This window comes from Homo sapiens, chromosome 3 (assembly GCF_000001405.40).
Source record: "Homo sapiens chromosome 3, GRCh38.p14 Primary Assembly".
Classification (NCBI taxonomy): domain Eukaryota; kingdom Metazoa; phylum Chordata; class Mammalia; order Primates; family Hominidae; genus Homo; species Homo sapiens.
Window position 1 is genome coordinate 75,238,547 of NC_000003.12, and position 60,948 is coordinate 75,299,494.

The following is a 60,948-nucleotide window of genomic DNA, read 5'->3' on the forward strand; positions in this document are numbered from 1 at the left end:
AATAAATAAATAAATAAATAAAGCAAATGGAATATGTTGTCAGCTAACGACAAGGGTAATATTCTTGATCAATTCTCAGCAGAATCTTATTCTACTATTTGTTATTGTTTTTCTTGTGGTAAATTAGGGTTTAAGTGTGGCCATGAAGCAGAGAAAGGTCATCTAGTTACAAATAACAAAATATATCTAATTCACAGCTAATGTTGGCAAGGTTATGTGGGTCAAGGCACTGTCAGGAACTACTGATGATGTTATAAAATGTTGTAATTTTCTGGAGAGAAATTTCATAATATATTCCAAAAAGCTTTAAAATATTTATACTGTTTGAATAATTCAACATCTAGAAATGTATCCTAAAGCAATGACTTATATTTAGTGGTAAAATTAGGAAGCATTCTCTTTGAATTCAGGAAGAAAATATGCCCATTAAAACAGCTTGGAGTAGGGGAGGTATAGAGAGATTGGTTAATTGATACAAAATACAGTTAGATCTAAGGAATAAGCAAGGTGACTATAATTAACAATAATATGTTGTATATTTCAAAATCGCTAGAAGAGAAGATTTGAAATGTACCCAACACAAAGAAATGGTGAATGTTTGAGCTTATAGATATCCTAAATACCCTGATTTGATCATTATGCATTGTATGTTTATCAAAATAGCACATGTGCCCCATAAAGATGTACAATTTAACTTAAAACAGTATCATCAACATGTTACTAAATTTCCCAGACAATGCAATAAGATATGAAACATAAATGGAAAGTAGATATATTAGAAAGAAAGATGCAAAATTTTAATTACAGCTGATAGGATTGTCTCCATAAAAATTCAAGAAACTCTACAGCTAAACTATTACAGCTAATTAGATTTTAGCAATGTAGGTGAATGTAAGAGATCCATACTAAAAAAAAAGTCAGAGTCTCTGCATAGCAGCAATTAGAAAATATAATTAAGAAATAAGTAGAGACAACCATCAGAATTATATATTAGTATCTAATTACAGCAATGTTTAGATTTAAAATAATCAAGAGAATCCTAAATGTAAAACACTAGGAAAATAGTGACATAAATTATGATATATTTCTACAATGGAATATTGCTCCAGTCAGAGACCCTAAAGAAAACACATAATTGTCACAAATTTAAGCTATTTGAAGAGGATCTAAGTTTGTGAAAAGAAATCATAAGGAATGCAATGTCCGGGCTGGACTGGATAAGGAGTAATTAACAAAATCTGGATGAAAAGTGACTCTCTTTGAGAGGAGCAGCCAATCAGAGTTAATCCAGTAAGAAGGAACAAGGTGAATACAAATGCCTGACTTCAGGCTTCTTCCTTTCTCTGCTATTTTACCCTAGTTCCCCATTGTCCAAACCACCTGAAACCAGAGATCTAAGGAGCTGTTTTATTTCATACACACAGATTAGCTCCAGAAAGAAAGCAATGTGAAAAAGATGAAACACAGATTTGAAGGGTAAAATGGGAAATACTGTGCAGTCATTTAAAATTATATATTCATAAGTGATTTAGTGAATGGAAATATGTTTACTCTGAATATAGTAAAAAAAAAAAAAAAGTAAGATGTATTAAATAAATAATTACATACTCAATGAAATTCCCATTCTTCCCTCTCAAGCAATCTTGAAGACCAGACAGAAAACCAGGCTATGAATCAAAGAAAAAAATCAAAATCACACTTCATAACTGCTTCAGTAACCCTTGGCAACAGACAACACACTGGATTTTGGCTAATAACACTAAAATTTTTGCTGGTGAGGTCTTCAGAAACCGGATAGATGTGAAACCACCAGAACAGAAGTGGAGTGGGCACGATATCTGTTTCTTCAATTTGTAGTTTCATAGTCAAAAACTGGCATGTATATACTTAATCGGTGACATGTAAGTCACATGCCTTTATCCCAAATCTAAGAGAAGTTGAGAACTTAATTTCTGGCTTCTACCTTGGGAAGGGTCAGACTCATAAGCTGGAAAATTAGCCAACATACACAGGATATTCAAAGCTTCCAGGCAGACAAAATACTGTCAAGTGGTAAAACAGATATGAAAAAACCTTTTTTTCTCTCCTAAATTTAAAAAAATGTAATTTTCCTAAAACATTGTATGTGGCTTTCCATAAAATTAAAAGAGTCTTGGGAGAGAGAACATCTCATATGCTTCCTAGTGAATTACTTCCACAATAAAGCAATTAATGAAAATGAAAATACCGTGTATAACATTTTTAAAGCAGCCTTTTCACTGATAAATATGTTTTAGGTATATATACAGCTATAAAAAGTTTTCCTCATAACAATTCCATTTTATCTCAGGTATAATCTGTCAGGAGAAATTATTTCTCATTCCTAAAAATGGAACAAAAAGTTTGAGCTAAAGAAACACATTTCTCATTCAACACGCACATCCACAGTAGTTTCTTCTCATGCCGAAGTGAGAAAATCTACACTTCGGATTGTACAATTTTTATGAAAGTAATTAATAAATAAAAAATTTAAAAGAAAATTATATCTATATTGATAAATAATATCTATCACCTTGGCACCTACTAACAAAATTTTCTACTTAATGGTGATGTTTCAAAATATGGTCCTGCTCTATTTATGATAATATTTGATCTGCCCTATATAGGCTTTATATTACATTTAAATTATATGTGTACATTGCTTTCTTCATATTAAGACATGTCTATACAAATATTAGTAGCAAATATATTATTAATTTTTATTCCAATTTATGGTGGAGTCTTTGGCTTCTTCAAGTGGATCACTCCCCTAGCTGTCCAGAGCTCCACACCTGTTCTCCTGTGTTTTCCAGTGTCCGGTCATACAGAGTTTATCAGAGCCTAAGAATAGACTTGTGGTATAGAACGGCATTTCTCTTGCCAGTGAGAGGGTTCCTGAATGCTGATGAAGCAAAATTTTCACCAGATCTTTTGAGTAAAATTGATAGTGTTAAATCAAGTTTAGCCAAAAGCTGCCTCCTTGCCTATTTTAAGTTCATCCTAAAGGTTTTTCCATACATCATGTACTATAACCTAAATGGAGTTATAAACAGACTATAGTTTACTCTTGTGCCAATCCCTGAGAAAACTTTGATTGGCCAATCAAAGGTGGCCAACTGTTCAAACCATGTTCAAATAAGGCAAACACTGAGCGTCACCAGTCCGGCTGCTTCTGTACCTCACTTCCGTTTTCCATATGTCACTTTCTTTTTTTTCCTGTCCATAAATCTTCTACCAGGTGGCTGCACTGGAGTCTCTGAGCCCATTCTGGCTCAGGGAGACTGCCTGATTCACTCTTTGCTCAATTAAACTCTTTTAAATTTAATTTGGCTAAAGTTTTTCTTTTAACAACCTATACCCTGGAAACAAGGGACAGGAGGTGCTTGTGCAGTGAAAACTGGGTGTTCTTCAGTATGATTTAGCACTCCCATGACAGTTGCACACTTAAAACATTTCCTTTTTTCACTCTGTCACATTTCCTACTCAGCTCTTTTAGGGTGCTAGACTTACTCCCTTCTTTAGGAACTGGCTTACCAAGCAGTATCCACTTTTTTTTTTCTTTTGGTAACAAAATGCTTCCAGTTTTACTTGGGTACATTGCTGCCCACTGAAGACTACATTTTCCAGCCTCCCTTGCAGTTAGACGTGTCCATGTGACCAAATTTGGGCCAATGGAATGTGCATAGGAGACAGGTGTGCAGCTGAAGCGCTTTCCTTCTTTTGTTCTTTCAAAATAAACCTTGATATCTCTCTAAATGGCACACCAAAATCATCAGTAATTCCAAAATTAATTTTTATTTATTTGCAGGAAAGGAGAGCCCAATCTTCAAATCGTGTTAGAAATTAAGAGGAAATATTTGTAGCTATTCTTCTAGCATATCAAAGAAAGGAAAGTAAAATGCCAGACAGTAGATTTCCACATTCAATTTTGCAATCCAGTGATTTTCTAATACCTATGAGTCCTGCATACATGATTTGGAAAGCATATATTACTTAAGAAATTTACAAAGTGCAATAACCACTTTGGGAAGCTGGCGTGGGAGGATTGCTTGAGGGTAGGAGTTTGAGACCAGCTTGGGCAACAAACTCCACCTCTACAAAATAATAATTATTAATAATAATAATTAGCCAGGCATAATGGCAGGTGTCTGTAGTTCCAGCAATTTGGGAGATTGAGGCAGCAGGGTCCCTTGAGCCCTGGAGTTTGAGGCTGCAGTGAGCTATGATCATGCCACTGCACTCCAGTCTGGATGACAGACCAAGACTTTGTTTCAAAACACAAAAAGTAAGGTACAATAACATGCATCTACTATCATTCACTAAAATAATGTATTTTCTTTCACAAAACACCTTTTTCTTCTTATTTCCATAGCATATCAGAAAGATTGAATAAATTTCCAAAATATTAGACAGAAAAGGATTTAATGGTGCATTTGTTTTGATTTTCTTATTTCCAGGACAGGAGGCTGAGAAACCGATTCATTGGGCAGCTTACCCAAACTGAAAGGGCCAACCAGAGGCAGTGCTAGAATTAAACCCAGCTTTGTTGCTTTTAATAACTATGTCTTCGGCTTATCCACATGTTTATTTTCTTGAACAGCAGGCTTGTAATATTTGACCTTCTGTATAAATACAACTGGGTTATTATAGCAATTGATACTTTTCTGGATTTTATCATAGCCAGTAAATAAATTAACAGACTTAGAAGGCTCCAGTTTAAAAATCACCCAGCCATTCAGCACTCTGGATCATTGGCCTTTCTTTTTAAAACTATCCTCTCTTTGATAAAACCACAACACTCATTCCCAAAGTCTATTTTAATTAATATGATCCTCAACATTCATAACCGTACTTCTTTCTCTTTTGCTTTTTTTCATTCTGTCAGCAGAATATGTATTTGTTGGAAAATCTTCTTTTCCTTTATCTACACTACACACTACATGTTTCTCCTCCTTGTCACTTTCATTTGTCTATAGGAAAACTGAATACAGTGTCTTTTAATCTCCTTTTAAGAAACCTGTCAGTAATGATAGCACAAAGCCATCCTGTGGGTCATGTGTTTATGGATGCTTTTTGTTTTGTAGTTTAAGACTACTGACTGATGTTTGAATATTCAGTGCACTGACTCTTACATTCAGAGAAATCTTATCTGTAGTAAGCAGACCTAGGATGCAGCTTGTTTGCCTTTCACTCTGTAGCTTCAGCAACAGCAAACATCATTTTGCCAATTTTGTTCCTTTCTTTTCACTGCAATCATCTTCTTTCTTTGTCCTAGACCATTAGTTTTGCGGTACTCATGAGCCTCTCTCAACTCCCTTGAGAGTGTCATGGCATCCTCTAAAGGTAACTTGTGGGACATGCAAATCTCTCTGCCTTGACATCTTTCACTCCTACAGGTAGGGTTTGATGCTTTACCTTTCCACTATCTTGTGGCGTATCTCTTTCCTCAACACCACCACCCCCCAACCCCCGCACCCCACTACTGGCTTCAACTCCAAAACTTAGAGCATGGTTGGGTGTCCATCACCTTCTCTTTTTGCAGGAACTATCAAATACATAGATAAGTGTATAATGTGTACAACTAATGCCCACATTTCATCACTAACATAAAAATGAAATGAAAATGCTGTAAATAAAATTAAGATCTCTTTGACTACTCCCTAAGTCTCATCACTTACACTCCTGCCCAGAGGCAATGTCTGTCAAGGGCTAACTTAATATAATTTCATCCTAATTTTCATGTTTTTCAAACATACATGCATTTGTATAAACAATAAATATTGTTATTATTGGTGAGGTTTCTATTTACAGAAATGATTGCATAGGGTAATTATAAACTTGCAATTTGCTGTTTTACAGTTATCATTATGTTTTTAAGATCTATCTGCTTACAAATGTTAACTGTTTTATGAATCATTCCATCATGTGATTATACCTAATTTTGTTTAGTCATTTCCCTATTGGTGTTCATTCATGCCATTTCTAATTTCTACTGTTACCCAAATGAGCACACTTATGTGTGTCTCCTTGTGAACTTGTGTTTTACTAGAGTATATACCTAAAAGTAAGATTAATGGGTTACAGGATCTGTGAATTTTAGTTTGACAAGATATGCCAAATATCTTCCCAAACAGGACCTATCAACCTTAATTTTTACCAGTAGTATATAAAAATATTTATTTTCCAAAATGCCCCCAATATTGAATGTACATAGACTTCTAAAAATAATATCTGAATTCAACAATCTTAACTTGAATCATCCTTGTTATTTCCTGTTAAGAATAGAGAGGCCAGGCAGGGTGGCTTATGCCTGTAATCCCAGCACTTTGGGAGGATAAGACAGGTGGATCACCTGAGGTCAGGAGTTAGAGACCAGCCTGGCCAACATGGTGAAACCTCATCTCTACTAAAAACACATAAATTAGCTGGGCATGGTGGCAGGTGCCTGTAGTCCCAGCTACTTGGGAGGCTGAGGCAGGAGAAGTGCTGGAACCCAGGAGACAAAGTTGCAGTGAGCCAAGATCGCAACACTGCACTCCAGCCTGGGTGACAGAGTGAGACTCTGTCCCCCCCCCAAAAAAAATAAATAAAAAATAAAGAATAGAAATACTTCCAATTACTTTGAAAGTACTGTAAATAAACGAATACATGAAATGGTACACATAACTTTAATCTGTTAAATCCTGAAATACATCAATTTTTCTTTAAATGTAACAAAGCCTAATTAATGAATTCAGTCCTCCATTCTTGTTTATTACATTTCTTACAAGTTCTAGATACTGTGCCAGGTTCTGGGGATAAAATATTGCACAGTGGAATTGTTCCCTGGAGAAACTTACAATGTAGTGGGAGAAACAGATACCTAAACACCTAGTTACAATAAAGTCAAATAAGTGCTATCATAAAAGGAAGTTGCAGGTGATATATGAGAACACAGGAGAATGCCTAGGATTCCTAAAGGGAAGAGAAGGTAGGAATTAGTCAGGTTAGGTATGGGGTCAAGGGAAGTGAATTTATGAAAGATTTGAGAAAGGATTATCCATGCAGAAGAATGACATGTGCAGAGAACTGGAGGCTAAAGAGATGAGCAGATTCTCAATTCTATCAAAGAATTCAGCAGCATACCTGGGAAAAGAGTAGATATAGTCTGATGTTGGTACATGAAGAGATTTTAATACCGTATACTTAAATAGTTTGGATTTTGTTTGTTTCCTTCTAAGGAAGATGAGGAACCATCAAAACACTTTAAAATAAGATGGCGATGACTACATCATCAAAACTGAGCATTAGGAATAAGACTCAGAAAAGCACATAGGAGAAATACCAGCAGGAGCAGAGAAGAGACAGATGGATCAATGAAGGAAAGAGACAACAGTGACAAAAACTAGTAGAGATGGAAAACGGGCTGTAGAAAGAGATTTAAAGGAAGTAAAATCAACTGAACTTTGTTCACTCAATACATATTGAACATTTACTATGTGTCAGGCAAAGTTCTGGGTATTTGAGATTCATCAGTGAAAAAAATGCACAAAACAAACCCAAAAAACAACAAAAAATCTGCCTTTTGGAGCTTATGTTCTTAAAGTTGTGTTTGTCTAACCCACTGATTTCATGAAGGAGGGCTGTGATGCAGAGATGAATTATGGGCACACAGTAGGTAGTAAGAATGTGGAAGATCTGGATCTTCAAGAGTTGGAGCTTCCTCCACAGGACACTTGATGAAAGCTAGCATTGTTCAAAGGGAACCAACAAATGTACTTTGAGCAGCAGACATATTTGCTAATCAAATAAACTTGATATAATGAATTTGAGGGGGAAAAAAAGCATTTGAAGTTATATTTAATGTTTTGCTGGGTATATCTCAGTTTCTAGTGTGTTAGTTACCTAAGATGTGACTCCTAGGCCTGAGAATCTATATTGTGAATTGAAAGAAGATGCACAGTTTCTAGATACAACTAGATGATAGCAGGCTGACTTTTCTAGCAGATACACGAGGCATAGTACTTAAGGCCCACGATACTGTTAAGGGCCTAAAAAAGTGTTTTATTTTTAATCAGAGAAAATAAATGAACTTTTAGGTCAAAGAAAATAATACGTAATATTAATATATTCACCTTTAAGACAATGTATTCATAAAATATAACTTTAAATCTTTTTTGGAGGAAGGTGACCAGGAGGATAAAAGTACCTGTGCCCATCAAAGTCATAACATGGCTCTCTATAAAAGGGAAAGAGGGAATTCTGTTTTATGTTAATATGTTAAAAACAACCCAGCAACCTCATTTTATTATTGCCTTGATGGTACTCCTTACTTTTCAGCCTTCTTAGGAACTACCTGTTGGAGATTTTAAATATATCCAGATTATATTGTATCTGTTATTGTTTGGTCCTCACAAGCTCAACTTCTTGAGCTATCTTGGATGTTATAAGATAACACAGTAAAAGATACTTCAAGTTCCATGATTGAACCAATGGATTTAGAATCACAAAAATGTAACTTATTCCAAACTTCACACATCTCCTCATGTGACTTGATCGAATAAGACACTCAACCCTAGGTCTTTTATTTTAAAAAGGTGCCTTATTTACTACATCCATTGGGAAATAAGGAAGTGACATAATGATTCACCTCTGTGAAGTTGTTATCCACTTGTATTCCTAGGCCGGGCAATCTTTCTCTCTTGGGACGGGTGAAAGGTCAAGTCCATCTTGAAACACGTAACACTGTGACTTCACTTTGTTTGAGTCTTCACAAGCTCTCAAGAGCCAAAGTGGCTTTTCCAAATAGCATGCATGTTTTCCTCCATTTATAGCTGTGCCTTATAGTGTTTCTCTTACTCCTATCAAGAGAAACAAGAGCCTGCTCCTCAATGGACCATCTATCTCCTCAATGGTGGGGATCAGAAGCAAGATTGCCATTGGCTTATTTCCTCCTGAGATCCATTCAAGAGAAGCAGAATAAGTCATTATTAGTTCCACTACCTTATATATTACATAAGAAACTAAGATATTATTATCAGGTTCTAATAACCAAGATAAGATTGCTACTTTTTTTTTGTCATAGATTTTGCTAATCACAAATAGTCTAACACATTTTTCCTTACCCCCACGCCCATTATTCAATAATTGCAAACTGAGTTCTCAATAATTGCAAATCAAATGTCAGAAACTTTTCGAAATGCTAGGGAGCATCCCAACGTTTGTCCCTAAAGGATTTCAGTTTATAAAATACATTGCCAGCTATTGGGTCAACATGTTGGTGATTTTTAACTCTCAAAACGTAAGCTTGAGAATTTAATGACAAAAATCTTTCACAAAAGCACTGTGGTCTGGGTATAGAAAATAGCTAGAATGAGATGAGAAAACAAAATTAGAGCGTAAAAGTAGTGGATCTGGGGCACCACTTAGAGGCATGGTGCTTGGTAATGCATTTTTCTGTGCTTTTCCTAGTGTGCCTCTTCCTAATGAGACATTGTGGTAACCAGGGTCCCAAGTCTAGGAAAGGTTAAACTGTTTATCTTCATTATCTCAAGTCCTGGGGAACTTAATGGCCCTCAAGGCACATGCTGAATGGTTTCTGTCCTATATAATCGAGTATGCTATATTTCCAACCAAGATAAAAACCTCAGGATATATTTTTAAAATATTTCTATGAATGTACATGATATTTTCAGAGGGTTGATTAAGCTCGGGGCTGTCATTCTTTGAAAATATAACATCATTTCTGATAAACACTCAGTTTGTCTGATCCAAAATGGAAAAATTTATTTTAAATTGAGCAGAGAATTATACAATCATGTTATAGAAGCTGAGAACAATTTCATTATTTTTATCTTACTAATGATCATGAGCTATCTCTCTTTTGAATGAGGAAAATGATGAGATTGAGGTATGATCAATCCCGAATACAATTGGAAGGTTTTTTTTTTTCTTATAGTAATGGTGAGTTTGTGAAAATCTACTCCTCAGTATTTGACTGTTTCTTTCTGTGCACAGTTGTTACATATGTCAGATTGCTAGCTCTGATGAAGACACTATCTTAGACACGGAGAAAGTTAAATGAAATTCAGCCTGAAACCCCTTCATAGCAGGTCTCAGGGAGAGATGTTTGCCACATTCTAAAATCCAGAAAGGAATTCCATTATTCCTGAGCATCTTTACAGCTGGGCAAAGAAGATAAGTTGACTGGTACTGCCAGTAAGTGTATGGATTTTGAGATGATTGTTATGTTCAGGGATTTCAGGCTGAATAAAATTAATCCAAGTTGTTGCTAATAAATGTTGTATGAAAATCCTCAAACAATGGAGATATCTGCTTTTATATCTATTCATCCATCCATCTATCTATCCACTCATCCATTCATCATTAATGGAGCATATATTTATTGAGTCTTCATTATGGTGCCTACTATAATAACAATTAGGCACTGTTCTAAGTATTAAGAATATAACAGGACATAAGCATAGTGCTCTTGACTTCCTGAAATTTAAAGATTGGGGGGATGGGAGGTGACAGGGACCAAGTAGTAAATAAGCAGCTATGATACATTTTGAAATGCAGAGAGATAAGAGTACACAAAGGTCCTATGAGAGCCCCTGAAGGGGCAGGAAACTCAGATCTAAGAGGGTGATTAGGCAACTTCCTGAAGGAAGTGGCATCTAAGCTGAGATCTGAAGCAGAAGGAAGGATAAAGAATATCAGATGAATAGCAAAAACAAAGACCAGGACACTCACATATATACTTTTGAAGGACCTGAAAGAAGTTAGGAAAAACTGGATTATGGTGTGCAAGTTCAGGGGTCTTGGAAAAGTAGGCATGATAAGGTGCACCAGGGTGCAGTCTGTGGAAGTGTCTTACTGATTAGGGAGTGGTGGTGATTACAATGGGTACTCTGATTTAGTTTTTGGAATCACATTATTTTAAATTCATTTTTAAAAGTACATTTTCATTGTCTATTTATCAATGTGTTAAATTTATGTAATCTTTTTTATGAAAAAGGATTTCAGGTGGTTTCTAAAAGTACATAAAGTATGATGCAACTGCATGAATTCAAGGGGGTACAAGGATATGCACAAAGGAATACCACAATCAGGATACAATAAATCCTCCTACAAAGGCAGATTATACTGTCCTACAAGCTTCATCTGAATAACACTAACCCTTGGAGGAAGGGTATTTTGGATTCTTACAATGTGTGAGGCAGGGTTATAGCTGCTTTACATCTATATCTCATTTAATCCTCAAAGACCCTGCCACTCGAAGTGCAGTCCCCAGACCAACAGCATCAGCATTACCTGGGATTTGTGAGAAATGCAGAAACTCTGGCCTTATCTCAAATCTGTTGAATCAGAATCTACATTTTAACAAGGCCCTGGGTGATTCCTGAGCACATAAAATTTGCCAAGAAGTGGACAAAGAGCATTTACCATTAATATGTTTTTCAATTTACAGGTGAGGAAACCAGGGTTCTAAGAGAATAAGTAACCTGCCAAAAACTAAACACTTAGTGAGTGCAGGGGAAGATTTTGAGTTTACACTTTCTGACTCAAGGCACTTTTTTTTCAGGGGTGGGGACGGTGGGGCAGTCTTATCCTGTTGTCGATGCTAGAGTGCAGTGGCATGATCCCGGCTAACTGCAGCCTCAACCTCTTGGACTTAGGTGATCCTCCCACCTCAGCATCCGAAGTAGCTGGAACCACAGCCACGTGCCACCACACGCTGCTAATCTTGTTTATTTTTTTAGAGAGGAGATTTCACCATATTGCCCAGGCTAGTCTCAAACTCCTGGGCTCAAGCGATCCTTCCACCTCAGCCTCCCAAAGTGCTGGGATTACAATTGTGATGCATTATGCCAGCCTGCAGGCCCTTCTTGGTTTCTAAGTGGCATAGCTTCCCCCTGTGTTTGTAAGCTTTATGGTAAGCTTGCCCAACCTGTGGCCCACGACTTTGAATGTGGCCCAACATAAGTTTGTAAACATTCCTAAAACATTATGAGATTTTTAGGTGATTTTTTTAAGCTCATCAGCTATCGCTAGTGATAGTGTATTTTATGTGTGGCCCAAGACAATTCTTTATCCAGTGTGGCCCAGGGAAGCCAAAATAGTAGATATTTCTGCTTTACGGTGACCAGCCAAATAGGGAATATGGGCTTTTATGCAAAACGCATTGTCCTAATGATTTTTTATTTTTTAAGAGACTAGTTGCTCAAAAGAACAGCAGGGCAACTACCATCAACATTATCAGGAAGGAACTCTTCCCAGGGATTTATATAAGCAAGACTTTACATGATGCAATGAATGGTAAGTCAAGCAAAATCTTTCCACAAATGCTAGCTGATCAATCAAAACAATGTGATTTGATGGAAAATGACTTGGTTGGCAGTGATTAGCTAGAACATTTAGCTATCTCAGAAAGGCTGAAGCAAAAGTTGATTGGACAGCAGCAATGATGTAGGAGCTGTTTCAGTTAGGAAGACAAGCTAATGACATCCAAGTCCCCTTCTGCCTCTCCTATGTTGAGTCCTGCTCGATGGCTCCTCCCAACATAAAAAATTACAAATTTTTGTAAGCATTCACAAACCTAAATGTTTACAGGGATGTAATGGACTGAATTGTGACCCACCAATGTTTATTATGTTGAAAGTTTAACCGCAATATGACTATATTTGGGGATAGGACCATTAAAGAGGTAATTAAGATTAAATGAGGTCATAAGAGTGGGACCCTAATCCAATAGGACTGGTGTCCTTATAAGAAGAAGAGACACCAGGAAGGCACATGCACAGAGAAAAGACCATACAAGGACACAGCTTGAAGGCAGCAAACCAAGGAGAGGCCTCAGGAGAAAGCAGCCTGCTGACACCTAGATATGGGACTTCCAGCCTCCAGGACTATGAGAGAATACCAGTCTGTGGCATTTTGTTATGGCAGCCTTGGTTAACTAATAATAATGGGCTAAGCAAGTAATCTAAATAAAGGAAACCATGAGGTTAAATGTAAATGCATGCATTTGAGAAGTAATAGAGACTGCATTTAGGCCATTGTTGACACAGAATTGCAGGAACAGTATTGTCAAGCTCTCTAATCTTTAAAGAAAATAAAGTGTGTGTATGTGTATGTGTGTGTGTGTGCGCACGCACGTGGAGGTGGGGGGTAGTTCATGTAAAATCTTTTTTTTTCCAAAATAATATTTTGTTGGTTTATTTTAAAAGTCATAAACTATTGAATGATCTAAGCAAACATATCTGGGGTTTGGATCTACCCCTATGTGGTCATCAATTTGTAAACTCTTTGCCAGTGCTGTTGACAATTCATCATAGTAGAAGCAGTGAAAGACCATTTAGCCATGTAATCATCTTGCCTTCATATCACATCATCCATGTGATGCAAGTATTAGAATTTTTGCTCAAGTAAATTCTTAGATACTATACTTAAGAGAAATGGTGCCTTAAAATATGCAAGATATAACTGTCAAGGCTTGACACCACATGTATATTGACGGAAGCCAGAATAGCTATTGCTAAAAATGCATTTCATTGACTATGCCCTCTGCAAATGTGCCATGATGACAATCAATCAGGATAAATCACACAGCTATTCAACTAATTCATCCATAAAGAAAACTGGTAATTAGAGTGTTGAAGTCAGTGAGGCCAAAATCAGATGCCCATAGCATCTGCATTTGTAGGATATGAAGCTTTAATGGTGGTCTCTCAGAAATTTTAAAAACAGCCTTATTGGCATTATCCACTGCTATCTACATGGACAGCCTTCTCCATGATTTTCAAGGTCATATGAGTGGTTAAGTATTCACTTCCTTATGCATTTATAAATTGTAGGGGCTTTCCAGAGAAAGTTCTAAATGACTTATTTATTGTTGCTTGCAGTTCTGAAAACTCTAAATTAGAAATGTCAACTCCTTTGTTGGACAATAGTTTCATATTGGTGCTGGTCAGTGGGATTTCCCAACTTGAATCTCTTACTTGATTACTTTTTATTAATCTGTTTTTTAAACTACTTTTTTTTACTTGGTTATAGGATTTACTTCATGTCCTATCTCTGGTAATAGTCTTTAGCTTTTGCCCAGCCATGGTTCTCACTATCCCTTTCCTAGAATTTTGCAGTAAGGACTAATGGACTTACAGCTTTCCAATCTCATCTGACTCTAAAACCCATTATTACTATGTCTTTCTAAGGCAAAATTATATCACAGATTTTGGATTGATATAGTGGTATTCATGAGCCTTCACAATCACCTCTGCTTACCATTCTCTTACTAGGCTCCTTTTCTTTTACCTTCTGCTACAATGAACTCATCACTCACAGAAATACAGGCTTTTCTACACCAATACAGGTGCCCATGCTGTCACCTGTTAATTTGGGAAATATCTTGGTAAATGCTTTACTTGGTGACATATGCAGAATTCTAAACTTTATGGCTTTTTGTTTCTTGCTTAAAATATTTCTACTGTTCTGTTCTCTCTTCTAAGTATTTCTGCATATGTTATACTTTGAAATTGCTCCATAATTTTAGATGTTCTTGGTTTATTTATTTATTTTTACTTTACATATATTTTTTGAGACAGAGTCTCATTCTGTCACCCAGGCTGGAGTACAGTGATGCAATCTCGACTCACTGCAACCTTCGCCTCATGGGTGCAAGCCATTCTTCTGCCTCAGCCTCCCAAGTAGCTGGGATTACAGGTGAATGCGACTACACCCGTCTAATTTTTTTTTCTTTTTCTTTTTTTTTTTTTTTGAGACAGAGTCGCTCGATGTCACCCAGGCTGGAGTCCAATGGCGTGATCTCGGTTCACTGCAACCCCCGGGGTTGAAGTGATTCTCCCTGCCTCAGCTTCCCGAGTAGCTGGGATTACAGGTGCCCACCACCACGCCCAGCTAAGTTTTATATTTTTAGTAGAGACAGGGTTTCACCACGTTGGCCAGGCTGGTATCAAACTCTTGACCTCAGATGATCCACCTGCCTCAGCCTCCCAAAGTGCTGAGATTACAGGCGTGAGCCACTGCACCTGGCCAGTTTTTGTATTTTTAGTAGGAACAGGGTTTCACCGTGTTGGCCAGGCTGGTCTTGAACTCCTGACCTCAAGTGATCTGCCCACCTTGGCCTCCCAAAGTTTTGGGATTACAGGCGTCAGCCACTGCACCGGGCCCCTATTTTTCCTTTGTATTTCAATATTTCTCTTTGGGAAGTTTCTATTGAACTTTCCTTGGCTGTGTCAAATCTACTCATAAGCCCATCAAAGGCATTTTTCATATCCATATATAGGATTTTTTATTTCCAGAATTTTCTTTTGTTTCTTAGAGTTTCTATCTCTCTGCTGACATTACCCATTACTGTTTCCTTTAAGGTCCTTAAAATGTTAATCATACTTATTTTAAAAAGATAATTCCAACATCTGAATCATATCTAAGTGTTGTTCTGATGGTAGCTTTGTCTCTTCAGATTGTGTTTCTCCTCATCCTTTATCATGCCTTGTAATACTTTGTAGAAATCTACACATGCATCAGGTAACAGGAACTGAGATAAATAAGTCTTCAGTGTGAACATTTATTTTAACCTTTCTAGGGGTAGGATTGTGTTTAATATTTGCTGTAGCTGTAGGTGCCAGAGACTTCAAATTCAGCTGATGATCTTATTTTTTTCTTTGGTCTCCCCTCTTGACTTTGTGCTTCCCTAAGTATGTACTTCTTTTCAAATAGAGAGCTTTTTCAGTTGTAATCCACTGTCATTGTGTTGAAACCTGATGGTATGGTGTTAAGATGTAGGAGAGATATTGCATGATTAAAATCCTCCAATTAAATCTTAGTGGTTTTTTTTTTTTTTTTTTGAGATGAAGCTGTGTTGTTGTCTGGGGAAATACTGGAGGTTCATTGTCTCATGCCAAGGAAATCAAGGATGCAGAAACATAAAGAGTGCGCCTGAGAGTGGAAGTTTAGGCTGGACACGGTGGTTCACGCCTGTAATCCCAGCACTTTGGGAGGCCGAGGCGGGTGGATAATGAGATCAGGAGTTCAAGACCAGCCTGGCCAAGATGGTGAAACCCTGTTTGTACTGAGCGAGACTCCGTCTCAAAAAAAAAAAAAAAAAAAAAAGAACGGAAGTTTAATAGACAAAAGAAAGAAGAAAGCTTCCTTGTGCAGAGGAAGGGGACTGGAATGGGTTTCTAGCCTTGCAACAAGATGCAGCTGCTTTTACAGATGAGCTTGAGGAGGCAGTGTCTGATTTACAAAGGGCACAGAGGATTGGTTGGACCAGATGTGCCATTTACATAGCACACAAAGAGGCTGGTCATCCAACCCTGATCTTTTATTATGTAAATGGAGTTTTCTACCTGGCCTGCGCCATGCTGCCCATTTCTTTACTGCACATGTGGCGACAAAGAAAAGGGACCCCTATGTTGAATATACCTGACTTCCAGGTGTCCTTTTTCTATTGGCACAGCTGCCGGCATTCATCTGTGCAAGCTTCCACTTGCTTATCTATGCTTGCAGCTTGATTTTGCAGGCTGCTTTTTGTTAGAAAAGAAATTATTTGGGGGGTGCTTTTTATTAAAAGGGAAACCTTGCCGAGGACTCTGTTACCTTCACTATCTGCCTAAATAATTTCTTTTTAGCTCCTGTGTCAGAGATAGGGTCTTGCTCTGTCACCCAGGCTGGAGTGCAGTGATGTGATAGAACTTCTGGGTCTCCCAAGAGGCTAGGGTTACAGGCACTTCCACCACCATGCCCCACTTAAATCTCAGTGTCTATATCCTGGGGCTATGACCTTCATGATCTAGCTTTTATCCCCCTATCTCTCCCTATTCCCTTCCCTGGCTGCAGCATCCGCATTGTATTTCCTTGAAACCTTGATTGCTGTTGATTTGTTTTCCCTTCTTAGGTGAGACCAGGAGGCTAAAGGGAGCTTCAGTGGGAGGAATGCCTCTACTGTGATAAACTCTTAGCAGAGTCTTTCTTTTGGAGTGTCAGCCTTTGTTAAGGAGAAGACTGAGCTATTTCACAATGATTACTCTTCCCTTCCACCTGCCAGAGCCATGAAAAAACATCTTTTCAGATGTTTACTGTGAGAACCTGGTGGGGTTCCTAAATATAAAGCCCTTTAAAGTGTGGGAGACCCCTACCCCTAAATATCCAGCTCCTAATAGTTTCTCACTCTCACAGTAATTCATACACAACCCGCAGCAATTCATTACATTTACCATATGATGTTCCTATCAGTGTATGGCACCAGCTTCTTCTCTTCCAGGTAAGCAGATCTCAGGTGTGTCTCTCTGGATGCACCCGATGAGTCCAAGAAAAGTCATTGATTTTCAGTTGGTTCAACTGTTTCTTGTCATAGGCCAAGTATGACGTCCACGTTCTTTACATGTCAGAGCTGAACCAGACTCCTAAGCCTTTTTTTTTTTTTTTTAACTTTTTTCTTTTCTTTTTTGATGTTTAGAAGATATGGCAGTATTCCAGCACATGTTAAGAGTATCCTGGATGGGAGTATGGCAACCACTAAAGCCAGTCTCTAGTCTTTTCAATTCCACCAAGTTCTTTGAAGAATGAAATGACTTTCTCCGGCAATCACAGCCTTGCAGAAAATCTGTGCTCCTCGAGCATAAATGCTAGTTGAAGCTAACAGGGACAGAGTTGATTAATGAAGTAAAGGTACAATGCTGCTCCTGTTAATACATGCAAAGTTTACATGTTCCCAACATCAACGGGCTTTTGCCTAACTGTGATATCTTCTCTGAGCTAGTAATCTAGGTTGAGGTACTTGAGGGGTTCAGAGTATACCACCCCAAAATATACTACTCTGGCATAAGAATTGTTTTGAGCTAAAGGCAATTGAGGAAAAAACAGACACAGGACACACTCTCTGTCCTTCCTTTCTCTACTAGGAAGACTAGAACAATTCTTAATCACCTGAGACAATGCTGGACTCTTATCAGCCCAGAGATGGCACCAGAGGAACCTATATAACTTTACTAAAAGAAATTTTATCTTCTATTAGTTTCAGCCCCTATATATAGCCCACCACAAGTTATAGCCCTTGGAAGGCTAAAAGTCTTTTCTCTTATGTCTTGCCATTTTTCTACAAATTTATTATTATTTGCTAACGTACTATATATGCACAAGTTCTTTTTCTTTTTTTTTTATTTTTTTATTTTTCCTGAGACAAGGTCTTGCTCTGTCACCCAGGCTGCAATGCAGTGATGTGATCATAGTTTACTGCAGCCTCCAACTCCTGGCCCAAGGGATCCTCTAGCCTCAGCCTCCCAAGTAGCTAAGACTACAGGTGCACACCACCACACCTAGCTAATTTTGTACTTTTTGTAGAGATGTGGTCTTGCTATGCTGCCCAGTCTGGTATGCTCAAGTTTAATCACCCCTTTGAGTCACTTGTCACTGAGGTTTCTCCCAAGTGATGTGCACTGCACATATTAATAAACTCTTTGTTTTTCTCATATTAATCTGTCTTTTGTGAGTTTAGTTTACAATGAACATAAGATAGTGTCTTATTCTATTCGGGCTTTTATAACAAATTACCGTAGACCCAATATTTATTTCTCACAATCCTGGAGGCTGGAAGTCTTAGATCAGAGTGCCAGCATAGTTAGGGTCTGGTAAGAGTCCTCTTCCAGTTTGCACAGTTGGCATCTCCTTGTATCCTCACATAATGTAAAAAGAACAAGCTAGCTGTCCAGCCTGCTCTTGTAAGGGCACTAGTCCCATTCATGACAGTTCCACTCTCATGACCTAATTACTTCCCAAAGGCCACAACCTCTAAACGCCATTATATTGGGATTCAAGTTTCAATATGAATTTTGGGGGAACACAAACATTCAGTCCATTGCAGATGGGTAAAGGGAAAAGATTTTTCCTTCCCTACATACTCCATTTGTTATCTATTCTGAGGCTTGAGAATTTCCTACAAAACTGGTATGTTTAGATAGAGAAAGAGAAATTTTGCTAAATGATGCCTGTAAAGCTTAGCAGTTAGAAGTTTATATATCTAAAATCCTAATAAGCCTATGTTGGATGATACCTTATAAATCCTCCCTTCTTTCATTTTGAGGGAAGGAGCTGAGTCTTAGAGAGGTTGAGCCACATGTTCAAGAGTTTAACAAGTAATGGGGTCAGTAGAAGCCGTGTCTTTCTAACTCTAAAGATAATGGCAGCCTGTGTAAGACAGAGACTCTTAGGTTTTGTGTTGTCTCCTCTCTATGCTTCTTCCCTCTACCTCAAGACCTCTCCTACCAGAGCCTGTCTAAAGCCATGAATAGATGGAGCTTTTTCTATTGCTGCTGCAACAAATTACCACAAATTTAGTGTCAAGTAATACATATTTTATGTTATAGTTCTGGAGGTCAGAGTCCAAAATAGATTACTAGGCTAAAATGAAAGTATCTGTAGGGCTGCAGTCCTTCTGGGAGCTGTAAGGAAGAAACCATTCTGTGGCTTTTTCTAGCTTTTAGAGGTCATCCACATTCCTTGGCTCATGGCTCCCTTCCTCCATCTTCAAAACCAGCAAGGTTTGGCTGAATACTTTTGAGGCTGCCGTCTTTCCAATTCTCTTGCTTCTGTCTCCTCCTGCACTTTTGAAGAGATGACATTAGGTCCACCTTGAAAGTCTGGGATAATCTTCCTATTTTAATGTCAGCTGGGTAGCACCTTTAACTGTCGTTTGCTATACAACCTAACATATTCACTGTTTCTGGGGATTAGCTATGGACATCTTTGGGAGACCATTATTCTGCCTGCACTAGAGAGAGATAGAGAGAGAGAGAGAGAAATTCCTCTCTCAGCATATGGTTGGGGAGTTGATATATTAATGTATAAGTGAGAAATTAAAAAAAAACTGCTGGTAAATAAGACAGTATAGGACAATTAATTGATTAGATTCAGGTTATAGTCATTGGAATAGAGAGAAGGCACAGATCTAAGTGCACTGGATATATCCAAGAAAGTTACATCTATCTGGGTAATAAAGACTGCATAGCTATTGGATGAGGCAGGAAGGGACCGCAGTGAAGTGAGGAGCAGTTAGGAAAGAAGGCATCATGCGTACAGCATAGGGATGGAACCAACTCTAATGAGTTAGGTCATGTTGATAAATAGCAAGAAAACTGTGGATAGGAAGGGTAAGATGAAATTCTGTTTACTCTTAAAGCTAGACAGGGAATTCTTATGGAAGGATAAGTTTTAAAAATCCAAGTAAATGGTACATGAATTCTCCTTGGCTTCAGAGCACATGGACAATGATTAATTGCAGCAATATCATATGAAATCACCATTCTGTAGGTCAAAAATTGTCAAATATCTGCAATTTCTTATGAATCACCTTAAAAGAAGTGTAGAGGCTCAATATTACTCTAGAAATAGGGAGGGAGATTCAATGATCAGAAAGTTGTTCTTTAAAATCACCACAAGAGGGTGGTAAAGAATTATGCTTTATATCTGCACACCTGCAGAATATTGGTCTTTCCACACACAAAAATAATTATTTAAATGTATGTAAGATGGAGCTTTGGAGATGTTTTTGTTTCTAATTTGCTGTTGTTAATCATATTTAAAATAGCATAATTTGGCATCCACAAAGTATATTGGCTGCTAGCTGGACGTCTTCAATGCAGAGAACACCAGTTATATGCACATATCTCAATCTTCCATATGTGTATGAATGCGCTTAAAATGCAACAGATTCATACATATATTATAAGCACCTCGTCACTGTCAAACTTCTAATCTATGATGATGAATTAAATAGAATTTTAAATGGAGAAATCTGTATTTTAAATTCATTTCCCTATCTTGTTTATGAAATGAAATATTGAAATGAATTTAGGGGAGTGGTCCTGTGGTTCATGTTCAAATGTTAGTCAGGCTACGGCTGTTTACCATTCTCAGTGACCTTGATTGAATTGCTCAACTCAGCTGGGAACTGAATTGTGTATTTAGAGGATTAAGCAGTGCTGCCTGACATTTTAGAGTTAGACACACCTACTATAACTTGCTTTGGCATTAACGCTGGGCTTCTCTTGAATTAAAATGGCAACCTCCATTCTGCAAGTGAAGGTCTCAGGGACTTGAAGATATGTTTACTCTATCCAATAACATGGGTATTGATTTCTGATTTCTTTTTTCATTTCCCTTCTTTATAACTTAAAATTCCCAACATTTTAGTAGAGATGTATTTAATCGGTAGTCTTTGATTATTATATGTGCACCTGTGTCTGCAAGTATATCTGTACGTGTGCCTGTGTGCATGTGTGCATGGATGTATATGAGTGTCTGCATGCCTGCCTTGTGATATGTGAGTGAATACTTATCCAATGTGTGTGCATCTCTGTGTTTGTTTTGTTGTGTGTTTTCCTATGTGCATTACATAAGTGTGTGAGGGTTGGGTGTCTGAGAGTCTGTGCATGTGTGTCTACAGGAAGTACATATGCACATATGGCACACGCATTGGCATACATTGTGTGATGTGCACTTGTGTACATACACGTTTGTGTGTGGGTGTGAGATACACATTGTGGTGCGTTCATGTGTGATGTGTGTGCACAGGCATGTGCAAGAGTGTGCTGGTGTGTGTGCATGCATGTGTGTGTTCCTAATGTGCATGTGTGTGTGTCTGCATGTGTATTCGAGATTTTGGTAGGCAAGTAGGGAGATCTCAAATTGAGTGTCTGTGTGTGCATATGTGTATATATGTGCCTGTTTGTATATATGTGTGTGTGTGTGTTGTGTGTGTGCATAAAGATAAAGAGCTAGATACATTGTCTTTAGAACCGTATTCACAGTTGAGCGCCTTTCTCTGAGCCAGGAGAAGGCAGTGTGCTCCTTGTACCCTCTCTGAGTTTAACAAGGGAAAGCTTTGAACTTTCAACTCTAGTGCTGGAGCTGCTACTCCTTTTGCCTTTCCCTCTTCCCCCATAACACGTCTATTTATGTATTGTGTGGGAGATATACCTAATGCTAGATGACGAGTTAGTGGGTGCAGTGCACCAGCATGGCACATGTATACATATGTAACTAACCTGCACAATGTGCACATGTACCCTAAAACTTAAAAGTATAATAATAAAAAAAAGAACCCATTTTAAACCCACCAACCTCCCCTTACTTTTCACTTACTCTGTGTAAAAGCTCTGTAGTCAAGATTAAGAGCACTTTAAGAGCATAGGTGATTCGTCAGGGTATGAGAACTATGATTCAGGTATTTATTTTCATCACTTCATACCTTTACTTTCTCTAGTATTTGACAGTTTGGGCTCTCGGGTAATATCATAAATGACTTTGAGTTTCTTTGGAGAAGAAAAGTGTAAAATAGACTTTGAAATGATCTTTTTATTAATGTGACCATTTCATTAGCCACGGCAGATTTCTTTTAAGAATATATTTTCAGTGAATCTTTTAAAGTTCATTTTATGCCTGCCTTTATTTAAACTCGATATTCTTTGGCAAAAATGCCGGAGTAGACTTTGCAAGTCCTGTTTTCTTGGAAACAGATGATTTCTCACCTTTGAGGTTTGTCTTGAGAATGTGTTCTCTGATCTTCTTAGAGTTTAGTGCATAATCAGTTTTTCTTCTTTTTTTCCTGGCTCAGCAAATTTTCCAAGCTAGCTTTTTCTAGTTTTGGAGTATTTGGAAAAGAGCAGTGACTTTCTAGTCAGGGAGGCTCAAGGTCACATCTGGAGCCAACCACATGTCAAGTTTAATCTCCTGGCCTTTACAACTATTAATATTTACTCATGATGTCTTCTGGACATCTACAAAATTTTAGTCCACACTGTACAATTAGGAAACAAATTATATACTTCTTTTTTAATCTATTTTTTTTAACAGGAGTGGCTTTGGTTTCTTTTTTTAATGTATTCCTTCTTACTGTTATATAGTAGGCTTGCCATAAATTTCTACTGTTAGTCCTTGATATTTTATGAATAAAAAATTTTAAAAGCTGATAGTTTCTCAGATAATTTATAGTTGAAACATGTTAATGCCATCGATTTGCTGCATAAGAACCAGAACACCTCACCACCACATCACCCAAAATGTAAAGTTTATGCTTCAAAAGAAAGGGAGTAAAGCTGTTGGCTTTAAATATATAGAGACTACATAAACATTTCTTGCAACATTTGATTTACCTACATAATGTCAAGTATTTGTTGGCATCATGAAAGACAAGATTTTGGGGGATGAGATATGACTCAACCTACAGAAGTTTCTAGAAATGCCAAGATTTTCAAATTATTATTATAACTACAAAGAAGCATAGACATTCAGGTGATTTTTAACTCATATTTAATAGACATATGAGCTATTCCTCTGAAAGAAATGCTGGAAGACTATGTTTATCAGTTGACAGTGTCAAAATTAGGGTCTAAAATGTGAATCAACAGGACTCCTCAATTATCAGCTTGTTTTGTTCTTCTTGATCCATGGCTATTATCTCTGTTCTTCCAATTCCACTTCAGGATTTGTTAGTGCATATTCTCTCCCCTTTGAGATTAATCCATCCTTGATTTCATTGTCTTCTCATTCCCCTCTTATATGCTATAGCTGATCTGGCAGCGTGATTTCTGTCTGCCAACTGAATTCACATGCATTTTCCAAAGTCAGTTCAATTAGCTGATTTTGATCAGTTTATTGTATGCAAAATAGTCTTAGGAACTGTAGATACACAAGGACAATTCTCTTCCCCATACTTAATATGGTCATAAGCCTTTGGTTGTATACAGAAAAACTGGAAGAAGATCTTTAGGCTTCAATTTATTTCACCATAAGACTCAGCAGCTCGGTGTAGTACTCAATGAGAAAATAAAAACATTTTTAATACAAAAAAAGTACCTGTTTCTTTCACTGCTCTTTGGATTGCCTACTCTTAATGTTTCATCTCCATGTTTACACAGATTAGCTGATCAAAACAGGAGTGATGACCAACTAGTAAATGTATGATTTTGTGTTTATCCAGTCATAGCTAATTCTACTGTAGGTATTACTGAGTCCACATGGGACTGTGGGCTTGTGACACATTGACTGCAGTTCTTCAAGAGCCAGGAAATCTTCTCTAACTCAAATTCACTCTTCTGCTTTATGAACAGAAAAGCCAATGATAAATTATATAAGAAGATGTAACAATAAATTTGGATAGCATGCTTGACTACAAAACATTCTGGGTGAGGTTCAGTGTCGCTGATAAGGTGCAGAGAAAGTTGTGGAGAGACTCATGGCTGCTTCATTACTTCATGGGCAACTTGCCTAAGCTTGTCTTCCCTTTGTTTGAGATTTAATTCAGCCTTACTCACTTTATGTCACTTCTCTTTAGCCAATTCCATTCAATAAACAGATATTGAGCAACCATCAGATGCCAGACATAACCATATGTTCTAGACAGCAGCTAATATACTATCTGGTAAATAGTAGTAGTACACTGTAAATAGTTGAGATTAACAACTGTGTGAAAAGTGAGTAAACAAATGTATAGTTTTTCAAACATGGAGATATTCCCCTATTTGCCTCTCACTGATTTGGGGATATAGCTAACATTTCTGGCCCCATAGTTGGACTTTCACTGAGGGGTCATTCTTGCTGACTCTCTGGACCCTCTGTGCCTATGTAGCACTTTGGTGCCTGTCTGTTGTCTTCTTAACAATATTCCACTTCCCTGCTCTCTTGGATCCTTGTAGCTCCTTTCCATGTAGATGGAATACCATGCCGGGATCTTCTTTGCCAAATAATTCTGTAGTCTCTAAAATTATTGACTTCAGATTTAGTGCACAACAAATAAAAGCCTGAGTCACTCATTTGTTGACTCATTCATTAATTTGTTTTTCAAGAAAAATAATAAGCTTCTACCAAATGCTAGGCCATACTGCAAAAAGGGAACCCACACTTAACAAAAAGCAGTTCCTACACTGAAAATGGACACAAGGACAAGGAAACTGGTAATTATCAAAAGACAGCCTGACTTGAGCACTAAAAAACTATATTGTATGAAAACCCATCCCTAAAGTCTCCAAAATGGCCACATATTAGAAAAGTATCCAATGCATAATAATTTCATTGAATATTTGCCAAATAACATCTTCAGATGGACAAAAATGTCTATTCTATTAAGTCAATACAAAATAAATAGTGTCAAACAAAGAAGTGATAGTGATTGGAATGACAAGAATTAGATCAAAATTTTAAAAGTGGTATTTTAAGATGTAAATGAACTCAAACTAAGCTAGTAGCATTAATAAGACAGAAATTCTAGGAGACTTGCTTAAATAAGGAGGTAATAATTATTTTAATTAATTCATAAGCTTTTGAAATGGTGTCTCTAAAGTGATAACAAATGCTTTAAAAGAGTTTGCTTTCCTCAATAGGTTTTATAAAACTCTGTTGAGTAGGTAATGCCCGTTAAAGGTCACTCCAGCCATTCCCCACGATCATAAACTTCAAATGAGTACCTTCTAAATGAATGAAATTTTACTGTGAAATAATTCTGCTTATTTCTGCCAGGCTTCATGAATGCTTTGAAAAATTTCAGGAACCCAATCCTGATAAGCTACTAGGAAGTCAACTTCATTATGCGGTTATGGTCACCAATTTTTTTCCTGGGAATGACATATAAAACCTCTCATCTGAGCAAAATGAGGCAGATTAATGTTGCATAAAACATATACAGTCTGGATTACAAAATCGCAAAAGCTATCTCTTGGCTAGAGAAGCCTTCCCTCTTTAGATGCCTGTACGTTTCAAGAGAAATTTCCCCAGAGCTTAATTCCTGTTACAAACAAAAAATTCTACATAATAGAAATAAACCTTGATATAAGGAAATTTTAGTCAGCTTTGCTTGCTGGCTATGAAATATAAGTATAAATTATTACTTTAATTAACCTTTTGCCTATGCCAACTTTATCTTCAAAACTAAATAAATATTCTCCTCACAAGGTGATATGGTTTGGCTGTGTCCTCACCAAAATCTCATCTTGAATTGTAGTTCCCATAATCCCCATGTGTCATGGGAGGGACCTGGTCGGAGGTAACGGAATCATGGGGACAGTTACCGCCATGCTGCTTTTCTCATGATGGGGAGTGAGTTCTCACAAGATCTGATGATTTTTATAAGGGGCTTTTCTCCCTTTGCTCAGCACTACTTCTCCTTCCTGATGCCATTTGAAGAAGGATGCATTTGTTTCCCCTTCTACTATGATTGTAAGTTTCCTGAGGCCTCCCCAGCCCTGCGGAACTGAGTCAGTTAAACCTCTTTCCTTTATAAATTACCCAGTCTTGGGCAGTTCTTTATAGTAGCATGAGAATGGACTGATACACAAGGTTCTCAAAATAAATTGTTATGAGAATCACTAGACTTGGGAAATTATGCCAAAATCAGTTTCAGGAAATAATTATTTTAAAGTAAAGTGTTAGAAATGGTTGGCAGGTTTGCAGGGTCAGTGTCCACATTGGAAGCTGCTGCAATGTGAAACCAATTTGCTCTTCACTCATCTCCTCATCTCCCATCTCTTCCTCTTCTGCAATGCATCTCCTAATCCTCCTTAAATATAGTTTTTATTCTGTCACTCTCCCACTAAAAATCTTTCAACTGCTGAAAGGACATATTTTGAGCTTCCATTTATGTACTTAACACATCTTTCCAAGGAGAGGATTGGTTTGGATGATCAACCCTTAAGGGGTGAAAAGGGTAAGTATAGATAATAAAGGGTTACTTCCTATTTGGAATCCACATGTACAGACAAGCTACTGCAAGATTAGCTTTTAGAGACCCCAGTAGGATTAAGAATAACTGGGGTGTGTAGAAGACAAAGGAAGTAATATGGTCTCCTCTCCTGGCAACATCTCTGGGGAGGTACTAACAAGCATGTAAGTGTTTCCTACAGGCAAGAAGCTGTAGCGGGGGTGAAGAGGCTGCAAGTCTTCAAAAATTCACAAATTGGATTATCAATTCTTAAGGAGTCGGCCATTGTAGCAAACCATGCCTTGAGGCATAGAGTTGAAATGCCACTTAAAGCAGGAGTGAAGAAAAGCATTCCTTTTGAGAGGCAGTATTGCATAGGGTCAAGAGCATGAACTGTATTAGCACACTGTCTGGGTTTGAATTTCAGCTCCATTGTGAACTGACTCTCTGGACTTGGGCAAGTTATTTAAGCTCTCTACTTCTTAGTTTCCTCATGTATATAATATTGATAAGAAAGTTAGCTTTGTTCTACTGAAGAGATGTAAAATACTTAGAAGAGAGCCCGGTATATGGTAAGCACTATGCAATTATTTGCTATTATTGGAAAATATTTATTTGGTGCATATTGTATGATAAGAACTGTGCTGAAAATTGGGGATAAAATGGGGAGGGATTCAAATTTCCTGTCCTAAAGACTCCTATTCTAATTAGGGCACTTAAACTACAAGGTGGTAAATGCTAAGATAGAGGAGGATATAATATGCCACAGAAGCTCAGGGGAGGAATACTGAAAGCAAACAGAGAAGATTTCTTTCAAGAAGGGATAGCCTGAAACTCACCATAATGCTCAAGAAGCCCTTGACCAACCTCTCTTCATTCTTCCCCGACAGTCTCTGGTTAACCACTGTTCCACTCTGCTTCTATGATACCAACTCTTTTTTTTTTTTTTTTTTTTTTTAGATTTCACATGAGTGTGATTATTATTTGTCCTGCGTCTGGCTTATTTTACTTAACATGATGTGATCCAAGTCTATTCGTGTTATCACAGATGATAAGATTTCATTGTACCCCATATATACAATGTGTCAATTAAAACAAAATTTTTAAAGAAATTTCAGTTTTTTGGTTTCTCCCTTGGGCAGGTCCCTGAGAGGAATGGGTGTTAAAAGTTGGGGAGGAAAATCCAGGATGCAAACAGGTATCATTTCCTCTCAAGCATTTTCATTAAATTGCCTAAAGAGATCTTGGAAGAAAATGGGCTGAATCTTAAGTGTGCAGTTATTTTTGTGATTTATTTTCTTATTCGTAATCAACATTCATGTCCAACATACCTTTTCTATTTGTAACTTTATATTCTTTTTCTTAAAATAAGTCCCTCAAACCTGCATATGCTTTAGGTCCCCAAAATCTGTACTCACTTTACTCAAACAGTGAATGTGATTTAGCTAAATTAAGGGTCTCAGGGGTGAGTTGAAATGGATAAAAGAGCACTCGAGGAAGAGGTCTCATCTTAGGCAAAAGATCCATGAAGTAACACAGAAACTTGGGTAGTTCCAAAGAATTTTACAGATCCATCTTAAGTAGGGTATTTAAAGTTTGCTTCCATTTCTACTCTGTTGTTTAAGAACTTAATTACACAGACATTTGGGTCCTTATTTTAACTAATGTTCAATACTGGACTACTTCTTTTCACTCTTAGAAGAGTAACACTGAGAGAGCATGCTCAAGGTATGTGGTTCAATGTCTTATACAAGGTGGTAGCTTATATAAGCATTACCAAGACCCAAAGAGACAATATGGAGGTCTCTTCTTAGTATCTATCAAGCAGAAAATCCTCCCCAGGTTTTTTTTTTTTTTTTTTTTTGAGACGGAGTGTCACTCTGTCGCCCAGGCTGGAGTGCAGTGGCACCATCTCAGCTCACTGCAAGCTCTGCCTCCGGGGTTCACGCCATTCTCCTGCCCCAGCCTCCCAAGTAGCTGGGACTACAGGTGCCCGCCACCACGCCCGGCTAATTTTTTGTATTTTTAGTAGAGATGGGTTTTCACCGTGTTAGCCAGGATGGTCTCGATCTCCTGACCTTGTGATCTGCTCGCCTCAGCCTCCCAAAGTGCTGGGATTACAGGCGTGAGCCACCACACCCGGCCCCTTCCCAGCTTTTTGTATTGAACTCTATTGTAAAAAATAAAGTAAAGGTTCCTTTTCAAAGATTTTCCTCCCCATTTAATTAGGAATAAATAGTAGCTTCTCTTAGAAGCAAAATTTATTCAAAGACCTGTGCTAACATTCTTAAATATCTGCTAGCTGTGGTAAAGAAATCAATGTACTTTATGTTCTTAGCTCCCACAATTTGGCCTAAATATTTGCCCTGGCAGGCTTATACTGGTCGAAGCAAGCATTAGGTCATAGCCTGTTCCTTTTCCTTATTTAAAGGTGTTTTTTACCTTTCTCAGCATTCCACAAGTTACTTCCTCTTTCCTTTGTTCTCTTCTACCCTTGCCTCTTTAAAAAGTTCTAAGTTGCTAGTCAATCGGGACAAAACAAAATGTGAGGTCCCGTTCCAGCCAATGGAACTGGACACAACAGTATGGCGGACAGTTCAGGTTATAAATAACCCTGTCTCCTTTGTTCGGTGTACTCTCATGGCAAAACTGCTGGCAAGTGTACCCTTTCCGCAGAAAGTATAAAAATGGCCTTGCTGAGTAAATTAAATTTATGTTCAAGTGCTATTCTTTACGGCACCGGGAAACAAGCATTTCAAACATCTATGATAGGTAATACATGAATATGCTTATGTGTATATGATAATGTGCATATAATAATGTACAATATATAAAATAATATGCATACATTCTTCTGAGCTTATAGTTCTTAAAATATGCCAAAGTAAAATAAAAGCTCATTGTTCATCTGGATCCATTATTTTTATTTATTTTTGACATGCTTCTTAAATATGGGCAATTTGGATGTATGCATTTTAATTAGTAAGACTAGCTAATGTATAAAATTACTTTTAAAAGTAAAATAAAACAATAAAAAATAATTTGCAAGTATTAAAATTCTCATAATTGGGTAAAGTTCAAATGAAGAAATTCAGCATTTTAAATTTGAACTCTTTTAGAACAACTAACTCTCAGATGTTACACATTTCATTTTTTAAGAGGGAAAAAGAAAAAATGAGAAAAACAAGCTAACAAATGCCACGGAATTATAAATTAATAATGGTTATTATGTTCTGTGGTTTTGAACCTCTAACTATTCCACCCAAATAGAACATGGCACTTCTCACTCTAGTGTGGTCTGAGATAAGCCATGGATTCAGGTACTCTCAGAGGCCAGACACATCCTCAATCAATTATGGAGAGATCAACAACCATTTTGCCTTTCAAATGAGCTTGAGAAAAATTGGGCTGTTTTCCCAAAATGGAGGAAGTAGATGAGAACTGCTCATTCTCTGAAAAGGAATCATGTTAATGAAATGACAAAGAGAGCTTTGTTCATTTAAATACCATAAAGTCCATCCGAATTGGTAATAGAGTACGTAATTGTCTCTTTTATATCTCAGTCAAATCTTTGCTAGGGGGCTGAAGAATGAGAAAGAAAACTGGAAAGAACTCAGTTTCATGATATTTAAAATCCTTCCCCAGGGCACATGGGCTCTATAACAACCACAAAAATCCATTACTGCATAAATATAATCTTTTGAATTTTAAAGCAAACAAATAGAAATAACATGTATCAGAAAAAGTATTGTGCTACTAAAAAGAAAGTGATGCTTATAGTTTATTTATTTATGTTTTCCAATTAGTTTGCAATGACTATGAATATTACTTGGTTAATGACTGTGTTATTAATTCATAAAACTCTAAATAATGTTTGACTACATCTATGTCAATATATATGTGAAAATGGAGTGAAAATAAAGCATATCCATATTTCTGTGTATTGAAATTTTTCTTTATATTTTTCTATATTTCATACATTTTGCATAATAAACATAAATAGCTCTGATTTAATGTAATTTTTAAATTCTATAATATCAATAATATTATTCATTGTAATATATACCAGAATAAAAATAAATCTTTTTTATTGGAATATTCCTAAGTGCTTGCTGTTTTATTACATCAACTATGGTTATTAGACTGGCAAAAGAAGATTTATCCAGGTTATTTTTTTTTAATTATCTGGCCACAGGATAAATGTGGCTCATGGAAATTAATTGGGAGCACCTGTTCCAAGGTAGCTTTCTGACAGAGGAACATCAGTCTTCCCATTGCATGTAATTCTTCTTCTGAAGAGACAGAAAAATCTGTTTTTGGTAAAGTCAAGGTATTTGGCCACAGAACCAGACCTTTCTTTCCAACAGCCTCCATTAGTGTTTCCAGCTTCATGTGACAAAGAGATGGGTCGATCAAAGTATTTTTAAATGTGAGTCAATTGGGCGGCATTGTTGAAGAAATCCATTCAGAAACTGCCGGTGTATCCCTCCACATTTGAAGTGGGCCTGCGGGATTCAGATGTGATAATGGAAAAGTGGATAAATGACAGCTCTGGGCATCAGTTTCAAGGAAGTGCTCAGCTGAATATAGAAATCAAATGGAAGAAAACAAACAACACTTTGTGGATCCTCTCCCCTCGAAATTTGAATTGTTCCTTGCTCCTCTGTGCTTCCCGAAAGAAGACAAAAGGTCAACTGGTAACCTTTCATTGCTCTTAGAGCTAGATGACTTTCTTCTCAATTTATAAAAACAAGCTATACACACACAGCTCTGAATGACTTGGTTAACAGTCCAAAAATACTTGATTATTTCACCGATGCTGAATGATTCTCTGCCACCTTCACCAATGAACAGTTTAAAAAAAAAGCAAGCTTAGTTCTTGTATTCACTTGAAATCATAGTAACTGATGAGTTTGGTAACTTACAGTTTTAGAATTGTTTCCTGTGAGTGACACAGTGGAACTAGAATATCTCGAAAGTATTCCTACTGCTCCATTCTATAAAGTACAATAGTTTCACCTTATCTGCAGTTTGGCTTACCCACCATCCAAAAAAATTAAATGGAAAATTCTAGAAATAAACAATTTGTAAGTTTTTAGTCATGTAGCGTTCTGAGTGGCCTGGGGAAATCTGCGCTCCTGCTCCACCTCGCCTTGGATACAAATCCTTCTTTTGTCCAGCATATCCACACTTTCTACCCACCCATCTGTTAGTCACTTCATAGCCGGCTCAATTACCAGATGGACTGCTGTAACATTGCAGTGCTTACGTTCAAGTAACCCTTCTCTTACTTCATCATGGCCTCAAAGCACAAGAGTAGTGATGCTGGCAGTTTGGATATACCAAAGAGAAGCTGTAAAATGCTTCCTTTTTCAGTGAAAAAGTGAAAGTTCTCCATTTACTAAGGTGAGAAAAAATGGTATGCTGAGGTTGCTAAAATCTGTGGTAATAATAAATCTTCTACCTGTGAAATTGTGAAGAAGGAAAAAAAAATCATGCAAGTATACATAGGGTTCTGTACTATTGGAGATTTAAGGCATCCACTGGGGGTCTTGGAACATATCACTTCTGGATAAGGAGGGACTACTGTATGCTCTTTACTATGGTGGAATTTGCAAGTTCTCCTAGATTACGGCATGTGTTGCAGGATTAGGTCATAGAGACAGGTGGCTCAAATACTGACTATTCCACTTAGTAGCTAAGGGACTGGGCTATTTATTTAAGTTTCCGTTATTAAGTATCTGTTAATGAAGACAACAATTCTCACTTCATAGCGTCATTGTGAAAATCAAATACTATATTGTTGATAAATCTCAGCATAAAATCAGTTTTTATCAATAACTATTTTATGATTGTTATAAGTTTTATCATATGAATTCTTAACTTTGTTGAATATCAATTTTCTTGCCTGTAAAGTGGGAAAAATAACGATTTCCTCTTAGGTATGACAATTAAATTGAAGGAGCTAACTCTGTAGATACTGGATACTTAAATGATAGCTGCTTTGTATAACTCTTCTTTATTATCGCTATTATTATTACTTGAGAACTTTCCAACTTCAGTGTTTCCCAAGGTGTGTTCTATGTCCTACATTTGTGTGGAAGGAATACAACACTGAATTTAAATAAATGGTGCTATACTTACATATGAATTTTATTAATAATAACCAGCAAAAGATACTTGCTTTACACAACTTTCTTTTATACAATATTTATAAATTAAAATTGATTATTGGGGCAAAAAATAGACAAAACAATGATACCAGTGGTATGGGGGAATGGCAAAATGCACGTGCTTATTCATTCATTCACCTAGTCCCCTAAGTGCTAGGCACTGTACCAGTGCCATGTAACAGAACTTGCCTGCCTGGCAGACATACTTACTACCCCCAAACTGCAAACCAGCATTGAACATAATGGCATGCAATTGCCTTAATCTTCAAGTTGAGCTGTCTATTTTATGGCCTCAACAGCACACATCTTGGTAACAAGGCTGAATATGCCAATAAGCAGATTCCCAACATCACATTCTAATAAAGATCAAAATGACAGAACATAGCAATTATTCCTCACTTTTCGACATCCTAGTGTGATGGGGAAAAGCAGACTATTTCAATGCAAAGAAATCAAACCAATCAATGTGCCTGAATTGCAGTTCTGATCTCTATACAAGGGAAGGTTTAGGAGATTATGGCATTTGACCAAGGGGCCCTTATAACTTTTCTTACCACTGAGCTTTGATTATTATCTAAAAGAAAAGTAAGAGTTAAGAGAAAAAGAAATGTTATTCTGATTTAGATGAAATGAATGAATTTTATTAATGGAAAACAATAGCTGTGGTGGTAATAATGGCTTTTTTCTACATGTGAGGTAAACCATAGCATATTTTTCATTAAGGAAGTGAATTACAATTTCCTTCTATTACAAGGGTAAACAGGGAGGACATGGTTTTGCACACTGTGAATAAACAAATACATAAGAAATAAAGGAAAGTCTTAATGCCTGTCTCTCGCAAGCCCCTTTGTCTGAAACAGCACAGCACAGCTTGTCTCATGCATGGTGACAAAGAAGCAGAGGGAAAGTCTTACCAAAAATGCAGACTTCAGTTACAATGTCATTTGATCTTGTCCTTTGAGATGTGCTTTTTTGAAAATGCCTCTGCCGTTCAGCACTGCATCAGCAAAACAAAGTCCATGAACACAAAAACCGAATCTGTAACCATGCAGCTGTGTGTGTAGCTGTGAAAAATTTCTAAATGTGTTCAAAAAACATTTTGATGTAAATTAACCTAAACTTCCTGTATGGATATTATCAATTATTCATGACATAAATTATGCAACAGAGCTGTCAGTACGTACTTGATAGAATATACAGAATGAAATACATGTATTTATAAAAATACAGATATGATGCATATCTGTTAACATATTCATGCATATAAATATCCAATCACATAAACACATATTTGTATATATACATATATAACACATTCATGTAATAAATATATATATATCCATGAATACACATATTTACACATACATAAATGAGGCAAGTTGGTAGAATCAAAGAGCACTGAACCGACCATGCTTGGAAACCTGGATTCTAGCCATTTTGTGTGAGTCACTTACTCCTGCTTGCAGGATCTCTATTGCCTCAGTGTTTGGACCAGTGTCCCATTTCAGTATAAAATTCTTTCATTCTGTATCCCCTCAGCCCCTGTCTTACCAGATGTGGTACAGATGTCTTATTTAGGATGAGCCAAGGTCATCAAGCTTGGGAACTTGTAAGTGTCGATTTGGAGGGGTGAGAAAGGCATTCTTCCTAGCTCATTTAGCTTCTATTCATATATCAGACTTTCTCTGGGCCGTGTCTGCAGACTTTTGTTTATATCTCTTTGGATTTTTTTTTCCTAAATGCTAGAAAACTGATCCTGGTTCTTTCTGTGAATGAGTTTTCATCTGAGGGCTCACCCAGCAGTGAGCTACCAGTTCTCTTCATTTGAGAAGAGTGAATAGCTAATTATTTTATGACATACAATAGAGTCAAAATTAAGTTACTATGTTTTTGTACTATTTTTTAATTTTCACTATACTTTAAATGTTAACAGATGAAAGCCTAATTGGAATTTTCCAAAGGAAGCCTCATTTTTCATAGCTCAGTCTAGGAGCAAACGCCTCTATTTGTGTGTTAATTTTTTTTTTTTGAATTTTTTTTATTACACTTTAAGTTTTAGGGTACATGTGCACATTGTGCAGGTTAGTTACATATGTATACATGTGCCATGCTGCTGTGCTGCACCCACTAACTCGTCATCTAGCATTAGGTATATCTCCCAATTCTATCCCTCCCCCCTCCCCCCACCCCACAACAGTCCCCAGAGTGTGATATTCCCCTTCCTGTGTCCATGTGATCTCATTGTTCAATTTCCACCTATGAGTGAGAATATGCGGTGTTTGATTTTTTGTTCTTGCGATAGTTTACTGAGAATGATGATTTCCAGTTTCATCCACGTCCCTACAAAGGACATGAACTCATCATTTTTTATGGCTGCATAGTATTCCATGGTGTATATGTGCCACATTTTCTTAATCCAGTCTATCCTTGTTGGACATTTGGGTTAGTTCCAAGTCTTTGCTATAGTGAATAATGCCGCAATAAACATAGTGTGCATGTGTCTTTATAGCAGCATGATTTCTAGTCCTTTGGGTATATACCCAGTAATGGGATGGCTGGGTCAAATGGTATTTCCAGTTCTAGATCCCTGAGGAATCGCCACACTGACTTCCACAATGGTTGAACTAGTTTACAGTCCCACCAACAGTGTAAAAGTGTTCCTGTTTCTCCACATCCTCTCCAGCACCTGTTGTTTCCTGACTTTTTAATGATTGCCATTCTAACTGGTGTGAAATGGTATCTCATTGTGGTTTTGATTTGCATTTCTCTGATGGCCAGTGATGATGAGCATTTTTTCCTGTGTTTTTTTGCTGCATAAGTGTCTTCTTTTGAGAAGTGTCTGTTCATGTCCTTTGCCCACTTTTTGATGGGGTTGTTTGTTTTTTTCTTGTAAATTTGTCTGAGTTCATTGTAGATTCCGGATATTAGCCCTTTGTCAGATGAGTAGGTTGCGAAAATTTTCTCCCATTTTGTAGGTTGCCTGTTCACTCTGATGGTAGTTTCTTTTGCTGTGCAGAAGCTCTTTAGTTTAATTAGATCCCATTTGTCAATTTTGTCTTTTGTTGCCATTGCTTTTGGTGTTTTAGACATGAAGTCCTTGCCCATGCCTATGTCCTGAATGGTAATGCCTAGGTTTTCTTCTAGGGTTTTTATGGTTTTAGATCTAACGATTAAGTCTTTAATCCATCTTGAATTGATTTTTGTATAAGATGTAAGGAAGGGATCCAGTTTCAGCTTTCTACATATGGCTAGCCAGTTTTCCCAGCACCATTTATTAAATAGGGAATCCTTTCGCCATTGCTTGTTTTTCTCAGGTTTGTCAAAGATCAGATAGTTGTAGATATGCGGCATTATTTCTGAGGGCTCTGTTCTGTTCCATTGATCTATATCTCTGTTTTGGTACCAGTATCATGCTGTTTTGGTTACTGTAGCCTTGTAGTATAGTTTGAAGTCAGGTAGTGTGATGCCTCCAGCTTTGTTCTTTTGGCTTAGGAGTGACTTGGCGATGAGGGCTCTTTTTTGGTTCCATATGAACTTTAAAGTAGTTTTTTCCAATTCTGTGAAGAAAGGCATTTGTAGCTTGATGGGGATGGCATTGAATCTGTAAATTACTTTGGGCAGTATGGCCATTTTCACGATATTGATTCTTCCTACCCATGAGCATGGAATCTTCTTCCATTTGTTTGTATCCTCTTTTATTTCCTTGAGCAGTGGTTTGTAGTTCTCCTTGAAGAGCTCCTTCACATCCCTTGTAAGTTGGATTCCTAGGTATTTTATTCTCTTTGAAGCAATTGTGAATGGGAGTTCACTCATGATTTGGCTCTCTGTCTGTTGTTGGTGTACAAGAATGCTTGTGATTTTCGCACATTGATTTTGTATCCTGAGACTTTGCTGAAGTTGCCTATCAGCTTAAGGAGATTTTGGGCTGAGACGATGGGGTTTTCTAGATATACAATCATGTCATCTGCAAACAGGGACAATTTGACTTCCTCTTTTTCTACTTGAATACCCTTTATTTCTTTCTCCTGCCTGATTGCCCTGGCCAGAACTTCCAACACTATGTTGAATAGGAGTGATGAGACAGGGCATCCCTGTCTTGTGCCAGTTTTCAAAGGGAATGCTTCCAGTTTTTGCCCATTCAGTATGATATTGGCTGTGGGTTTGTCATAGATAGCTCTTATTATTTTGAAATACGTCCCATCAATACCTAATTTATTGAGAGTTTTTAGCATGAAGGGTTGTTGAATTTTGTCAAAGGCTTTTTCTGCATCTATTGAGATAATCATGTGGTTTTTGTCTTTGGCTCTGTTTATATGCTGGATTACATTTATTGATTTGTGTATACTGAACCAGCCTTGCATCCCAGGGATGAAGCCCACTTGATCATGGTGGATAAGCTTTTTGATGTGCTGCTGGATTTGGTCTGCCAGTATTTTATTGAGGATTTTTGCATCAATGTTCATCAAGGATATTGGTCTAAAATTCTCTTTTTTGGTTGTGTCTCTGCCCGGCTTTGGTATCAGAATGATGCTGGCCTCATAAAATGAGTTAGGGAGGATTCCCTCTTTTTCTATTGATTGGAATAGTTTCAGAAGGAATGGTACCAGTTCCTCCTTGTACGTCTGGTAGAATTCGGCTGTGAATCCATCTGGTCCTGGACTCTTTTTGGTTGGTAAGCTATTGATTATTGCCACAATTTCAGCTCCTGTTATTGGTCTATTCAGAGATTCAACTTCTTCCTGGTTTAGTCTTGGGAGAGTGTATGTGTCAAGGAATTTATCCATTTCTTCTAGATTTTCTAGTTTATTTGCGTAGAGGTGTTTGTAGTATTCTCTGATGGTAGTTTGTATTTCTGTGGGATCGGTGGTCATATCCCCTTTATCATTTTTTATTGCGTCTATTTGATTCTTCTCTCTTTTTTTCTTTATTAGTCTTGCTAGCGGTCTATCAATTTTGTTGATCCTTTCAAAAAACCAGCTCCTGGATTCATTAATTTTTTGAAGGGTTTTTCGTGTCTCTATTTCCTTCAGTTCTGCTCTGATTTTAGTTATTTCTTGCCTTCTGCTAGCTTTTGAATGTGTTTGCTCTCGCTTTTCTAGTTCTTTTAATTGTGATGTTAGGGTGTCAATTTTGGATCTCTCCTGCTTTCTCTTGTGGGCGTTTAGTGCTATAAATTTCCCTCTACACACTACTTTGAATGTGTCCCAGAGATTCTGGTATGTTGTGTCTTTTTTCTCGCTGGTTTCAAAGAACATCTTTATTTCTGCCTTCATTTCGTTATGTACCCAGTAGTCATTCAGGAGCAGGTTGTTCAGTTTCCATGTAGTTGAGCAGTTTTGAGTGAGATTTTTAATCCTGAGTTCTAGTTTGATTGCACTGTAGTCTGAGAGATAGTTTGTTATAATTTCTGTTGTTTTACATTTGCTGAGGAGAGCTTCACTTCCAAGTATGTGGTCAATTTTGGAATAGGTGTGGTGTGGTGCTGAAAAAAATGTATATTCTTTTGATTTGGGGTGGAGAGTTCTGTAGATGTCTATTAGGTCCGCTTGGTGCAGAGCTGAGTTCAATTCCTGGGTATCCTTGTTGACTTTCTGTCTCGTTGATCTGTCTAATGTTGACAGTGGGGTGTTAAAGTCTCTCATTATTAATGTGTGGGAGTCTAAGTCTCTTTGTAGGTCACTCAGGACTTGCTTTATGAATCTGGGTGCTCCTGTATTGGGTGTATATATATTTAGGATAGTTAGCTCTTCTTGTTGAATTGATCCCTTTACCATTATGTAATGGCCTTCTTTGTCTCTTTTGATCTTTGTTGGTTTAAAGTCTGTTTTATCAGAGACTAGGATTGCAACCCTTGCCTTTTTTTGTTTTCCATTTGCTTGGTAGATCTTCCTCCATCCTTTTATTTTGAGCCTATGTGTGTCTCTGCACGTGAGATGGGTTTCCTAAATACAGCACACTGATGGGTGACTCTTTATCCAATTTGCCAGTCTGTGTCTTTTAATTGGAGCATTTAGTCCATTTACATTTAAAGTTAATATTGTTATGTGTGAATTTGATCCTGTCATTATGATGTTAGCTGGTTATTTTGCTCGTTAGTTGATGCAGTTTCTTCCTAGTCTTGATGGTCTTTACATTTTGGCATGATTTTGCAGTGGCTGGTACCGGTTGTTCCTTTCCATGTTTAGTGCTTCCTTCAGGAGCTCTTTTAGGGCATGCCTGGTGGTGACAAAATCTCTCAACCTTTGCTTGTCTGTAAAGTATTTTATTTCTCCTTTGCTTATGAAGCTTAGTTTGGCTGGATATGAAATTCCGGGTTGAAAATTCTTTTCTTTAAGAATGTTGAATATTGGCCCCCACTCTCTTCTCGCTTGTAGGGTTTCTGCCGAGAGATCCGCTGTTAGTCTGATGGGCTTCCCTTTGTGGGTAACCCAACCTTTCTCTCTGGCTGCCCTTAACATTTTTTCCTTCATTTCAACTTTGGTGAATCGACAATTATGTGTCTTGGAGTTGCTGTTCTCGAGGAGTATCTTTGTGGCGTTCTCTGTATTTCCTGAATCTGAACGTTGGTCTGCCTTGCTAGATTGGGGAAGTTCTCCTGGATAATATCCTGCAGAGTGTTTTCCAACTTGGTTCCATTCTCCCCATCACTTTCAGGTACACCAATCAGACGTAGATTTGGTCTTTTCACATAGTCCCATATTTCTTGGAGGGTTTGCTCATTTTTATTCCTTTTTCTCTAAACTTCCCTTCTCGCTTCATTTCATTCATTTCATCTTCCATCGCTGATACCCTTTCTTCCAGTTGATCGCATCGGCTCCTGAGGCTTCTGCATTCTTCATGTAGTTCTTGAGCCTTGGTTTTCAGCTCCATCAGCTCCTTTAAGCACTTCTCTGTATTGATTATTCTAGTTATACATTCTTCTAATTTTTTTTTCAAAGTTTTAAACTTCTTTGCCTTTGGTTTGAATGTCCTCCTGTAGCTCAGAGTAATTTGATCGTCTGAAGCCTTCTTCTCTCAGCTCGTCAAAGTCATTCTCCATCCAGCTTTGTTCCGTTGCTGGTGAGGAACTGCTTTCCTTTGGAGGAGGAGAGTTGCTCTGCTTTTTAGAGTTTCCAGTTTTTCTGTTCTGTTTTTTCCCCATCTTTGTGGTTTTATCTACTTTTGGTCTTTGATGATGGTGATGTACAGTTAGGTTTTTGGTGTGGATGTCCTTTCTGTTTGTTAGTTTTCCTTCTAACAGACAGGACCCTCAGCTGCAGGTCTGTTGGAGTACCCTGCCTTGTGAGGTGTCAGTGTGCCCCTGCTGGGGGGTGCCTCCCAGTTAGGCTGCTCGGGGGTCAGGGGTCAGGGACCCACTTGAGGAGGCAGTCTGACCGTTCTCAGATCTCCAGCTGTGTGCTGGGAGAACCACTGCTCTCTTCAAAGCTGTCAGACAGGGACATTTAAGTCTGCAGAGGTTACTGCTGTCTTTTTGTTTGTCTGTGCCTTGCCCCCAGAGGTGGAGCCTACAGAGGCAGGCAGGCCTCCTTGACCTGTGGTGGGCTCCACCCAGTTTGAGCTTCCCGGCTGCTTTGTTTACCTAATCAAGCCTGGGCAATGGTGGGCGCCCCTCCCCCAGCCTCGCTGCCGCCTTGCAGTTTGATCTCAGACTGCTGTGCTAGCAATCAGCGAGACTCCTTCGGCATAGGACCCTCCGAGCCAGGTGCGGGATATAATCTCATGGTGTGCCGTTTTTTAAGCCCGTCGGAAAAGCGCAGTATTCGGGTGGGAGTGACCCGATTTTCCAGGTGCCATCGGTCACCACTTTCTTTGACTCGGAAAGGGAACTCCCTGACCCCTTGCGCTTCCCAAGTGAGGCAATACCTCACCCTGCTTCGGCTCATGCATGGTGCGCGCACCCAATGACCTGCGCCCACTGTCTGGTACTCCGTAGTGAGATGAACCCGGTACCTCAGATGGAAATGCAGAAATCACCGTCTTCTGCATCACTCACGCTGGGGGCTGTAGACTGGAGCTGTTCCTATTCGGCCATCTTGGCTCCAAAATTTGTGTGTTAATTTTTATTTGATGCTTTTTGTCATTGTGTTTATTACTTCTTTGGATATTAGTTAACATTTTTTGAAGACTTACTGTAAGGGAGCTGCCTATTTAATTATCTTATTTAATTTTCTTAACTATCTATTATAATTATCCCAATTTTAGAGATGAGAAAACTTAGGCACAGAGGTATTAATTAACTTGAGTAAGGTCACACAGCTAGGTGTGCCAGAGCTGAAATTTGAATATGGGCAGTCTGTCTCTAGAGTCTGTACTGTTAACCAAGATATTCTACTGCCACCATTGTAACGTTTGCCAATATGACTATTATAGGTACCAAAAAATCCTATCTCAAACCCACATAGTATATCCAAATACAAAGTCATCTTGTAATGTATGTCTACACATTGAGACTTCTTGACAAATATAGTAACTAGCGGTTTCACCTTGCAGAAATTATTAAATTGTTTTTGCTCCTTTTTCTTCAACTCTAAAATGGTTATAATAATAGTTATTTACCTTGTTGGGGCTCAGAAACCAATACCTCAAAATATGCTGCTCTGGCATGCCAAAGTAAAGAAGCACCTTTAAGGTCTCCCTCTGACTTTCCTCTGCCTTCCTGTTTCTCTGATCCTTTTGATTTTCCAAAAGGGGCTTTCTCTGAAATTTCCCTATTTGTCTGAGGAAACTTCTTGTAAATTAAAGGAAATTATCTTAAAACCCTCTTCTTAGGAATCTCATCAAATAACCAGTAAGGATTAACACTGGAGAAGAGGAGAAACTGGAAATTGTAACCACATGCAGACAGACTTTTCATCTATTCTTCCAAGGGCAGTTGTGAGAAATTACTTGGGGAACCGTACTTGCATAATAAGACAGCCCTTGTTCACAATGCAGTTCTGCCCCACACCCTTCTCTAACTTGTCCACAAGCTATTGTTTGTTCTTTGGTTCCATTCAGCATCCAAAGAGAATCTTTTGTAAATCATTATCTTGTCCTTGGGTCTGTTCATTCACTTTCCTCTCTCCAATGAAGAGGATATTTAAGCATCATTCATCTGGCCCTTTTTTGAGTTTTGAATATTTTTTGTGTGACTCCTATGCACATGATAAATTTGTTATGCTTGTCTCTTATCTTATCTTTTGTTATAGGAGTTTTGGCCATGACCCTTTATGAGGAGAAAAGGGATCACCCCCTTTTTGCCTCTACAACCTTATAGATATTTAAATATCTTTTATGGCATAGTCAATGTATGTGTGGGGAATAAAAGCTGCCTTTGATATAAGCTTAGTCCAGACATGATCAGGAAAGGAAATCTGCCATGAAGAAAATCCTGTATGGAAGGCATTTTCAGGACAGTGAAAGATGGGTTCAGAGAAGCAGGGCTACCAGCAGAGACACTCCTCAAATGCTAGCAGAAAAAAACACTAACAAATGCCTGACTGCAGAAGAATCCTGGGAGCCTGGACTTGCCTCTCATTCTGAATTGCATTTATTCTGGGAACTAAGCAGAGTGCTGTGTCAATCTGCTATGAGGGAGGCAGAATTATAAATAGAATATGTGCTAGAAATAGAAAATGAGATGAAAGATGGCATTTTGGGGCTTTCACGGCTTCCCCCAGCCCCCCCACCTCCTTCAGCAGAGGGAAAAAAGTCATCCAGTTTTGGTGAAGGCAAAAAATTCAGAAGCCATCATTCCAAGAGCAGTGGAAGGGAGGAAGTAGAAAGTATGAAAGTGGTGAAAAGTATAGAAGTGGGAAGAGTTGAGTGAGATGTGGGAGGGTAAGCTGGCCTCCTGGGCAGATGAGAGGAAACCAAAGAGAAAAGCCCAGGGCTAGGACACAGAATGAAGATTTACCCAGCTGGAGAGAAATTTGAAATAGCAAGATAGTAGTAACACATGGCCAGACAGGGATTGGGTTGGAAAAGAATTAAAAAGCTTAAACCCGGCTGGGCACAGTGGCTCATGCCTGTAATCCCAGCACTTTGGGAGGCCGAGGCGGGTGGATCACGAGGTCAGGAGATCGAGACCATCCTGGATAACATGGTGAAACCTCGTCTCTACTAAAAATACAAAAAAATAGCCAGGCGTGGTGGCAGGCGCCTGTATTCCCAGCTACTCGGGAGGCTGAAGCAGGAGAATGGCATGAACCCAGGAGGTGGAGCTTGCAGTGAGCCGAGATCCTGCCACTGCACTCCAGCCTGGGCAACAGAGACTCCATCTCAACAAATAATAATGAATAAAATAAAATTTAATTTAATTTAAAAAGCTTAAACCCTAAAAATGGAATTAGGTGGGAAGGCTAATATGACTGTGAGATAAAAGACCCAGGCCTGATCAGTAGCATTCCCAGGTAGGTCCATTTACCTTTTTCCCCAAAGCAGACCTTGACCTTCAGCTTTCAAGGTGAAACTTGACCTTCACCTTTCAAGGTGAATATCTTCAAAGGTGTTTTTGAATCCGTAATGAGGTATCATTTCATCAGGTATGAGGAAGGGTGTTCTAGCTATGGTTGAGGAAGGCTTAGTGGGAAAAAGTCTTGAAGTTGGAGGTGGGTTCTGGCCCCAGCATTGCCATCAACTAGATATGTGACCTCAAACAAGTCACCTGACTGGCCTGTGTGAGCTCGGTTTGGATATCATCTCTACCGTGAACTGCCTGTTTAATCTTGATCTATGTACTTCCTTTATTTATAGGCTTTCACAGCTTTCTTCCCTTCAGCAGAGGGAGAAAAGCCATCCATCCAGTTTTAGTGGAGGCAAGAAATTCAGGAGCCATCATTCCAAGGTAAGTGAAAGGGAAGGAGGAAACAAAAAGTATGAAAGTGGTAAAAAGTATAGAGGTGGGAGTGCAATGTAAACAGAAGGGTGGGAGGGTAAGCTGGTTTCCTGGGCCTTCGTAACTAGTCTTCATTTTTTTTCAAGTCCACAAAATAATGGGTATTAGACTCTACGTCTTAAAAGCTGCTGCCTGATGTAAAGTTCTACACTTTAATACTTGAATGAATACTTAGGGTGAGAGAGAATAGTGACCCCCTAACTTAATTTGTTCTACAATAGGAAACAGCTCTCATGGAGGTCATTCAGCTGAGATGCTGGATGAATTGACAGCTTTAAGTCCTTCTATAGTCAGAATATGTCTCCTCTCTACCTGGCAGAGATCCATGCCTCCCACCATTGCTGTATTGCAGGGGTACCAACTTTGGATCTGTGCTGCTTGAGTAGGGGAGCTCCCACAGTGTTTGTTCATACAAGAGGGTTTTCAGCAGCTACCCACCCAGAATAATTTGGGAAGAAGGTCTATAGATGCCATAAAATGGAGGCTCCTCAAGGAATCCTCAGGGGAAATGTTACAACAGCACTCTGCTGAGATGAGATGCACCTAGTTATTTTGCAAGTAGAAGGTGTGGAACTGCAGGTATGGTTCTGCTTTGTTGTCCCAAAATGATCAAAGTTTTGCAGCCCAAACAAGGATTTGGGGAAGTCACAGCTCAGAGAATACCCAAGCACATCAGTGTTCAAAAGTGTAGTATGAAGTGGTACTGCCCAAACTCATTAATATACCAGCCATGTGGTATATATAGGAACTTGCATTCTTTTACCTTACAAATTACATTATCAATTCACCTTGATGCAATAATGTGTCCTCCCATTGGTCCTTGAGCTTTACTAAGATAGTTTCTTTGGCCAGAATCCCTTTGAGGTCACTGTAAAGAGAACCCAACTTACCTATGGAGATTCTATTGCTTCTGTTCTGTCTTCTGCTCATCTATTTCTCAGCCCTGATGGAACTAGTATGCAAAACACTAGTAGGGAGATAATGTTGAATCTTGTCAGCCTTTATAACTTGATCTAGTAAGGTACTCCTCAAATAGCTCAGGTAATCTGTCCCAATATAGTCCTGATTTTGCCCAATCAAATATACTTCTGACAATAGATATGAATTCAGACACTGGGCCACTGGGTCACACTGTCTGGGGGTCATCAGTCTTGGAGGTTAGGAGTCCTGGCTGGGAAAACAGGAGACTCACTATCCTATCAAAGATTGTATACAGCACACCCATATCTGGGGATGAAATTGGGTCTTGGTCAGAAACCATCCTTGTGGGAAACCGAGGGCATTCCTAGTAGATGAAGTATCCTCTCTGCTGGGGGTATTTTGTCACAGTGACAAAGTGTGGTGTTTTGCAAAGCTGATTGACTACTGTCACCTCTTAGAAGGAGGTAAACCCATCATAAAGATTGATTGATGGCAGGGTCAGACTGACTATGGCTTACAGTTGGAGCTCTGTTTGAGTTAAGGTCTTGCTCCCTAACTCAAAGAGAAGTGTAGCCCTGGACAGGTAGCATTAGCATCATCTGGAAGTTTGTGAAAAAGCAGACTCAGGCCTCATGCCAATCCTACTGGATCAAAACTCCATTTGACAAGATTCCCAGGCAATTTACATGCCCATTAAAGTTTAAGAGGCCCTGGGTTAGGGTGCTTCTTTTGAAAAGAACATAAGCATCTCTTCCAGAGGCCAGTCATTTACATTGTAATAAGATAGCTTAATCAGAATACTTCTCATTTATCCTTTAGCTAAAATATGCCAGAATGGGAATTTTTGTTGCAAGGGAAAGAACATCACCAAATCCCCAACTCCTGACCACTACTGTAACTTCAGCTCTTACCATGGGGATCTAGCACATAGTAGCATCAACATATCTTTTGTCATTTGGCTGAATAACTCATTCACAATGAGAAAGAATATGTGGTTTTCTGTTATTCAGTATTTGACATATGCTCAGGTGTGGAGGGCAGAATAACAGACTACAAATGTCCATGTCCTAATCCCTAGAACCTATGAATATGTTACCTTACACAGAAAAGGGGAGTGGGTTTGCAGATAAAATTAAGGTGGCTAAGCAGCTGATTTTAAGATAGAGAGAATGTCCTGGGTGATCCAAGTGGGCCCCATATAATCACAAGTGTCCTGAAAAGTGAAAGAGGGAGGCAGAAGAGAAGATCAGAGTCAGAGAAGGAGATGTGAGAAGGACAAGTGCTGCCCTTGCTGGCTTTGAAGACAGAGGAGGAGGGCCATGGGTTGAGAAATGTGGGTGATCTCTAGAAGCTGGAACAGGCAAGGAAACTCTCCTAGAGCTCTCAGAAAAGAACGCAGTGCTACCAACACTTTGATTTTTGCCCAATAAGACATGTGGTAGACTTCTTACCTACAGAACTGTAGGGTAATAAATTTATGTTGTTTTAAGCTATTAAGTGTATAGTAATTTGTTATGGCAACAATAGAAAACCTGTAAAACAGGAAACAGTTCCTTTGTTTGGAATATGAAAAACAGACAAAATGCTAGAATTATGTATATTTTTTTCTTTTTCATATCTTTTGGAATTCACTTGCACATGTTTGAGGTAATCCTGCTTCTCAGTTCGTGGAATATTATCATTTATTCATAGAAGAACCAACCTTTTTGTGAAAACATTTTTTTAAGGTTTATTGTTTTTTTCCCTTCATCTATCATTCCTAATCCCACTGCCCTCCTTGCACAGGCATCCACTATAATACATTTAATATAGTTCTTCCAATCCATCCAACAGACGTTTATTTAGATATATGAGCGTCCTTACAAAAATACACAAGGCCGCTTTATGTGTGTGTTTGATACATAAATGGAATTGTGCTATAAATCCCATTCTGTTTTTGCTTTTTTACTCTTAACTCCATTTTTGAGATCAATCCAAGTTTCTAAATGAAAATATAATTCATTATCCTATTGTATACACAAACTATATTTTACCTGTACATTCCTTGGACATAGACACCTAGGTTGCCTCTAGCAGAGTGATAGTGAAGCTTGTTAGGAACATCTTGTGTTCCCTGGGAAGAATTTCCCTGGGTGTATACCCAGGAGTGGGCTTGGTGGATTTAAGGTGCACAATTATCCTTCAGAACGGCTGCATCTGCAGTGGGTGAGGGCTCTCTTTCCCCACCTTTTTGCCAATGCTTGGTAATATCTGACTTAACAAGTGATATGCAATGGGCAACAAGTAGCTGTGAAAGGAAGTGCTATATAGATGACTTAGTGGAAACCATGCTGTAAATGCAGAATGAGCAGGGAAATGTTAAAAAATAATTCTTGGAGGAAGAGTCTTACCAGCAGGACCGATGTGGCTGGGAAGAGGAAAGCCCTCCAGTCAAGAAGGTTGTGTGTGTGGCTCACCATTGAGTCATCTTTATCACCAGTGAGATCACCCTTCTTCTGACTACAGCTATCTGGAACTCAGTCTAGTCTATTTCCAGCCTGAGCTTTTTGCTAACCTTCCCTGGACATGTGAGGGACTCTCTTGACTCAGCTTCCAACTCATTCTCTGCTTTAACTTCCTCTTTGCCACTTTACAAATTTGTGTGATTTAATGACTTTTGACAGACACATGCCCCTGGGAAACCACGATTATTAACACATGAAACATTTCCATCATTCCGAAAAGTTCCCTAGCATATGTTTGCAGTCCATCCTGCCTCCTGCTCTTAGCATCATAGAACTACTGATTTGCTTTCTGTCACTTCAGGGAAGTTCACATTTTCCAGAATTTTATATAAATAGAATTGTTTAGTATGTACTCTTTTGTGTCTGGCTTTTTTCCACTCAGCATAATTATTTTGAAATTTATTCATTTTATTGACATATCAATAATTTATTTGTTTTTACTGCTGAATAGTATTCTATTGTATGAATATACGGCATTTTGTTTCTTTTCTTGAGGGACATTTGTTTTGGGCTATTATTATTAAAGCTTCTATGGACATTCATATATAAGCTTTTGTGTGGACATATGTTTTAATTTTCTTGGATAAATACTTAGGAGTCCAATGGCTGGGTCATATGACAGGTCTATGTTTAACATTTTAAGAAACTGCTGGCCAGGTGCGGTGGCTCACGCCTGTAATCCCAGCACTTTGGGAGGCTGAGACAGGTGGGTCACCTGAGGTCAGGAGTTCAAGACCACCCTGGCCAATATGGCAAAACCCCATCTCTAATAGAAATACAAAAGTTATTACGGTGTGGTGGCACATGCCTGTAATCCCAGCTACTTGGGAGGCTGAGGAAGAAGAACTGCTTGAACCTGGGAGGCAGAGGTTGCAGTGAGCCGAGATCGCACCACTGAACTCCAGCCTGGGTGACAAGAGCAAAACTCTGTCTCAAAAAAAAAAAAAAAAAAAGAAAGAAAGAAAGAAAGAAACTGCCATACCCTTTTTTCAAAGTGGTCCTACCATTTGACATTCTCAACAGCATTATAGGAGAATTCTAGTTGTTGCCACATTCTTGTCAAAGGTTGGTAGGGTCAGTTTTTTAAATTTCTTGCCATTTTAGTGACTGTGCATTGGTATTTCATTGTGGTTTATTTGCATGATAACTAATGCTCAACACCAACTAATCACGTTGAGTATTTTTAATGTGCTTATTTGCCATTCATATATCTTTTTTGGTGAAGTGTCTCTTCAAATATTTTGCCCATTTAAAAATTGTGTTGGTTCTTGTTATTGAATTGTAAGAATTCTTTCTATCCGGATATAAATCCTTTGCCATATATGTGTATTACAAATGTTTTCTCCTAGCCTTCCACCTCAGCCTCCCAAGTAGCTGGGAATGCAGGTGTGCACCACCACTCCAGGTTTTTCTGTTTTTGTTGTTGTTTTTGGTTTTTTTTTTCTGTAGAGACAGGGTCTTGCCATGGTGCTGAGGCTGCTCTCAAACTCCTGGGATCAAGCAGTCATCCTGCCTCAGCCTCCCAAATTGCTGACATTACAAGCATGAGCCACTGTACCTGGCTAACTTTTCATCTTTTAAAGTAGTGTCTTGCAAAGAACAACATTTTGAAATTTTAATGAAGTCCAGTTTATCAACCTTTTGGTTCATTGTCCATGCTTTTTGCATAGTAAGAAATCTTTGCCTGCCTCAAAATTGCAAAGCTTTTCTTCTGTGTTTTCTTCTAGAAATAGTTTTAGATTTTTACATTCACTTGTGCTTATTCTTAACTTCTCATTTGGTCTCTTGGATCCCTGGGTCCATGGAGCTATTCTGGAAGGGTTACTAGTATCTCTTTTTGCTTGTAATGGGAGCAAACCTTAGGACCTAACTGGAGTCCTTTGATTACATCATCAGCCATTTGGGCTTGCAATCACATAAACACACTGAAGGAAATTCCAGTAGGAGAGTGTTCTCTCCTACTTAGGTACTGTAATAGAGAATAAGACTAGTTATCCTTTTAGCCTAAATTGGATTTATATCCCTCTGAAGAAAAGTAGGTGGGGTGCCAGGAGCTGATTTGGCTAAAAGAAGAGAGAAGGTGTTCTTGCTGAAATGCCTGGGAAGGACAGGGGGATCAGGAGGCAACAAGGTGTCTGTCCTGGATATTTATGATGAGCCAAATTCTAGCAAGTCAAGCAGAAACTGAAGGATGTGATTTCATAACCGATGTTGTGAGACAGAAGAGCACAAAGGTGCTGCACTGGCACCTGGAGGGAAAGTGTCCTAAGGGGGAGAAAGAAGACACTTTTCCCCACTTCATGTAGACTCAGCATGGTTTTAGCCAGAAAACACTCTGGGAAGTCTAGGGTCACTTTGGCACCATGGGAGTTTGCCCCTCTGGTTGCTCCAAGAACACAGGTATTAATGTAGCACAGATATTAATATTAATATTAATTAGCACAGATATAAATGTAGTCACAGAAAGAAAAATAGGTGAAAAAGAGACACGTTCTTCAGTGCATGAGAGACTCCCTTTGGTATCTCTCAGAAATGTGGAAGCAGAGGCTATAGCACAAGCCTGGGTTATTGCTAGTAGCAAGACAGAAAATGAGGCTTGGGCAAGCTGTAGTTATAGTTACAATGGAAATGACTGGCCCAAGAGAGTGCTACAGATTACATAACAGCCACTAAGTAGAAGGACAGGCAGAAGGGGTAGGCAAGACATGTTCTCTGGCTGTTGCAGTCACCAAAAAGCCAGGGTACAAAGGCAGGGAGTTATCTGAACTGCCTTCCTGGAGGGTCATGCATTTAGGATCTGACTCATTGATTCTTTTCCTTAATTTTGCTCTGTACATTTCTCTAAGAGGGCTAACCAGTGTCAAGGTTTGATAATATCTGAAATGGTATTCTGGTACCAAAGTATCATCTCACAAAGTGTTTAGAAATTGCAAAAGAGGCTCCCTCTCCCTCTCCCTCTCCCTCTCCCTCTCCCTCTCCCTCTCTGTCTCCGTCTCCCTCTCTTTCCACGGTCTCCCTCTGATGCCTAGCCAAAGCTGGACTGTACTGCTGCCATCTCGGCTCACTGCAACCCCCCTGCCTGATTCTCCTGCCTCAGCCTGCCGAGTGCCTGCGATTGCAGGCGCGCGCCGCCACGCCTGACTGGTTTTCGTATTTTTTTGGTGGAGATGGGGTTTCGCTGTGTTGGCCGGGCTGGTCTCCAGCTCCTAACCGTGAGTGATCCGCCAGCCTCGGCCTCCCGAGGTGCCGGGATTGCAGACGGAGCCTCGTTCACTCAGTGCTCAATGGTGCCCAGGCTGGAGTGCAGTGGCATGATCTCGGCTCGCTACAACCACCTCCCAGCCACCTGCCTTGGCCTCCCAAAAAGCCGAGATTGCAGTCTCTGCCCGGCCGCCACCCCGTCTGGGAAGTGAGGAACATCTCTGCCTGGCTGCCCATCGTCTGGGATGTGAGGAGCCCCTCTGCCTGGCTGCCCAGTCTGGAAAGTGAGGAGCGTCTCTGCCCGACCGCCATCCCATGTAGGAAGTGAGGAGCGCCTCTTCCCCGCCGCCATCCCATCTAGGAAGTGAGGAGCGCCTCTTCCCCGCCGCCATCCCATCTAGGAAGTGAGGACCGTCTCTGCCCGGCCGCCCATTGTCTGAGATGTGGGGAGCGCCTCTGCCCCGCTGCCCCGTCTGGGATATGAGGAGCGCCTCTACCCGGCCGCGACCCGGTCTGGGAGGTGAGGAGCGTCTCTGCCCGGCCGCCCTGTCTGAGAAGTGAGGAGCCCCTCCGCCCGGCAGCCGCCCCGTCTGAGAAGTGCGGAGCCCCTCCGTCCAGCAGCCACCCCGTCTGGGAAGTGAGGAGCGTCTCCGCCCGGCAGCCACCCCGTCCGGGAGGGAGGTGGGGGTCAGCCCCCCGCCCGGCCAGCCGCCCCGTCCGGGAGGGAGGTGGGGGGGGTCAGCCCCCCGCCCGGCCAGCCACCCCGTCCGGGAGGTGAGGGGCGCCTCTGCCCGGCCGTCCCTACTGGGAAGTGAGGAGCCCCTCTGCCCGGCCAGCCGCCCCGTCCGGGAGGGAGGTGGGGGGGTCAGCCCCCCGCCCGGCCAGCCGCCCCGTCCGGGAGGGAGGTGGGGGGGTCAGCCCCCCGCCCGGCCAGCTGCCCCATCCGGGAGGTGAGGGGCGCCTCTGCCCGGCCGCCCCTACTGGGAAGTGAGGAGCCCCTCTGCCCGGCCACCACCCCGTCTGGGAGGTGTACCCAACAGCTCATTGAGAACGGGCCATGATGACAATGGCGGTTTTGTGGAATAGAGAGGGGGGAAAGGTATGGAAAAGATTGAGAAATCGGATGGTTGCCGTGTCTGTGTAGAAAGAAGTAGACATGGGAGACTTTTCGTTTTGTTCTGTACTAAGAAAAATTATTCTGCCTTGGGATCCTGTTGATCTGTGACCTTACCCCCAACCCTGTGCTCTCTGAAACATGTGCTGTGTCCACTCAGGGTTAAATGGATTAAGGGCGGTGCAAGATGTGCTTTGTTTAACAGATGCTTGAAGGCAGCATGCTCGTTAAGAGTCATCACCACTCCCTAATCTTAAGTACCCAGGGACACAAACACTGCGGAAGGCCGCAGGGTCCTCTGCCTAGGAAAACCAGAGACCTTTGTTCACTTGTTTATCTGCTGACCTTCCCTCCACTATTGTCCTATGACCCTGCCAAATCCCCCTCTGCGAGAAACACCCAAGAATGATCAATAAATAAATAAATAAATAAATAAGAAAGAAATTGCAAAAGAGAAAATATACTTTACAATCCAGATACCTGGCAGTTAACCACATGATCAAATTTAGCATCAATGACAGTAGGACAACTAGATATTGTATACCTCTTGCTGTAATATATTATGAAGTACACAACGTCAACTATGAAGCATTCTTTTTTTTTTTTTTTGAGATAGGGTTTTGCTCTGTCACCCAGTTTAGAGGGCAGAGGTGCAAAGCTCACTGCAGCTTTGACCTCCCAGTCTCAAGTGATCCTCCCACCTCAGCCTCCCTGGTAGCTGGGACTACAGATGTGTGCCACCATACCTGGCTGATTTTATATATATTCTTTGTAGAGATGTTGTTTCACCATGTTGCACAGGCTGGTCTTGAACTCCTGTGGGAGTTCTGCCTGAAAGTGCTGGGATTATAGGTGTGAGCCACTGTGTCCGAACTATGAAGTATTCTTGCCAAAATGAATTAACCTAAATCTAATCAAGCTTCTAGGCCAGAAGTATCCAATAGCAATACAATGTCAGCTACAGCTACATGTAATTTCAAATTTTCTGGTTGCCACCAAAAGCACAAAAAGAAAAAATAGATAAATTGTACTACATAAAGATTAAATACTTCTGTGCATCAAAGGACACAGTCAACACAGAGAAAAGGCAAACCACTGAGGGCGAGAAAATATTTGCAAATTGATATTCATAATATATGAAGAATCCTTACAACTCAATAACTACAAAATAATTAACAGATTGAAAAATGGGGAAAGGAGTTGAATAGACATTTCTCCAAAGAAGATGTACAACTGGTCAATAAACACATGAAAAGACTAATTAGGAGGGAAATGCAAGTTGAAACCACAATGAGATCAAACACATTAAGTTGGCTAGTATAAAAAAAAAAAAAAAAAAAGAAAGTGCCAGGCACAATGATGCTGTAGTCCCAGCTACTCAAGAGGCTGAGGTGGGAGAATTTCTTGAGACCAGGAGTTAGAGGCTGCAGTGCACTAAGTGTGAATAGCCACTGCACTCCAATATGTGCAAAACAGCAAGACCCCATCCCTAAAATAAAATAAGATAAAATAAAATAAAGGCAACAAAAAATAACAAGTATTGGTAAGGATGTGGAGAAATGGGAACCCTTGTGCATTGCTGGTGGGTGTGTAAAAAGTATAGCTGCTCTGAAAAATGGGATGGCCATTCCTCAAAAAATTAACCACAGAATTACTATATGATCCAGCAATCCCACTTCTGCATATACATCCAAAAGAAGTAGAATCAAGGACTCAAACAGATATTTGTACCCCCCTGTTCATAGCAGCATTATTTACAACAGCCAAAAAGTAGAAGCAATAAAAGTGTTCATCAATGTATGAATGGATAAACAAAATGTGGCATATACACATAGTGGGATATCATTCAGCTTTAAAAAGGCAGGAAATTCTAACACGTGCCACAACATGGATAAACCTAGAAGACATTGTGCTAAGTGAAATAAGTCAGTCACAATAGCACAAATACTGTGTGATTCTATTTACATGAAGTACCAGAATTGTCAAATGTATAGAGACAGAAAGTAAAATGGTCATTGCCAGGGGCTGAGGAGTTAGTGTTTTACTGGATGCAGTTTCATGGGGTAGATAAAAAAGTTCTGGAGGTAGATGGTGGTGATGATTACACAACAATGTGACTGTACTTAATGCCACTGAAGTGTACATTTAAAAATGGTTAAAATGGTACATTTTATGTTATGTGTATTTTGGCACAATGAAAACAGCTATAAAAGGCATTCTTGAAACAACTAGGGATATCTGATATTCTGGAATTATTATTACTTTTCTTAGGTGTAATAAAAGTATTGCGGTTATATACATTATATAAAAACAGGATAATGTCCTTATTCTTAGGAGACACCTTCTGAACTATTTGGGGATAAAGTGCTCTGTAATATCTGCTCTGTGAAGACAGACCTTAGGGAGGCTTTTCCTCTTTATTATACTTCAGGCACCATACTTGGGTACCATACTCATCACATGACCCAGCAATTGCCTGGACTTTGCAGGCTCCAGATGGTCTTCCCACATGTTAACCCTCACAACAACCCCAAAGATAGGTCTTATAGGTCCCTATTTAGTAGGTAAGGAAACTAAAGTTCCAATGTTTTCCCAGGATCACTTGGTGGTACATCCCCGCAGGCCAACTGGAACTTGAAGCAAGCGACACAAGCTGGAGACTCTTATTTTCTCTACATGGACTGAAGTTTCAGTAAAGACTCAGTTAACACAGTAGATTTTTCCAAGACTTTGGGGTTTGAAAGGTCACTGGGACAGGCCAGAAAAGAGGAAGCAGAAAACATATCAATTCTTAGAGTGTGATATGTGAGATTCTTCCAAATGATCTGTGGTCTGGGTCTATTGCCCACAGAAGGTTGATGGCATCCTGGATAAGATCAGGTCTTCTAAAGCAGACTCGGGGTTGGAATTTTTGCTCCATCACTTACCAGCCATGCTACTTGGGGTAAATTACTTAAACAATCCGAACCTTAGCTTCCTCATCTGTAAAACAGAAATAATAATAATATTTCTCATGGGGCTGCTGTGAGGATAAAATTAGATAATGTACCCAAAGCTCTTCACACAGAAAAGCCTCCCCTGCTGGATCTCTCATGTACCCCCTGGATTTTCTAGCAGAGTGTGGCTTCTCCAAAACCTTCTCAAACAGCTGTTGAGAATCAATGTTTGTAATGAGAAATATTGCGAATGAGGAGCCAGAAAAAGTCTGACAGCCTTTGCAGCAGGGGGATGAGAAGGAGGTGGTTGTGTGTGTCCTCAGCTCAGTGGTAGGTACTGGGCATGTGGTAGGAATGAGAAAGTAAAAGTAGCTATTATTATTAGGATAGTATCTATAACTTTTATTTTTTTGCATAAATTAACAATTTAACAAAAACCAGACATCATTTTTGTTGGTGCTTTACTAGAAACATTGCTGTTTTCTAATGACTTCTGGTAGTATTTCATTATTATTTTTTCTTTTTGGTTTTATTTTGTGTAAAAGGACTAAGTGAGATGGGTCTTTGCAATTTTTTTCTTTCCAATTGACTAGCTAGTCAATGCTCCTTTGGACCCCTGCCCACCCCCCTGAAAAAAAGGAAAAAGAACAAATTGAGAACTTATGAAACCACAACCCAGAAACCTGAATGTTTTTCATTTTAACTTTTCTTGGAAAAAATTGATGAAAAGTCTGTGCTGTGGTTTTAAATGGCATTGGGATGCCTATCTCCTGTCCCTACTCCCAAGACCCTAAATGTGATTTATATATCCCTATTTTAAGCTAGTGCAGATTTATGAGACTTTAAACACCATGGATGGAGTTACTGGAGGTTTAAAGGGATTAAGCAGGTCCAACAACACCTGGAGGTGTATAAGTTGTTTAAAAGATTTATCAGCATTTCCATGTTAAAATTCACTTCTCAAGGTTTCTCATATCGTGGATCTAAATCTATTTTGGGCAGAGGAGTAAATTTTTAGGATGTCTCATAAATGGAGAAAAAAACCATCCCTCTATCGCTTCTTGCTTTGTTTTCTGGGCTGTGCCTCTGCCCCCTCACCTCTCTATCTTGCATGTCTAGCTAGTTCTGTCTCTGGGGTTTCCCTTCTCTCTGTTTCTGTCCTCTCTCAAGCAGTTGATCTCTTAGTGTTCCTCTGTGTTCACAAACTCAGCATCTGACCCATGAACCTAACAACAGCCAGAGAGAGCCAGAAGCTTTCTTGCCTGCCTTTGGCTCCTCGTGGTCCAGGGAGGGCTGCGGTGGGTGGGAATGCCTTATGACACAGGGTGACTAGTCTCTGTGTTTACACCAGGGGGAGCAATGACTCCGTGGCTGAGAGGGGCTGGCTAGAGTCTGGAGTTTCCAAGTGTCCATTCAAAGCAAAATACACAATTCCTAGGCAGTTAAATTTAGAAGACTCTGTATTGAACACACTTGAAAATAGGTTCAGGGCACAACATGGGCACACACGCTTTGTCATATTCTACAAATACTGGGGAGAGCCAACATTCTTCTCATTGCCAATAATTATGCTCATCAGCCTCCATGTCTTGCCTCTCATGTTTCTTCCACATCCCAGTTCTGCCTACCCTGACCAATCAGTGTGGATGTAGGGAACATGAACACATTTTAATATCATCCTGAACCAGACATCACTGGGAAGGAAATTGGAGAAACTAAAACCCTAGAAAAGACAAATCTAATCTACAGTGACAGAAAGCAGACTGCTGGTTGCTTGGGGCCAAGGTAGGGGCAGATCGGCTGAGATGGCACAAGAAAACTTTTTGTGATGTTGAAAGTATGCTATGCCTTGATTGTGGTGATGGTCACACAGGTATATAAAGTTGTAAACACTCACTAAAATCTACGGTGAAAATGGGCATAAACTATACCTTGGTTTTTAAATGTCTCTGTTGTACATTCATGCCAGCCTTTACCTCCATTAGCACAGACAATAGGAAGTTGTGTGTGAATCTTAGAATGCTCCCCAATCCAGGGATGGTTGTTCAACCAGCCTATGCCATGTATCCATAGAGGGCACGGATAATCCAAACCAGCAGATAAAACACCTAATTAGTTCTAATTGACTCTGGACTTATTCTGTGCATTTGCATTCCCTGAGTACAACCTGACTGATAGGAGCAGGGAGAGTAGGCAGCCAAGAAATGCGGCAGGGGACGCCAGATTAAACAATTACAAGGGAGGGACAATGAAAGGGTGACTGACCACGCAGATGATAAAGAATTGTTGACTTTGTCATGAGAACCGCATATTGCTCAAAGCAATTGGTGAAGTGGAGCAGATGTGCATTAGAAACGAAACCAACCACCTGGAATGGTCATGGTCTCTGGATAACAGGAGCTTCATCAACTCCGTCTTTTCCACATCTCTACAATTTTGATATTACTTAAGTCAGGCACACTGCTCTATTCATTCTGACATCCGAATATCCATTTTAAAGTGGGCTAGGCTCACCCAGAGGATGATACAACTAGATTAAGAAATGAAGTGAAGGTTTAGAACATTGGATTTTTGTCCGTTTGTGTGACCTTCTGGAAAATCACTTGTTTCATTTATTTGTTCCTTTATTCCCTTATTCAATAAAATTATTGAGTACCTATTATAAATGAGGCTGTTTGCAAGACATTGGTGATATATTGCTATAGGTGTCGTTTTCCTCATTTGTAAATGCTCATACTGGGATCCCTGGACTCTCCTGACCACGTGCTAATGGTGGGTAGTGATGAGGTCAGGCTCTGAGACCTTCAGTGGTGCGCCTAAATGTTGAGGTTGCCTCAATGCAAAAGATAAGACTCTCCAACTTCATTGGTCTGTATCTTTTTAAAGGGTGGCTCCAGATCACTGAAAGCATCTTTGCCATGAAAATTCCAAGGAAATGAAATTAAGCATGTTAGTTTTATTTGTTGAAAATTTGCCCTTTAAAAACCTCCTGAGACCATTTTAAAATTAATTTCTTATTGCTTCAAAGCACAAACTCACATTTAGGTATGAACTAACATTTGATCTAGTGCAAGGCAGTAAACTAGGGTTTTTGTCAGGCCTTTCTCCCTGATTTGCAGTGTTCCCTGGCACACCCACCCCCTCACTAAGCAAAATTTAGAAGTCAACAGACACAAAATTCCTTCTCCCTTGAAATCTTCTTCACACTTACTTTCAAGCATCCAAGATATACAAGCTCTTTCAAGCACACAAGGTCTGTTCCCTTCCAGGTCATCAAGTCAACTCTCAGAAAAGAGTCTGATAGAGTGAGATTCAATTTCTACTCTGTCCATTTATAATGTGTGACCCATGGAAAGTTCCCTAGCTTCTTTGCCCTGTAGTTTATTCATCTGGTAGTGGGGATAACAATATCTACTTTGAGTTGTTGTCCACTTTAAATAAAATAATGGATATAAAAATACCCAGCCAATAGTAGAAAATCAATGGTGGTTGTTATGAAAGCCTAGCAGAGGTGAAGGCTGGAGATTAGAGAGAAAAGTCTGCCATAGAGTGAGAAGTACTCCATGAGGAACCAGGACCTTCAGTCTTTGTTGAGTAGGTGGCTCCTATGGAAGGATAGGATCTTCAGACTGTTAAGCTCAGAAGTATGTATTATCTATCTGGGAGGACTGGCATTCTAAAAGGGGAAATAGGTCATCCATATGCCAAAAATGGGAGGGCCTGGCACCCAGCTATAGGAAGAATGAATATGGAAGAATGATGAAGAAAAAGTAATCTCCAGACAGCTGTGGTGGCCATATCAGCAGATGCCACCATCAGATTACCTCCACATTCCCCCAGGAAAAGTTGACATTTCCTGGTCCTTTCCAAAGAAGGCACAGTCCCACCAACAGGTCAAAATTGGTATCACAAAGAGGGCTGAGAACCTGAAGATGGAGCATGCCTGCTGATCCAAAAACAACAGATAACTGGCTCCGGCTGTGATTAAAGTTGGTTGGAATTCACAGCCGGTAGAACAGTGACCACATTAATGAACTGAACTTCAGCTTATCCTCCTGTTCCAAAGTCCTTCTTCCCTCCACACTCACAGCCAATTGTACTATGTAGATTTATGATGTTAGCACCTGGAAGTGTTGGATGGCCTTGATTGCTGTTTAATAAACTCTAACGTGTGATTTGAAGATATAGTTACAGGATGTAAACTGACTTTTAATTGCTAGGAACCCCAAATAAAAACCAACTACATTGTAGAGCTCCACATAGGCAGGGACAACATCTATCTTTTCTACTGCTTTATATCAAGCATCAAGCTCGGAGCTTCTTGGATGTCCAACCATCCTGGTTCACCTGGAGCTCTCCTAGCTTCAGCACTGAAAATTCCTGTGTCTCAGGAAACTGCTCAGTCACAGATAACCAGGGATGGCTGGTCACCTGGACTTGGCACATAATAGATGGCCAATAAATTTTTGTCAACCAAAAGAAATGCATTAAATAAGTAGTAGAAGTGTAACTGGAATTGCAATGCAATAAATTATATTAACTACTTTGGATACAAATCGGTCTCTAATAGATACTGGTTTGAAGTTGAGTTTGATGAAACCAGCATACTAATTTGATGATATATAGACCAGTTTTAGACTTTCTATACCTTCTCATTTCTGTCCCTTCTTTTGACCTAAGTGTGTATATCTGGGCAATTAGCAACAGGGCCACACAGTTTCGAACTGTCAAAACATGGTCAAACATGACTAGGATTTCTAAAGTTATTTTTCTAATTATTAACTTTCCCATCCCATCTACATAGAAGCCGGCTGCTTTAACATGATCCATAGCATACACTTGGGAAGGAAGGAGCATTTGTACAATCAAAGAAATTCAACAATCCTTTACTGAGTGACTACTATGGACACTGTGCTGGGTGCTGCAGGGCATTCAAAATGGGTGAAAAAGGATACTTGCCCTTAGCAGCTCTCAGTCTAGGGAGAGGATGTATGAATAAACAGACATGAATATTTATGATATGAAGCAGAAGGGTATACTATTTTAATGATTTTAATTGTGCCCTATATGACTACGGGAGAGAGGGAGATTGATTTTGAGGCATTGTGGAACGTCCACTTGAAGGAGATAGGATTTAAGGTGGGCTTTGAAGGAAGTACAGGACTTCAAAAGTTGGCTATGGGGTGGGGAGAATTTCTTTCCAGGTAGAAGGGAGAGTAAGGGCCTGGGAATTAGTTGCATTAGGCCACTTGCTACAGAAACCTGACTACAGGGACTTAGCTAAACAGAGATGTACATACAAGAAGCCCAAGGCTAATGCAGAACTTCAAGGAGCCGTCAATTCTCCAGGCTTCTTTTCTCTTTCTGCTCCACCATCCTTAGCTTGTGGCTTTATTGATCTGTGTTCCCAAGATGGTTGCTCCACCTCAAGCCTCATGTTGTGCACAAGGCAGGAAAAAGGAGAAAGAAAAAAAAGTAGCAAAGAAAAGGAAGAAGGAAAGAAAGGAAGGAAGGGTGGGGAGAAGGTGGAGCCTGTATGAGGAGGGCAAAAATTTTCCCCAAATCCTTAGCAGACTTTTTATTCAGTTATATCTCATGATAAGAAACAGGTTACATGGCCACCCTAGCTGCAAAGGAGTCTGGGCAGGTGAGCATCATAGCTGGACATATTGCCCTCCTGAATATTATTGTAGTTCTGTTAGTAGCAAGGTGGGGCAGAATGGATTTGGGGTAGGTACCCAACAGGGTCTGTGCCTTTGAGCAGAAGCCTAGAGATGAGGACAGGGCAGGGATTGCTGGATAAATGAGAGAATGAAGAGTAGAATCTTGTGCCTGGAATGGAGCAGGTGTGTGTGGTGTGTGTGTTTGCGTTTGTGTACATGTGCATGTGTGTATGTGTTGAGGGGGCAGGACAAGATGGGATGGCTTTATAGGTGTGGAGAGAATTCATCTGGAGAAAATAGTGGGAAAATATGAACCAAATGCTAGAGATACATGGCTTTAACCTGTCTCTTTAATTTCTCTGAAAAAGCTCCAGATCAGCCTGTTTCATGTTTCATGAGATGGTGTTCATCCTTTACTGCCATCTGCTTCCCTCCTCAGTCTCATGTTATCAAGAACCTTGGATAGGCTGGGTGTGGTGGCTCATGCCTGTATTCCAGCACTTTGGGAGGTTGAGGCAGGAGGATCGCTTGAGCCCAGGAGTTTGAGATCAGCCTAGGCAACATAGGGAGACCCTGTTTCTACAGGGGGCAGGGGAGGGAAAGAACTTTGGATAGTTGTATTAAAAATGCCACTTTCAAACCTGTACCTTCATGTCAGTATCAGAAGATGACAGAAACACAGCTTTTTCTTTCTGTCAAATTTACCTCTTATCTATTTCAATTTTACATTATTGCTTATATGTTATACTGATTGAGTCTTGTATTTCCCTTGGGTACCGTACAATATCAACCTTTCAGCATGAAACAATTATGATTTTAGTTTCGTTAACTAATAATCAGGAGAAAAAAT

At 39.3% G+C, this 60,948-nt stretch overlaps 3 annotated features.

Moving 5' to 3' along the window:
* Positions 16,668-17,234: an enhancer, noted in NCBI's record as "OCT4-NANOG hESC enhancer chr3:75304365-75304931 (GRCh37/hg19 assembly coordinates)". NCBI's record gives its function as "activates a minimal SCP1, AML or CMV promoter by ChIP-STARR-seq in primed H9 embryonic stem cells {active_cell/tissue: H9 hESC(primed)}" and the evidence as "EXISTENCE:reporter gene assay evidence [ECO:0000049][PMID:30033119]".
* Positions 47,039-47,239: a silencer, noted in NCBI's record as "peak4702 fragment used in MPRA reporter construct". NCBI's record gives its function as "represses an SCP1 promoter by STARR-seq MPRAs in K562 erythroleukemia cells {active_cell/tissue: K562}" and the evidence as "EXISTENCE:reporter gene assay evidence [ECO:0000049][PMID:32103011]".
* Positions 51,492-51,999: an enhancer, noted in NCBI's record as "NANOG-H3K27ac-H3K4me1 hESC enhancer chr3:75339189-75339696 (GRCh37/hg19 assembly coordinates)". NCBI's record gives its function as "activates a minimal SCP1, AML or CMV promoter by ChIP-STARR-seq in primed H9 embryonic stem cells {active_cell/tissue: H9 hESC(primed)}" and the evidence as "EXISTENCE:reporter gene assay evidence [ECO:0000049][PMID:30033119]".